At 42.3% G+C, this 72,089-nt stretch overlaps 2 protein-coding genes across 2 annotated transcripts; one reads left to right on the top strand and one right to left on the bottom strand.

Annotated features, from left to right (window-relative positions):
• Positions 1–6,325: 6,325 nt before the first annotated feature.
• LOC308290916 (protein FAM200A-like) lies at positions 6,326–8,632 on the top strand (the record flags this gene model as incomplete). Its single annotated transcript, XM_080732829.1, has 1 exon — positions 6,326–8,632. One exon carries the CDS (start codon positions 6,326–6,328, stop codon positions 8,630–8,632), a length of 2,307 nt encoding a protein of 768 aa, XP_080588955.1.
• A 31,317-nt stretch (positions 8,633–39,949) lies between these two features.
• pex10 (peroxisomal biogenesis factor 10) lies at positions 39,950–45,242 on the bottom strand. Its single transcript, XM_080733654.1, has 6 exons — positions 44,950–45,242; positions 44,137–44,217; positions 43,217–43,611; positions 42,208–42,380; positions 41,449–41,599; positions 39,950–40,545 (listed from the first exon to the last, which is right to left on the bottom strand). The coding sequence occupies exons 1-6, from the start codon at positions 45,059–45,061 to the stop codon at positions 40,477–40,479; spliced, it is 981 nt and encodes a 326-aa protein (XP_080589780.1). The 5' UTR covers positions 45,062–45,242; the 3' UTR covers positions 39,950–40,476.
• Positions 45,243–72,089: the final 26,847 nt, after the last annotated feature.

Here is a 72,089-nt window from a genome sequence, read left to right as displayed (position 1 = left end):
TTGTGTTTTGTATCACCAAAGGTGTCTATTACTGTGCTTTCGACCAACCAACTTACTGACTCAAGTCAGTAAATTATCAGGTTTTACAGAAAACGGAGGAGTGGTTGATCATACAGGTAGCCTAGTTCCAGACCCTGAATCGCTAGCCACACCCCTTTAAATTTTTGTTTGAATAATGGAGTGTCAGGCTATCATACAGGTACATTTCAAACCTTTTTCTGCCATGTTGAGAAGCTGTGTCGGAGGACATTAGTGGTGCGATGATGGCAGGCCTTCATCTCCATGGCAACTAATGTCCTACGACGAGCGGTGGCCCGTCTCCAGTGGGCCACACAGGAAGTCAGCAACACCCTTTCCTGTTTGGGTGAAGATATCAGTTATACTAAATGTACTAATGTTTATTCAATTTTAATTAATGCTTTACTGAGATGGTTGGGTGCTTGTTCCCATAATGTATCTATTGTACCTCTGTGGAGGGATTTCACACTGACACACTGACAGACTGACGGACTGACAGACGGACAGACTGACAGCCGGTGGTGGTTTTGATCAATATTAAGGACATATCTGGGAATGCCCATATTTGGTAATGCCTATATATGGGCATGTTTTGACATAACATTGTTGACATAACAATATAATATTCCATCCCAATTGTCCCATTAAGCACACTAGTGAAACTAAGAGGAAGAGTTCGTTTCAACCTTGTTTTATTTGTCCTTCAACTTTTTATCGAGTCAACACATTACTACAAACATACCTGTATGTAGGAATATATTTACATGAACTGTTCTAGTATGAGTGAAAATTGTATAGTGTAGTCAGTGTACTTTAAATGTGCTATTGCTATTTACAGTATATCAATACCATTTATTATGGTACTTTTTTTTACAGTTGCATTCAGATGATTCCAAAGAAGACAAAACAAATATTTGCATGTTTATAAGGCACTAGAATTTAATGGTGCAAACAAAACCATCAATACAAAAAAGAAAAAACTGTACAGAATAAATAATTAAAAAATAAACCTCAGTGAAAAACAGGATTACAAAAAATTGACAGTAGTTTAAAAATAGTGACTGAACGGTGACTGCATTTGAAGTTGAATCCAATGTTACAGCAAACTGATTTAGTCTTTTGAATAACACACCATTTAGTCTTAGTCTTCTGTAATTGATTAGTCTAGATCTTAAGACTAAATATAAAAATAAATCATAGTCTTTTAGTCTTAGTCAACAAAATTAACACTGCTTAAATCAGACAGTCTTGTTCAGAGGTTCAGTGGACTTTGGTGGAGGGCATGTGGTGTTTTTGGCCTCATCAGAACAGAATTCTCTGATCTTCTCAAAAAGATATGTCTGCCTGGTCATGTCCAGTCCAGGTGGGGCGTGGACAGGTAGACTATCTATGGGGGGATGGACATCAGTGTTGCACAGAAGCTGAAACTCGATTGGTTCCGAGTCATAGTGTTTCTTGGCCATAACCACACCAGGTCTTCGGGCATCAAAGCTGTAAAGGAATAAAACAAGACAGTACATTTAAAAATATTGCCAATTGTCACCAACATACTGTCATGTTCATAAAAATCGAATATATAATACAATATTACAATGATAATTACCTGAAGTGCCGGTATCTCTTAATCAGCGGGAACCTTCGGAAGTAGATACTCAGATGCTGGTGCCAGTCGTATCTTTCAACAAGTACCGTGCCATCCTCCAGTCCTACAAGCTGGGGGATGTTTATGTGCATCACAGGAGAGCTGTCCCTTACAACCTCAGCAATGTCTGACAATGTCTCCACTGTGGTCTCCCTGAAGCAGTCTTTGACCAGTTCAAAGCAACAGTCCGGGCCAGACTCACCGTGGCCTGCGATCAGGAAGTGAAGGTCCAGCTTCAGGTGAAGGTTGTTCATGGCACGCCAGGCACAATACCATAGCACAAAATCACTCTTGTTTTGCTCGCTGCTATGAAGGTCTGCGCATGTTTCTCCAACTCCGTAGTTGTTGAAGAAATGATGCAGGTAGTTGATGACTGAATTGCTGCCTTTACTTGCCATCCCTTCATCGATTAGGTAACACACTTGCTTCGGCATCCCATCACAACACACACCGAAAAGGCCACACTTGCGTGGAGTCAAAAAATACATGGGCCCGGGCTGTTGAGGGTCAGAAGGGAAGTGCACCTGAGAGAGAAGAGAGAGAGAAAAATCTGATCAGATACAATGAAATCAACATCTGCCTAACATGAGTTTGGTAAAGCAAATGAACAGTGCGATAGAATAGAATGATTCTTACCTGTTGTGAATAATCAAAACTGTAGGTCATAGAGATATTCTTGCTTGCGGGTTGAGAGGGGCCTAGAGAGAGGTGAAAATCCTCACAGGTCTCTGCACAGGCAGCATTCATCTCCTGGTACGTTGACAACTCTTTGTGAACAAGGTTGAGATGCTCTTGTTGCTTCTGCAGATTAGATAATGTCAACTGCTGGTCGCTATCACTGTGACATTGCCAGCACAGGTCTGTCTGGGGTCTGATGCTTGTTATCTGGGGAAGCAGTGACTTCCACAGGTTTTTGAAGGTGTACAGATCAATCGAACGCTCTCCTGCAAAGACAAACATTTTATTAGTATTAAATACAGGTCTATATACCTGGTCAGGCACCTACTGTAGATACTGTATCTGATCAGTTCCTAGGTATAGGTTGGTAGCCATTGTCCAATTCTCATCATTGTATGTATGTACAGTATAATCACTTATTAGCTTTATTGCTGTGCTGTTTCTACAGTCTTATATAACTCATTATTGGGTTATTTGCATTACTGCCTTATTTTAATGTTTTTCTTTTATATACAAGCACTTCGTAAGTGACACATAAATAATGTTTTATTATTATTATACATATGCATACACACCATTACTATTCATTACAAAAGCATGTACTTTTTCTATAATCTACTACACTTTAATAGATTATACATCTTTATACATCATTTACACCTACCAAGCTTTTTCACTGCAGCTCTGTAGAGAAGCCACACTGAGGCTTTGGTGACATTAGATGGCAGCATCCTGGTACTGATCTTCTTGGGACCAGGGTGGCGTCCAGGGAGGACAGTAGCGTGGTCTTCCGCATAGTTCAGTATGAATGTCACGACTCTCTTGATGTCCTTAGCATCCAGGAGGAACGTGTCCATCAATTCTACGCGGTCGATGCTCCTACCAGCAGCTGAGAGTTTGTTCACAGCGATGGCAACAGACTGAGGGTTCTCCATAGTCAAAGTGAATTGAGAGTAACCATCAGCATGCCATGCAGCTGTATTTATGCTGCAGAGGGGAGGCTTGATTGGCCGATACTCTGACAATGAAACCAAAGACGCTAATCAATCCCACCGAAACCCAATCAAAACACTAGCACTGTGTATTTGTATTCTAATTGTCTATCGCAATAGCCCAGTTGATTAGTGTCATTGTGAGTCTGCAGTGTGAGTATCATGTAATTTGCATTATAACAGTTCAAGCACACAAGTGAAACAATGAGGAAGACAGACAACCTGTCTTTTACTAGCACTTGGAAGTGGGCCATGAACTCACTTACAAAAGTGTGTCTACATTATAACAGTTCATCCCAAAAGCCTTAAGCTCGAGGGAAAACCTGTTTCTTATGTTCTGTACATAATATACTGTATACTGTTAATATGTTGTTTATAAAGATATCTGATAACATTTATTATTATTGGCGGTTAAAACTAAAAACTACATAAAACACCTTGAGGCGTTACGGGCAAGATATGGATATACGGACAAGATGTGACTGTTTTCATAGTTAACTTGACCTACGGTCACAACTATTCAAACTATTCATGTTATTTGTTTTGGAATCTATTATTTTAAACTTTCTCACATATTTGCAATCTGATGATTAAGCCCAACCCACTGTTATTTTCGAAGTACTACCCACAGAATACAAGCCCACAAATCATCAGTGAAATGCCATAGCATTTGGAAATCAGCAATCGTTCAGTGCGTTGAGGATGTGTGTTGGGTAATTATTGCATTTAGAGAAGATTAGATACACTACAGGGCTTGACATTAAGGCTTGTCCTGTTGTCTGGGACAAGTAATACATCCTTCCGGACAGGTTCATTAAAAATGTACTTGTCCGTGGCTCTTGGTTTTCGCTTTTTCTGTGACGCTCCTGGCAGCTTTGTGCTGTATGCAGACTATGGACTGCCCAAACTATGGAGTGGAGGGAGCAAGGGGGACGTTACAGTCCTTTTGTTTCATTCTATTTCAATGTCTGACTCCTATGCATGGAAGAAATGACTGAAATGTCATTTTTTTTATCCTGACTTTTGTGCCCTGACAAGTGAATGGGAAATGTACTTGTCCAAAGGACAAGTGCCTCAAAAAGTTTATGTCAAGCCCTGCACTACATCCAAATAATTAAAGACATTCCACATGGTCTCCTGTGATAAGTTATCTGTTCATTTCATGATTTCAAGTGTGAACTTGGATTGGGGAATGCGTGAGCCAGGAATGGCTGTGGTCAGCGTTGCTTTGGTGTGTGGGTGGGATGGGATGGGAGGGTTGGGGACAATACAGATGAAACAGGTTATGTATACAGGTTACGTATGCATTATAGACACAGGATGGCCATGCCATTGAGACACACCTAGATACAGGATGCATGTAAAACAGTCTGAAACTTCTTGATGGGGCCATTGAGTGAACTGTTATAATGCAAATAATAAGTGGTGTCGGCTCACAATGACAAGAATAATGTAAATACCCTGTACTTAGTGTATTTACATTATAACAACCCAAAACTAACCTAGCGTTGACTCACTATTGAAAACGAGTATTCACAATGACAACACGTCCAGACAATGATCAGAACATCTACAGAAACTGTCTGTTTATTTTACAGTAGTCCCACTTAAATTCAACCACTTCAGAATGCAATGCTATATGCTGTACAAATTAGTACAGCAGCAGTGTGATGTTTACACATCCAAGAGTGTGTACACCATTACTTTTGTATTTTTATATAGTTTATGAAGAGAGAGAAAAGCTGTTTTTCCCGTTCATTTTGACAAAACCTAATTAGAATGGGATTGGGAACATAACAAGCTTTTTTGCAAGCTAAATACTTTTGTTTATATGAATGCACAGTAACTTGAACAATGTATTGTTATACTTATTTACATGCACATCGACAGTGGATTTGCTTTATTTGCAACAATGTTTTGATTGCACTGCAGTCTCTCTCTTCATACACTGTCTATGAATCCCAAAAATAGAATGCATTATAGACATGTATGAGAAATCTTTAAATACTGAAATTATAGTCATATGTTGCTTTATATCAATAACCATAGATATCACATTATGGACATTTTATAATGACTCGTACTTTTTTCGGTGTGTGTGTGTGTGTGTGTGTGTGTGTGTGTGTGTGTGTGTGTGTGTGTGTGTGTGTGTGTGTGTGTGTGTGTGGGGGGGCGCGTGCGTGTATTATAATTCTCATAGTTGTACATACATTATAAAAAATATATATAATGCATTATAAACACTGTTATGATGCATTATAATAAAGTCACTATTAGTGGCCATTGAGTGCTTGAAGTAATCTGAAAGCAAGAGTGAATATAATGCATTGTACAATTTAAAATGTGGGCATTTAGCAGATGCTCTTAATCCAGAGCGACATACAATAAGCAGGTAATACATCATTACAATAAGCAGTTACTACATCAATATATTGTACATTTACTATGATGTTAGAACTATGAGAATTATAATAGCATACAAGTATTTGATTTACTCATTATACAATTGTTTAAAATGGGTTAGGACAGGAGTACACATTAGTATTTATACCTATAATTATAGGCTAATGTTATAAGTAGAATATAATATAATGCATCATAGGGCATGGCTTGTGGTGAATAATGACAAACAAAAGATTTGATTCTGTGTAAAAAAAAATATATAATATTATTATTAGGCTATATTATATTTAATAGTGTAATGCAAAATATAAAATGGGTCTCCCTTTCCACCCATTCATGTTTTCCAGTAGGTTGGGGATGGGGGTTTAAATGTGTATGACACAAAAAATTATAATAACGGACCCATTAAAATGTGTGTGTGCCTGACAACTTCAATCCAAGTGCAATACTAGTGTCAAGTGCATAGTGGCAGCAGTGAGCTACAACACACAGACACCCGCGAAGAAGAAAGAAGGAGGAAGTGCCGTGAGCTCCTTTTCCCTCTACGTTTTGTTTTCTTTTCTTTTCTCCGAGAGTCCCGTACGAGAGCAAAATGGAGCAATTTCAACCCTTAACGGAGAGCATCCTATTCGAAAAGGGCAAGAAGGGACACAAAAGGCCCCGCGCCCACGACGCGACAGCCGAGTTACCGCACGCCACACCGGACAGGGGGCCCGGGAGCGCAAAAAAGAAGAAGTCCAACAGGAAATACAACGAGTCCTACCTAAAATATGGCTTCATCGCCGCCGGTGAGTCGCACGACCAAAGGCCTCTGTGTGTGGTGTGCGGAGACACGCTGTCCAACGACGCGCTGAAGCCCTCCAAACTGCTGCGGCACTTCGAGTCGAGGCACCCCGAACTGAAAAACATGCCGCTGGAGTACTTTGAGCAACGGAAGCCACTCGTCGAGGCCATAAAGAAAGAAGCAGCGGATCAAGTGTCGAGTGTTGCCAAGATACCAACCGCCAAGACACCCAAAGTCAAGAAAGAAAAGAAGGAAAAGAAAGAAAAGACACCTAAAGTCAAGAAAGAAAAGAAACCCAAGAAAATAAAAGTACAGGTACAAGTTCACAGCGCGGCACCTACTAATCAAGTGTCGAGTGTTGTTGCTAAGACGCCTACTAATAACGTGGTTGCATTGAGACCGCCGGAGTCCACGTCTACAAACCCTAACCCCACAGATAATGTGGCTGCACTGAGGCAGCCACAGGGGTCCACATCCACAAATAACGTGGCTGCTCCTGCTCCATTGAGACAGCCACAGGAGTCCACATCATCGAGACAGCCACACGAGTCCACATCATCGAGACAGCCACACGAGTCCACATCATCTCTAAGCCCATCTACGAACGTTGTCGCACTCAGAGTAGGCCTGTCAAACCTGGTGGCCAGCCTCATCGGTGAGATCAAAGAGCCATTCACCATCTCCGAGGAGCTGATTCTGCCTGCCTGTGAGCTGATCTTCCGCGAGATACTGGGGGAGTCTGCGGCCAACAACATAGCAGCACACGTCCATCCTCCAGAAGATGAAATAGCAGAGGACATCGAAGCACAGCTGTTGGAGAGGATCAGAAAGTCACCATGGTATGCGCTCCAGGTGGACGAGTCCACTGATCTTGACAACAGGGCAGTGGTTCTTGTTTATGTGCGATATGTGTTTCAGGATGACGTGCAGGAGGATCTGCTGTGTCCACTGTCGCTGCCAAGCAACGCAACAGCCGCAGAGCTGTTCATGGCTTTGTTTAATTACATGTCAGAAAGACTGGACTGGTCCTTCTGCGTTGGCCTGAGCACAGACGGGTCCGCTGCCATGACTGGACGGCGGTCTGGTTTCTCTGCCATGGTTAAACAGGTTGCACCCGAATGCCTGCTCACGCACTGTGTCATCCGCAGAGAGCTGCTGGCCAGCCAAAAAATGTATTTTGTATTGCATGATGTTGTTACAATGATCAACCACGTCAAAGCACAGGCCGTTAACTCGCATCTGTTTGAGCAGCTTTGCGGGGACACTGACACAGAACTCAAGTGCCTTCTCTTAAACACTGAAGTCAGGTGGCTGTCCAGGGGCCAGTCGCTGGCCAGAGTGTTTGAGTTACGTGGACCGCTGCAGAGATTTCTTGCAGAAAACAACTCGCCACTGGCGGCACTTTTCAGTGATGAGGAGTGGGTCGCAAAACTAGCTTACCTGTGTGACATATTCAACCTGCTCAACGAATTCAACCTGTCACTTCAGGGGAGAATGGTGAACGTATTCACGATGGCAGAAAAAGTGGCTGCACTCAAAGCCAAACTGGCACTGTGGGGACGGCGAGTGAACAAGGGGTCATTTGACATGTTTCATTCACTTGCAGAGGTTTTGGGAGAGACTGAGACTGTGCCATCCGTCTCCCAGCTGGTGAGGGATCACCTAGTTTCACTGTCGGTGGAGCTCGAGCGTTACTTTCCAACCACCAAAGAAACCAAAGCGTGGGTCCGTGATCCATTTGTGAACGTCCCAGGTGATGAATCTTCCCTGTCCATGGAGGAATGGCATCAACTCATCGATGAGGTTGCAAATGACGGTGGCCTTAAAAGTTTGTTTTGGATAACTTCATCTCTGCCGACTTTCTGGATCAAAGTTGGGGCTGCCTATCCTGGAATAGCCGCAAAAGCACTGAAAGCTTTGCTTCCATTTCCAACAACCTCCATCTGCGAAGCTGGGTTTGCTTCAATGATGTCAAGAAAAACTGAATTACGGAATAGACTGGACATTAATAACACTCTTCGAGTGTCACTTTCTCGCACCCCTCGCTTGGACCGCCTTGTTGCCAGGAAACACGCTCACCCCCACCCACTGAGGAAAGAAAATGGCTCCCACTAAGCAAGGGAATGATCTGTATCCCATTTATTAATCATTTAAATTATTATTTTTGTAATACTATTTTGTTTTTTATCATCATGATTTAACTTACTTTGAAATTGTCATGTAAATATGCTTTTTAAAATCCCCATACCTGCCATTTTTTCTCATTTTCTATTTCTTTCCAATAGTTATGTTTTTGTGTAAATCGTCATGTTGAAATTGAAATGCTGATTAAAAGCAGTGCATATAGTTGTAGTGTTAAGTTGCAAAGGTGAAGTACTCCTCTTGTGGTACTGTATAAAGGTTCATATTTACAATCCAGAGAAAATTGTTACTACACAAAACAAACTTACAAGACAAGAGATATACTGTGTTTTGTCGTTACTTTGTTGTGAGATTATTTGTAGATACATTCATCGTTGCTTCCTATTTTGTTTGTTTTGCACTAGTGATCTGCTTCATGTTTGTTCCTTACATCCAATAAACAAGTACTAAAATGCATTTTCTAGTTGTTTTTTCTGCTTTGGAATCATCTGATGCAGGGGTGTCCAAACCTTTTTCAAAGGGCCACACTAGAAAATATTAAAACACCCAAGGGCCGACTACATCGCCTGACAAAATGTATGTTTAGTCGGACCAAAGTCACATACTGTATGTATACATGTCGCAATTACAACATTTTATTTAACTATCATCAGCAATATTTAATATAATGGTCTTTTTCCAGGTGTGCTCTGAACAAAACACAAATAACTCACTTTACCAAATGTAACCAGACGTGCAAGGTAATAAATACAACAAAATAGCCTTTCTTTGACACCTTCAGAACAGGGATCAAGGGATCCTGACAAATTATACTATAAGACATTCTTGTTTGAGGTGCTGGTGTGCCGTTTACAGTACAGGAATGAAGCCATGTGCCAATTAAAATTTGTCATCGGGCTACATTTTGGACACCCCTGATCTGAGTGGAAATGGTATGTACAATGTGATATCCTGCTAGTCCTATAAAACAAAACTTTTTCAAACTAATCTTATCTTATCTCAACGTATGAAATGTTAAGTCAGAATTGGCAACAGTGTTGCAGTGTTTGCTTGATATAAACTATTTTGGGCTTGTTTTTTACTCAAAGGATCCCCAAATTAATCTGTTCACATATCCCCTTCTGAAAACATTTGTGTCAGGGACCCCTGTACCAGATTTCTGTTGTTTAAATGTTAGCTTTTTGCCCAAGATTTTTGTAAAAAAAAAAAAAAAAGATCTACAAGTTCACAACATGTTCTGAGCTTGTTGATGTAGGTAAAGTGCTCATGTGGCCTAGTTGCTTCTCTTGGGCCTGTTTTCCTCGACCTGGTTGCTAAAATCAGGCAAGACTGAAATGGCAATTATTTGCTGTACTTGCCATTCTATAAGCTCCTGATAGGTTAATTGCAGAGGACACATTTATTGTATTGTATTTGTTATTATTAGCGTTATTATTGATGCTTTATGGTTGGTTCAATATTAGTGATTCTTTAGCAACAGCTATGCATTTTATCAACATCTACGCGTTGGTGAAAATGGAGGACCTTTGTATCATTGTTCACTGTAATGTACCGGTAAATGTTACCGTAAAAGTATTCGAACAAACAAATGATTCTTTGAAAATAGCAGATCTACAAGCTCACAACAGTGAGTCGCAGTGCTGGGACCTCCTGGAACCCCCCTAAGAGGACCTGTGGGTGTCCCCGGACCCCATTTGAGAACCACTGCTTTTCAAAACTTTGGCACATAATAAGCAGTCTTAAATGCATTCAATGGCTGCTAGTTATAGTTATTAGAGTTGGATATATATTTGTTAAATGTTTTTCTCCCCAATTTAGTCATTCTGCCAATTAATTCCTCCCCACACACATATTTGTCCCAGCCCATAGGCACATGTGCCGTGACAAACACCACTCTTCTCAAGTTGAAAAAAATATCCAGCAGATCATGTTCTTTACTGTGATGTTTTGCCTATATATGGCATCCTCCATGACCCAATACACACCTGACTAATAAGGACTTGTGTTTTGTAAAAGGAGAAACAGCTCTCTTCAGTTACTTTGCCAGTAACAACAAAAAACTAAAGTAATTATAGGATTTCCTATGGTATGGTATGGTCTGAGATAAGATCGAACAAAGAAGAGTAATTGTTGGAGCAATTGTATTGAAAGCTTGGCTTGTTGTGTTTTGTATAGTTTTGTATTTGTATAGTTTAAAGTGCTGAGTCAACACCAGCAACCCATTTAGGCCTAGAATTATTGAATGCTTTAACCAGTGAAAAATAGCAGATATACAAGCTCACAGCGCGGCACTCGCTGCAAGCTTGTAGATCTGCTATTTTTGAAAAGAGTCGTGAAAATCTGTGCAAATCTTTGAATATATGTATTTTCTAAGCGAACGTGTGTAACTTTTTGCTTCTGGGTGGTCCCTGGAACTAAATATTTTGAGATGGGGGTCTGTGGCCAAATTCATATCATTTTGGGGGTCCTTCACATGAAAAAGTTTGAGAACCACTGACATAGTAGTCTCTCAAGAACAGACTGACTGAGCTCCAGTTAAGTGAAAAGGACCTTTTCTTTGACGATGGCTGGCCAGATTGCTGACATAGAAACATAGTTGTTTTCAAAAAATCTTAGAAGGATTCAAAAGACTACAAGCTCACAGCGTGACACTCGGTGCCGCGCTGTGAGCTTGTATATCTGCTATTTTTCAATAGTTAAAGCATAAAATAATGATACACAATAATGTGTACCCGTTCTAAAGTGGGCCATACACTACAACTGAATACTATTTATTATAACAGGTCATCCCAACAGCTAAGCATGAGTGAATATAATATACTGATAATGCATTATACTGTAGAGTACTGTAGATGTATCTTTATAGATGTGTTTTAGCATTATTGTATAACTGTTCCTTGTCTCTCTCTCTCCTTTCTGCTCTCTCTGCTTTTTCTGTCTTTCTGCTCTTTTGTGTATGTTTCTCTGGAGCTCACATATTAACTTTTAGACCACAAGAGGGAGTACTTCACCTTTGACATTTTAGCATTTTAGGCCAGTGGTTCCCAAACAATGGGTTGGGACCCCTCACTAGCTGAGCATGTTACAAGATATTTACACAAGAAAGTCAGATATTGGTAAGTTACTTTATTTAAAATATCAAATAAGCAAACTGCAAACATTAATTACCAACAGTAAAAATGTGACACATTATAATGCTATAAAAACTGACCTCAGATCATATTTCTAAAGGCCTACTCAAAATCTAATTTGGAATGCAATGACAATACACAATAACTTTAGCTACTATGCAAAAATAGGTAATAGCTAGGACAATTCAGTGATGAAGACGATTAATAAAAAACATCCAACTATTATTTGAGTTTATTTGTCCCTTTCAGAACATTTATTTCTTCTTTCCATTCTTTGCTGCTGCAGAACAAAATCGGAATAAAAAGTACATTACGAGTACAATTTTGAGTAAAGATACCAGTCCTCAACATTACTATTGTAATAATGCAACTTATACCCTGAACCCCAAATAATATAACAATAACATCACTATCAAATAAACATATAGATCATATTGAGTATAATATTGGCAACTATCGTGATCAACATCATTATCAGCATTGTGTCTAACTGTGTTGTTTGAGGGTTAAACTGCATGGTATTGGTAACTGACCCAATGGCATTTTTTTCCGAGATGAACCAGTGAAAAAGAAGGGAAAGAGTGGTTTTCTGAAGTTGTGTGTGAATGTGTGAATGTGTGTGTTAGTATCGGGATCAGAGAATGTCAGCTTTCCTTCATTCCAGTCCAAATGGATTCTGATCCTCTGAGGTTTCTGCTGCAAGAGATCGGTGGGAGTCGCCCCTTTTGCAGTGTTAGCTTCATATTCATCAATATCACTTAGGTAGCTGTAAGTTACGCTTAAACTCCAGTATTCACCTGCTTTGCTGCTTTTCTTCCTCTGATAGGAGTCTTCTAACACACCCAGTTCCCAGTTGTCTCCAGCAACCTCAACATCCCAGCTCTGAGTCCCTGAGTTAAAGCTCTGAGAACCCACCACATAGGAAAACTTGTTAAACCTCTCTGGGTTGTCAGGGATCGCCTGTTTTAGTCCACAACTCACGGTCATCAAATCGTCTGACAGTTTGAGTTCTGGATGGACAGTGTTAGGGTCCAGAATAACAGGAGTGTAGGGAGCAATGTCCTTCATCTTGTCCCAGACTCTGAAGGCCAGGTTGCCCAGGTGGCCAAACGGCCACGTCTATCAGTGCTCCTGAAACTGGCTGTGGATCCTGCAGTGTTGTTGTTGTAGTCTTGTGTTCCTGAGCGAATGACATGGGTTGATCATTTATCACATCCTCTATGGCTTTGATTGTGTCTGAAAGCGTCGATATCTCTCTGGTGAGACCATCAATCTGTTCCTTCATCGTGCGACTCTTATGCAGCTCTTCCTCCTTCAGTGCAGTGATGCTGGCCTCCTCTTCCTCATGTAGAAACTGATGGAGCCTTTTAAACTGTTCCTTAATCTGCATCTCAGTGTTCCGGGTCTGGACCTTGATGTGCTCTGCTGTTTGGTCACAGCTTGTTTTACATTTATTAAAGGTCTTCAGTTTCTTTCTTAAAGTGTTCAGGACGTTGTGGCTGTGATAGCATGCAGCAGCTCTGATGCTTTCAAATTCGTGGCATTTGTGTTCTCCAGAATTAAGACATGCGGCACATACTAGCACTTCACATTTCCTACAGAAGCGTTCGAGTTTCTCAGCATGCAGAGTGCAGAGAACGTCAGAACCTGTTGAAATTCTCTGGCGTTTTGAAGCTCTCTGATGTCTGTCCTCTAGGTAGGCCTTGCACGGCTTCCTCTTCTTCTTCTGAGCCAGGTTACAGGATGGATGATCCCTTGTATGCATTGCCTTACAAACTGCACATTCCATTATATATGGGCTAATTCCGTTATGCTGTAAAATAGCAAAAGAGTCACCACACACAGGACAGGAAAAATCCTCTCCGGAAATAGATGGCTTTGAAGCCATTTGTCACTGGATGAAGCTACACAGGCAGGAAAGGAAATCGACCAGCCGGTCAGTTGTAGTAACACTCCCGCTTTTTAGAATGTTCACTGATGTTTAAATTTCGGTGAGAATCCTGATTCCTGTCAAAATCCCATTCATCTGACAGAGTCAGCAGCAGCAGGTTGAAGCTGTGAGAGTCAGTGGTCCCTCCTGGTGACTGTCTCTGAGCTGAGTGTCTCACTGACTGAAGGTGAATCATTTATAGTCTGAGTCTGGCGGGGACGGAGCATTGTCTGGCTGGGACAATACAAAACAGGTTTCAGCTTCATTATCATATGCATGAGAAACTACTGTAGGTTTTTCATGGGCTGAATGGGAGAAGTGGTCAAGTCCTAGCCTGACACTTCAGTCCTCACATCACCCCCCCCTGTTGGTGGGTGGTTTGTACATCACCCCCCCCTGTTGGTGTGAGATGTCTGGCGCTCGCAGTCAGGCAAGTCAAGTCCAGCATGCAGACTACAAAAAACTAATATGGTCTGATGATCCACAGAGTAATCAAATGCAATATAGTTTATTTTATCTAAAAAACGGAAAACAAAATGTACATTTAATTACAAGCCTCAAAGGAATATTATTCTGGAAAATGTAATTCATGTTGGCAGTGGTGGATATGTGGATATTGGGTGTGTCCAGGAAACACAGGATAAAAAAATAGTTCTCAGACTAAATTGCTTAGCTACAAACAAAACAAAAGTTGGAAAAAACAACTGGATTTCCCTTGCAGGATCAATAAAAGCCTGTCTGTTTATCAGCAGCAGATGGAAATTTAGATTATAATTACAGACGATACTCGCAATAATAATAAACAGTATTATTGTAATTACATCATTATATAAATACATTACAGTATGTGTGTCACTTTTCTTTCTCTTCACAAATGTCATAAATTAAATTAAAAAAAACTATGTTGCGGTGTACCATAATTCTTGATTACTATTTCTATGCATTTGATGTATCGCCTTGTGCTTATTGTAAGTATCTCTGAATCTGTATTAAGAGTGTCTGATAAATGCCTAAATTGCAGAGTAACACGCAGACAGACGGTTACCATGGCAGGCAAAACTGTGTAGTATCAGTGATGTCAGCATGCAGATGGTCAGACGGACGGTCAGACATTCGCTAAATTAATAGTTAGATGGGTTCAATTTACCCCATACCCAGTTACCCAAGTTTGTGCGATGTCATTTCAGTAGATGTACACAGCAATCTCTATTTTCAGGTCAGGTAACAATTGTTTCCCACCAGGAGAGATAACTCATACGGGATAAACAAGTGAATTTTTAAGTAATTAAACAAAACTAATAGCAAACAAAAACCGGAAAACTATTAAATTGAAGCTGATAAAATGGGTTATCTCTTGAAGAGACAGGGAGACCTCTGTTATTGAACACACACTATTGGGAATGACTGCAATCCAAACATCAAGCTTTTGTTTTAACAGACCAAAAAATATCATTATACTCTGCCTTCAAAAAACTGACATTTGAGGCTTGTGCTGGCCTACTGGTCTGGGCGCATACCACTTAGGCATTGGCATGGATGCCTGGTGCATTGGCGGGCTGGCGGCGCCGCTGGTTCGACAACCTTTGCCGCATGTCACTCCCCGTCTCTCACCCCATTTCCTGTCAGTCTACTATCCTATCAATAAAAGCCCAAAAATCTTTACAAAATTTTACATTTACGTTTTCTATGGCGAGTCAATACTAGGCTGGTGTTGCATTGCGGTGTAAATGTGCAAAGTGCTGTGTAATTGCATTATAATTGTCCATCCCAATAGTCAATTCATTCTCGTCAGTGAGTCTCAACCAGTATTCTGATGTTATTTGCATTTTAAATGTCCACTCCAATGGCCCCATCAAGCACACAAGTGAAACAATGAGGAACCGTTGGCTTGTTGAATTTTCATTATGAGTCAACACTAGCACTTTAAAGTGGTCTGTATAAACGTGATGCTATTTGCATTATAACAGCCCTATCAAGCACACAAGTAAAACAATGAGGAACCTTTGGCTTGTTGCGTTTTCATTGTGAGTAACACTAGCACTTTAAAGTGGGCTGCATAAACTTGATGCTACTGTATTTGCATTCTAACAGCAAGACAAGAGACAGCCTGGCAACTAGCACTTGAAAGTTTGCAATAAACTCACCAAGAAAGATGTGTATACCAATTGGCTATTGGGAGGGCCGGCATGCATATGGATACTGTATGTGTTTATCCAGCTGTCTAGAAGCACCATTCCCACAGATATGCCCATATATGGGCATATACTATACTGTACGCATATACTGATGACATTGGGGTCTTCACATATTGTCATAAAAGAGACACGGACTGAAATATATAGACATAAATCAGACACAGGTAGACAGACCGATATAGATATCTCCCTATATGGATAAAAAGGGGCCGGTACAACGGGTACTCTGACAAAGCCCCGGACACTATGACTCGGATATATCAGGCGAATCGTTGGTGGTGTGATATCGGTGACGGCTGCGTAGCGGCCTGTACCTCAGCGTATGTTATGACGAACAAATATTTGTATCAGGGTTCATCATTTGGATATTGATCTGTTCATTGACTCAAGACACTTAGGTTTGCCCCAAAATGATAGAATGCACGCATGGCTATCTTTGGTACGGTCGATGGGAATTTAGATATTTACAGAAGCACCCTATTTTAGGAAAATCCTAATCTAATTTAGAGTAATAGAAACATAATACTTGAAAGATGATCAAAATCCGAAGATGATGTTCTTTACTAAAGATTTGTACGAAATGCTCATCATCCCACATGACCCACTACAGATGTGCAGCTCTTTCGGTTTGACACAGCCTTGCGTATTTTGTCACCCAGGGAATTAGATGTGATTTGCGGTACATATAATTCCCACTTGTTAGTGGTCCATCCATGGCTTTAGTTCAGTTACAGAAAACGTTGATAAAAATAATAATCTAACCAATCATGGACAGGTCAAGTAAGTATAAAGAAGTGAATGATTTAACTCCAATCAATTTGGGTTTGCCTGACACTAAACTCAATATATGGGCATAAAAGGAGCACAGCCAGACAGATACAACAATCTCCATATATGAGCATAAAAGGGACACAGACAGACAAGACATATACAATGGATACTCGGGTATTGCATAATTCCGAAGAAGGCTGATGTGGGTCTAGTCATATAATAATAAATAATTGAATGGGAGAATTTCCATTTTGGTCTATACAGTTTATGTTTGTCTACTGTGCCAGACACTTTGACATGAGTGTGTGATAAAATGTAGAGCCACTTTGACCAAAGGTCAGTTGGCTATCAATTCCCTGGAGCTACATAGAGAACTGTAAAGCACCTACCCTGTGCTTGGTGGCACACTGGTAGTTGTTGGTCTGTCTGCACCACTGGCTGAAGGTGGCATTCAGCAATGCCCGTCTGTGATTGTATGCCAGCTGTTCTGTAACCTATAGGAGCATAAAAGCAGTATGCATACTAGCAATTCATGGGGCCATCTGAATAATCTGATATGATGGATCAGTGTGGAAACAGATGTCGGATGTAGCATCATTAAGACAAAAAAATAGCACGTTGCATGTTGAGATTAATAGACATTACATGCTCTCTGTTTTAGGGTCATTTTACTTTGAATATCTTTTTAAATATGTGTACTTGATCACTGCTGATGCTTGGGCAACTGTAAACCTTGTTACGGTTGCTCGATCAGATTAATTGACAATTTATTGATCCTTTTGGACATTTATCTTGTATGTCATCATTGAAGGAAGAATCTATGAACCCCTATTCTGGGGAAATGCGCAGATCTACAAGCTCATGAATATACTTTTTGGTTACCACCGCGCTCTGACTCAACTGGTGCGGTGTCCCTTTTAGATCAACATGTATTCATTGGAGGATGGATCGCACACAGTGGCAAGAGTTGTCTTTTCTTTCTTTATTATTTACATGGGTGAGAAACAAACGTTTCGGCTATCAGCTATCAGCCTTCTTCTGACGAAGAAGGCTGATAGCCGAAACGTTTGTTTCTCACCCATGTAAATAATAAAGAAATAAAAGACAACTCTTGCCACTGTGTGCGATCCATCCTCCAATGAATACATGTAGATCTACAAGCTCACAATACATCACATTGCAGCGCGTTGTGAGCTTGTAGTTCAGCTACTTTCGGTTTAGAGGGAAATACAAGTGAACCTACTATAGAGCACTGGCGCTCAGGGCACCCATATAAATATTGTTTTCCATCCAAGGCACCCCTATATTCATAATGTTCACTCCTAGCACCTTATATTTATGCCGTATTTGAGCGATTAGGCCTATGTTGCGATGAAAACATTGAGATAATAGCCATTTGGTTAGAACTGACTGTTTAAAATGATGCGAAATACTTTTTTTTAAGTGTCCAAATAAATTCCAAATATTATCAAATTATCTTGCGGCGCCCCTGGACTGCTGTCACGGCACCCCAGGGTGCCCCGGCACCCACTTTGAAAACCCCTGCCCTGTGAGACTCTGGTCATATACACACCGGACGGCACACTCAGACAGAGTGAGCTCAGTCAGTGAAAATGCATTAATTTGCAATTTGAATTGAAATAAATAACTATTGTTTTGTTGTGTTAATGTGATTGTGTTTGTTGTTCCTGGACAAAAGACAGGTAGTGACCCATTAGCACACCACATTTAAGTATGAAAGGAATATAGTAGATGCGTGGGTCCAGCCCCCTTGTCAATGATCAATGGGGACAGTAATGGTCGCTAGTTAACAGTTAGCGAGTGTCTGTGTATGCATGCGAGACGGCAGCGCGAGACATGCACGTCTTTGCACGAGGGTGCCAACCGGAATGTGAACGGTGAACGTGAAAGAATCATTTGAAATGATCAATGCCGTGAACGTGAACGAAACGATTAGTTCACTGAAATTACTGATTTTGCCAACCACTACTGACCACTACTGTATGTATACACGCCATGCATTGTGTCCCCTACCTTGCGTTGCTCCTTATTGGCCTGGACATTGTCTCTCCACTGGGAGAAGGCCCTGCTGAGGGAGGGGTGCAGCATACGGGCAAACACACGTCTCAACACACCCTGACAGTCATGTCTGGCCCCCTGCAGAGCCCAAGGGGAAATTACACATTAGAGTTAGTAGATAAGACTTACTAGGTAGCTTGCTGTGAAATGTTGAAGGCCAAAACTTCCGGCACACAAAATAAGTGAACTTTGGCTCTGTGAAAACATGGCTTTAGTGAAAAATACATATTTGAAAAGATATGTAATTTGGGATTAGGATAGTCATCCCCAAGTACATGTGTATCCTTAACCTGAGCGGTTTGAGCCGATGCTGATGTACGCACTCTTGTTGTATCCCTGACTTGTAATTATGCCATACAGTATATTGTAGTCATATTGTTTCACACTCTGACCCGTTGAATGTTGATGGGAGAGGTGTGGTCGATGAAAGACGAGGTGGAGGAGAGACAACCCACAGCTGCTAATTTGGCCTGAAACCTGAGCACCCGACAGGCCTGGGCATCCCGGACTACACAGTGCCACTGCTGGAGGGCTGACCGTGCCAACTTTCTGGTGTGAGAAATATAGTAAAGCCTAGAGAGAGAGAAAGAGAGAGAGAGAGAGAGAGACATGAAGTGGGGGACAAAGTAACACCAGAAATGATTTACTCCTCTGAGATGACCGTGGGACAATAACCGACATGACCTACAGTGGCCTCCTGGTGGCGCTATAATAGACCAATGTGGAAAGGGTGCAATTTCTTCCTCTGCCTTTCACGGCAATCGGACGCCGCGTTCATTACTTGCTTTTTGTTCATAAAATGTGTTTGGCAAAAATTCTTCCTGCTATAACAGAACAAAGCGTCATTAGGTAATTTACTGATGTGTCAGCTTTAACATACATCATTTCACATGACAGTATAGGGTAATTATTTAATAAAAAAAAACACTTGATTTAACCAAGTCCATAAACCATTACAAAATACAGTGTATTTAAAAACATTTAGGATCAGGTAATGAAATCAGGTAATACATATTATAATACATGTCTTGGTGTCAATTTTTTTGTAGTCTTTTTTTTTGCTTTATTGATAGTATAATACAGTATACAGACAGGAAATGTGGAGAGAGAACGCAGCAAAGGTTGGCGGGATCTGGAGTCGACACTCTGTTGGGCTGCAATGGAGCTTAGTTATAGGTGCCCGGACATCTACGCCAGAGTTTCGGGCAGGCCCGAGTTTTGTAACTTTTCATTTTAATCTTTTGTGTTGGAAAACAACTGTTAGTCTGATCCAGCAAAATGTCTGAGATGTATTGGTTTTCAACAAGAGTAATGGTCTTTCAGTACTTTACCTGGCCCTTTGTGACATCTGCAGCTTATTCCTCCAGGCGTGGAAGCTTCTTTGGAGCTGAAGGTAGTCGGAGACCTCCTCCAGAGTAGTAGGATGAACCAAGTCATGCTGGATCATCATCTCACGCTGGCCCAGTCCTGGCAAATTCCACAGAAACCTGGATATTTTCATTCATTTTAAGGCAGTTTAAAACCCATGCTCGTTAAGAATTGTTAGTAATTATCCGCGAAACCAAGCAAAGCATTACTGTTGATAGTCTGTAGTCTCTCTATATACTACGTAGGGTGGATTGACAATGTACTGTATATGCAGTGTATTCAGTCTCATATACACTGTTGATAATCGGTACATCCATTGATCCACTGATGAAGGATGTATATTCATAATATTAACTGGCGATAGACTGTTAAAGTTTTAACTTTTTTGTAATGCAATGTATTACTGAACTTTTTTATATATATATATTTATATCTCTCCTCCCTCCACATATTTTTTATGGAAATAACAAAAACAACAGAGCTTGCATTCTTGCCCAAAAACAAACCCACTGTTGTGACAATAAAGTAGATTTCATTCAAATCATTTATGTTCAGACCTTATTTTATTTAGACTCGTCAATCTTATTCAGGTGATAACAGCCTCTAGCCTCTAGGCTACAGGAACATTCCTGGTACTTAATGTTAACAATAGATCTGACCGCACCCAAGGGGGCAAGGGGGGCACGGGGCTTTTTTCACAGCTTCCAGATAGCCCACTCAGTGCTTATAATTGACACCGCAGACCACACCCACCTGCTTTGCATAAGGCCTTCAACAACATCCACACACAGTATAAAAACACACAGTTGAGTAGGTGGTTAGTCAGTCACAGCACTGCTGCTAATGAAGATGGCGCCACCAAGAAAGAAGTTGTTTGTCCAGACCACTCTTTTTACCAGTTTTGCAGTGAGACCAGTGCCGTGTACGCCACCACCTGGACCGTGTAGGCGGCAACCTATGCCACCTACACCACCGGTATCCCTGCCACTGCCCGCCGAATCTCTGCCTCTGCAGTCATCTGATGTCAGTACTACACAGGAGGAAAACCAGCCTGATGCCAGTGTTGCACCTGGTAAGTGAATGTCGCAATGAAGTCTACTGTATATGATAATGATTAATTACTAGTCCTTGCCTGTTGTTGTGGTGTGTACTGAGGTGAAATTATCTGCTCGTAGGATAGTAGGATTTAAGAAGTATCAGTATCAGTCAGTCATCTCCAGATTTGGGCACTGTTTCCGATACGTATGCCCAAACTAGGGATACCAGGGTTACTTTAGTGTAATGATTACAGTAGCCATTTTAACCCTGATAGAAAGTAAATTACAAATAATACATAATAATTACAAGTAAATGCAAATAATTGTTTCGTTAATTAATTATCTCATCTTAATTGGTGCTATAACCATTTTAACACGATAGAAAGGAAATTACTATATGCAAATAATTGTTTAGTTAATTAATGATCATCTTAATTGGTGCAGTAATTTCAGATATGGTGTTAATTAGTCATGTTTTTCGTTTACTTCCAGGTCCTGCCATTTGCAGCAAAACCAAATCAACTGGCGCCCTCACAGAAGAAAGAATACCCAAGTCTGAGACAGAGGCTGAATTCAGAACAGCATACTATCTTGCAAAGATGAACCAACCTTTCGCTGACTATGACAATCTGTTTGAGCTTCAGGGACATAATGGTATCAAGATAAGCAATAGTCTACAACAGTTACAACAGTCAAGGCACAGTCCCACAAAAATTGTGGAACACATAGCAAAAGAGTTGCAGAAACATATTGTTGACACTATTGTGTCTTCTTCAAGCAAGATGTCCGTTCTCATTGAAGAGGCTACAACTCTCAGCCACAAATCTACCATGATTGTCAATGTGAAAGCCTCCGTAGACGGAACTTCTCCTAAAATTCTGTTTCTGGAACTGGTTGAGCTGGAAAGCCAAAGGGCAGAGGACATTGAGGGAGCTCTATTGAACTGTTTGCATACTGCAGGCTTCAGTGAAGAGTGGCTTCAAGAGAACTGGGTTGCATTTGTTTCTGATGGAGCCAGCGTCATGTTAGGCAAGAACTCTGGGATAGCAACACTGCTGACTGCACGGTACCCTAACCTCTCCACATGGAACTGCATGAACCACCGCTTAGAACGGGCTGTGTCTGATGCTGTGAGTGAGATTCAGTCAGTCAACCACTTCGAAGAGTTCATGGACAAAATCCGCAATCTATGCAGTCAATCCACCAAAAATTCACTGGAACTTAAAGAAGCAGCACCAGCAGTTAACTACTATGTAGAGAAAATTGGCAGAGTTTTAGATACACGATGGGTAGCCAGCAGCTTAGGTGCTGTAAAGGCTGTGTGGAATTCTTATGAAGCGCTCAACCGACACTTTGAAAAAGCTGCTGGAGACCAAACCAGAAATGGCAAAGAGAGACAAAATTACAGAGGCCTGGCAAAACTAATGCAAAGCAAGGAATTCCTGTGTGACTTAGGACTCATGTATGATGCATTGCGTGAACTTACAGCCCTATCTGAGGAACTCGTGTACGAGGCCCGCTCATTCACACGTGTGAGACCAGATTGGTTTCTGGACCAATCCATGCGACTGTTGGCCTTCCTTGATACACCACCCTACCTAAATGAAAAATCAGAGGAGGCATTGACAGCGCAGGCTTTAGGACATTTTGGATCAGTTCCCCTGTTTTCAAATGCAGAGCTCACACCAATCAATGTGAAGCAGTTCCTACAATGTATGACCAATAACCTGGAGAAGTGCCTCTCATTCAAAGACGAACTGCTTGATGATCTCTCCATTCTAGACCAAAGCAACTGGCATCCATCACCTAGCAAAACAGATGGTGACCAACAAATAAGTAAACTGTGTAAGTGGTTCAATCTCCCTGAACACGAGGGAGTTAATGCTATGAGAGATTGGATTGAGGACCCACACAGTGAGTCTGAAGGCCTAAAACCACTCATACAATGCGTGCAGACCATAAATTCTTGCAGTACGACTGAGTGTGAAAGGGGTCTCAGTGTTATGAACAATATTTGCAGAAACAAGAGATATACAGCGTCCACTGTAAATAATTTGATGATGATCGGCATCAATGGACCCCCTGTAAGTCAATTCGAGCCAAGAAAGTTCATCACAACATGGTTGAGAAGCCATCGCTCTGCCACACATCCAAGTAGACTGACTTCTTTCACCAGATGCCTGAGGAAAGAAACATTTTGGAAAAATATGAACATGTAGTGTTCCATCAGTTTTCCAGTGCTTTTTGGCTAAAATACAACGGCTGTGTAATTTCTTTTTATCTCAAAAATGTATTTTTTTTACACACAAAAAACGTTGTATTGCAGGGCTTAAAATCACAAATTTTTTAACGGCAGTGTAATTTGATTATGACGATTATCCATACTTTGATTATGTTTACCTGTATATATGCCTTTTCAGCCATCATTCTTTTTAGAAGTTCTGTCTCTGAAAGCTTATGTCTTGCAGCTGTTCAGAAATAATGTTTTAAATTGTAATGTTTTGGATTGCAAGTAGGAACCTTTATTACTGCTAAAAAACAAATGAACGCTTTTACATTCTTGTATGCAAGGCATAACAATAAAAATCTTGAATCTTGATTCCTGTTTGTGTCTTCACTGCCAAGTTTGAATTGCGACAGAACTGCAAGAATGCTAAATGTTTATTATAACTGGTAAGCATCATAAGCATTTCATTATTTCTATTAAAGCATTCTTAAACTGTTTGACAAGATAGCACAACAAAAACAATGGAGCTTGCATTCTTGCCCAAAAACAAACACACTATTGTGACAATAAAGTTGATTTCATTCAAATCATTTATGTTCAGACATAGACCTTATTTTATTTAGACTCATTAATCTTATTCAGGTGATAACAGCCTCTAGGCCACAGGAACATTCCTGGTACTTAATGTAAACAATAGATCTGACCGCACCCTCAAGGGGGCAAGGGGGGCACGGGGCTTTTTCACAGCTTCCAGATAGCCCACTCAGTGCTTATAATTGACACTGCAGACCACACCCACCCGCTTTGCATAAGGCCTTCAACAACATCCACACACACACACACTATAAAAACACACAGTTGAGTAGGTGGTTAGTCAGTCACAGCACTGCTGCTAATGAAGATGGAGCCACCAAGAAAGAAGAAGTTTGTCCAGACCACTCTTTTTACCAGTTTTGCAGTGAGACCAGTGCTGTGTACGCCACCACCTAAACCGTGTACAACACCACCTAAACCGTGTACGCCACCACCTGGACTGTGTACGACACCACCTAAACCGTGTACGCCACCACCTGGACTGTGTACGACATCACCTAAACCGTGTACACCACCACCTGGACTGTGTACGACACCACCTAAACCGTGTACGCCACCACCTGGACTGTGTACGACACCACCTAAACTGTGTACGCCACCACCTGGACTGTGTACGACACCACCTAAACCGTGTACACCACCACCTGGACTGTGTACGACACTACCTAAACCGTGTACACCACCACCTAAACCGTGTACGCCACCACCTGGACGGTGTACGACGCCACCTAAACCGTGTACGCCACCACCTGGACTGTGTATGACACCACCTACACCGTGTACACCACCACCTGGAATGTGTATGACACCACCTAAACCGTGTACACCACCACCTGGACTGTGTACGACACCACCTAAACCGTGTACGCCACCACCTGGACTGTGTAAGACACCACCTGGACCGAGTACAACACCACCAGGATGGGTACGCCGCCACCTAAACCGTGTACACCACCACCTAAACCGTGTACGCCTACGCCACCTCAATCGTGTACGCCACCACCTCAACTGTGTACACCACCTCCTAGGCCGTGTACGCCACCACCTAGGCTGTGTACGACACCAACCGGACCGTGTACGCCACGACCTTGACTGTGTACGCCACCGCCTGGACCGAGTACAACACTACGTCGTAGACCGTCTAAGCCTACATACGCCACCGGTATCCCTACCAGAAGAAAGAATGCTCATGTCTGCGTCAGGGACTGTGTTAGCAGAGACAGAGGCTGTATTCAGAACAGCAATGACAATGTATATGCAGTGTATTCAGTCTCATATACACTGTTGATAATCGGTACATATCCATTGAGCCACTGAGTGTGAAGCGCTCAACCGACACTTTGAAAAAGCTGCTGGAGACCAAACCAGAAATGGCAAAGAGAGACAAAATTACCTGGCAAGAGGCCTGGCAAAACTAATGCAAAGAAAGGAATTCCTGTGTGACTTAGGACTCATGTATGATGTAATTACTGTTTATTATATGTAATTACTGTTTATTAATACTGCTAAAAAAGCAAATGAACGCTTTTACATACTTGTATGCAAGGCATAACAATTAAAATCTTGAATCTTGATTCCTGTTCGTGTCTTCACTGCCAAGTTTGAACTTTGAATTGCGACAGAACTGCAAGAATGCTCTGTTAATACTGTTATTATAACTGGTAAGCATAATAAGCTAAAGCATTCTTAAACTGTTTGACAAGATAGCACAGAAAGCAAAAGTACCAGTAAGACTCCCTAAATCGGGAGATAAGCGACCATCAGGTCGCATACACAAACTTTAGAAGGCAATGGTAGCCAATCAGGAGGGAATATGGGAAATGGGACAGATCCATGTTGATGACATGACTTTAGAGATACTGTGTACCGCTTTGCGTGATTTCAGGACAAAATCTATAGGAGCAGTGTCCAAAAATGTGTTTTGCAAGAATCTGCCTCATGGTGGCACTAGAAGAGAGCCATGTGAGAAATGGGGGGTGGAGGTTGTGGTTTGGCATGGATAGGGGCAACGGTGACTGACTGACAGCTGGTGGAGGTTTTGATAGTAACTGCGACCTGACGGTCGCAACCAAAGATTTTTAAAGGCTTCAGCCTACTGATACACTGCAAAAATGACAACTAAAGGACGGTTCACACCTAGAACTATAAATATAATATGATTATGTGAGAGTCTATAATATGATTACGCACGCACGCACGCACGCACGCACGCACGCACGCACGCACGCACGCACGCACGCACGCACACACGCACACACACACACACACACACACACACACACACACACACACACACACACACACACACACACACACACACACACACACACACACCCTTTTGACTTGCCTCATTCTCAGCTAAACATTCAAATTAATTGCAAACAGCACCACATGGTTCGGATGAAGATGACTGACAGACGGCGGGTGGAGCCAAACCTGGGCGTGTGTGTGTGCCGGGCATCCTCCTGTGGTGCAGCAGGTGTGTAAGGAGGTGTGTGTGGAGACAGCGCAGTGCCGTGGCTCTCCTCCAGGTGCCCAGTGCGCGTGTGGCCGTCAGCGCGTCTCTCCTGTGCCGGTGGCGCGCACACGCTCTCTGCTGCTTGACCATGCCGTGCCATCTCTGTATCACGCTTTCGGTGAAGAAAAATGCCAAAAATAACAGAACTCATCGTTATTTAAGTTTGACTAAAAAGTTGAATATTTCAAGAATGTTTTAATAACTTTATGCACCGTGACACAAATCCTTAGGAGTTCTGAGCTGATGTCACAACTTTGAAAAGTTGTTTTAGAACAATTATCAAATGTATCACTCACACACACACACACACACACACACACACACACACACACACACACACACACACACACACACACACACACACACACACACACACACACACACACACACACACACACACACACACACACACACACACACACACACAGCAGGTACTCTGCACCCTGCCTTGCTTCCCTCAGTGAGTGTCACATAATTTTGGAACACACATCGTTAAAATAAACCACACGCCGTCACAGACTGACCAAAACAAACCTCCAAACTCACATAACAAGGAGAGCTTTCCTCCCTCTTCCCAGCAGGTCCGTTGCCCCTTTCCTGGCTTTAGCCCTGTGGTGCCAGCCTCTAAAAACAGCCTCCATTCTCCTTCTCTCCAGCAGATGGCGCCCTCTGAACATGTCAGCACGGGCAACGTCCACTGCAACCTTCCTCTGTCTCCACTCCCCAAAGGCCACTGGTGAAAGATACCAAGCTTTCACATTAATACCTGTGATTCATGCTTAGTTGTGTCACTTGTGTGCCATATGTCAGGGGTTTTCAAAGTGGGTGACGGGGCAGCGGGGGCACCCTGGGGTGCCGCGACGGCAGTCCAGGGGTGCCGCGAGATAATTTGATAATATTTGGAATTTATTTGGTCACTTGAAAAAATATTTAGTATCTTTTTAAACTTGTAGTACAAAGTTATTTTCAGTCAGTTCTAACCAAAATGGCTATTATCTCAATGTTTTCATCGCAACATAATCACTAAGATATCGTCACTGTCGGGCAGAAACCTCGTATCTCCAAGTTTCAAATGTGTACGTCTTTTGCCTTGCTTCATCATACAAGAATGTCTCACAAAACTAGTGAAAGGACGGTTCTGGACAGGTTTCCACCCGACAACTATGATATGCTTTAAATATAAGGTGCTGGGAGAGTGAAAATTATAATGTAGACCTCGGATTAAAACAATATTTATGGGGTGCCCTGAGACAAAAAAGTTTGGGAACCCCTGCCATATGTTACACCCTGAAAATAGCAGAATTACAAGAACAGACCGCCATGTAATGGGACACGTTGTGAACTTGCAGATCTACTGTTTTCGGTATGCACTATGCAGCACCGGCCTCCGCCCATCTGTAGTCAGATAGTTGTTTTGGGATGCAATTACACACATTTTAGACAATGCGGAGGAGAGAACGAACGGCAGGGGAGGATGACATCCATCTTCCCCGCGTTCCTAATAGACGTTTTGATAGAGCCTGAGCATCTGCCTCCCATGTTCTGCCACATTCACCAGTGGACGTGATGACAGCGTTTCAAATGAATTGGGGGCTGCTGTGCCGGTGTGTTTGGGGAAATGGGGGATTTTCTAAGTAAACACCTTGAGTGGGGAAAATCTTCCGGAAAACCAATCACAGGTTTTAATTCACCTGCTAATCTCCTGCTGGAGAAGGCCCTCTGGGCCTCCGTGCACAAGCGCTGCAGTCTGGAACGGTGCGCGTGAAGATGCCAGCGTTGGATGTACCTCCTGTAGAGATGACACGATTTGAAGAGAGAAGCCTTGTTTATACAGGATATGTAGCCTACTGTATGTTAGGGCTGTCACGATTATGACATTTTACATGACGATTAATTGTCACTCAAATAATTGCGATTAACGATTTAATTGTGTATTTGTCGTTGACAATTACATTTCTGTTTGGCTTTTAGGCTTTGAAGTTGCACATGGCAATCATGACACATAACTTAAATATACAAAGAAATGTTTGTCATATTTGACAATTTTATACTTAAAAAAGAACATTGATGGTGGAAATAGCTGATCTACAAGCTCACAACGCGTCGCATCGCGACTGCATTACTGCAGTGCTGCTGCTATGGCAACTGAATTACCCTCGGGATCAATGAAGGTCTGTCTGTCTATTTCTACACTTTTATCAACAACCACATTAACTTAGACAGCCAAATCAGTAACCTTATTTATTTTTTGTAGGCCACATTTATCCCGCAGGGGAAATTCAGTTCCAGCTTCCCAGCTGATGGTTGCTCAGATGGTCACAATGAGTGCTTGGGGGGAGTGGGGACGACACAATTCTCCTTGAATTACTGGGCGGGCTGGGAGGCAAACCCAGATGGGAACTCTATGCACTAAGGCAGTGGTTCTCAACCCCAGGGGGGTCTGCAAATTATTTTGGGGGGTCCCCAGATGATCACTGTTTCCTCACTCAACAGTAAACAAACCAACACAAAGTTTAAGTGTATATAGAGGGTATCTGCACATATCTAAAGTGACAATTTAAGGACTTTTGTGAGAGTTGTGAGCATGTAGATCTGCTATTTTTACAATAGAACAGTGTTATACAAAATGTAATGCCTCAACTCTTAGTGTTTGTCAGGGTGGGGGTGTTATACTGGTATAGTTAGTCAGAGTAAAGTCTCCTAATGGTTCGTCACAGGGATATTACCCAACCCTGATATCCAGGAGAATAAATATACTCTATCAGGAGAAGGGAATGTTTCTGACCTGCCGCTTTGAAGCAGAATGTTCCTCTGTCTGGTTTGATCCTCTGCCCTCGCTCTCCACTGCTGGAAACTGTACTGCAACTGCCTCATCCTGTGAAAGGACTCGCTCCGATTGGCCAGAACAGACCATGTCTCCATCCTCTGTACCGCTTGATCTCGCCACAGTCTCCAAGCTGTAGCAAGAAGGTAGGCCCTGAACGAAGCAAACCGGTATCGGTGAGGGGCACAAATGTGTAGATTCTAACCCCTTTCACCGTGATATGCATATTTTGGGCATGGCATGATATTGTCAAAAATAGTCAAATACTCAAAAACGCAGTGAAAATAGCTGATATACAAGCTCGCAACAAGTGAAGTTTTGAGAGCTTGCACATCAACTACTTTCGCTATTTGTCTCACAACATTGTATATGAGGCTTAAGTGTGTTTTTGACACATCTAAATGTATGTTTTCTCATGTTAGTATAAGCTCCTTTGAATTGAATTGATTAAAATACAGTTACAGTAGCTGCTGACCTGTGGTGCTGTCGGGTCAGGACAGCTGCAGTCCAGACGCTGTAGGTCAGTCTCATCACCCTGTTCTCCCAGTGAAGAGCTGCCCTCTGCTCCTGGCAGGACAGCGCTCTGCGACGACACCCCATCTTCCTCCATAGCAACCAGTACTTCCACAGTATGTTCAGACTGGAGGAGGGGAGGCAACAATGACACGTACATAAGGTTGCTGTTTAACCCAGCAGTTCATGACTCGACCATTGGGCTCGAGGAAGTTTATGATGTAGGACAATAATGTACATGTGATTATTGTCAAAATGATATGATTACCCGGAAGGAGGGTGTCCTAGACCTAGTATGAGCTGGGTGAGCAACTTCATTGAAATGAATGGGCGGGGATTTCCGGTCCGTCCTCTAGGTATTACAGTATAGCTCTAGACTTGTCTATGGGTACAACGGGTACAATGGGTATTCATAATCGGCTTGGGCATGCATTCCCAGCTTGCATCGTTCCAGAGTCGGCCAGTGCCCAACAGGCACCGGTCTAGTAATGTGTAATTGTTCGGGTTCTTTTTTATGTGTACAGCATTTGAGTCTATAAGACAAGTTTCGTCACAGGGATATTATAGTATATTGTCATCATGTTGTATGCTTTAATGTGCAGAACAATCTGATGAACTCTAACGTTACTTGAATTTACATGTTCACGTGAACTTGTGTCCCATTAAAAAACCTGGGGTGCACAATGTCCCTGTAAGCACTCTCTTACTGGTAGTGGATGAGTGCTACCCTGTGGAGTTGCAGCCCGTGGGTGCGACTCTGCCACGTGCAGCGAGCCGTCCTAAGTGCCAGAGTGTCGCTGGGCTGGGTCAGTCTTCTACGCAGGCCGTCCACCTCCTCATCACACCGGTAGGAGGTACAGCTGACTCCTGGCTCTCGCTTTCTGTCCTCCATGCGTATCCTCCACTAACAGACAAACAGACAGACAGAGATGAACATTAGGAATGTAAAATGTCTAGTGTCTGCGAGACCTGCATTTCAGAATCAGCATGTAACGGCAGGATCAATGACTCTGCCAGCTGAACCATATTTATCGGCACTGTCAGGCAGAAACCTTGTGTCTCCAAGTTTCAAATTTGTATGTTTTTTTTGTAAAGTAAAGCCCCGCTTCATCATACACGACTGTCACACAAAACTAGTGAAATGTGCGAGGCGTTGTGTGCTTATAGATCGGCTATTTTCACTAGTTTAAATCATTTCAACATTTTAAAAGGATAAATAAAAAATTTACGGTTTTGGATTCCACCCGACAACAACAATATATTGTTTGAACTCATCCTAAATGTTACACAACTACAAGCAGCTAAATTGGTCCCTGTAGGGACTCTCTGCTTTGTGCTAAGGGTAACCTGAGTAAGAATTTCCAGTGTGGAACATAAAAACAGACCCTAGATATGATGTAAATGTCTGTGGGGAGTCTAGGCACATTTGAATAACACACAAAATTCCATTGTATTGTTTGGGAGTGTGTGTTTCTTTCCTATGTCTGTGTGTTTGCTTATGTCATTCTGGAACATTTAGTCGACTACACCACGGCAGCAGTTGGAACACGTCTCTGTTGTCCCCATTCCTCCCATTCCACACAAGACAGCTCGTCACAGACACTTAGTAATGTTTCAGAGCCTTGCCAACTATGACAGAGTGCCAAAACATAGTAGAATTGATTTACACCTACGGTAGCCTGAGGGCCGGAACGTGGAGACTGGTAAGGATAAGAGACGACATTATGTTGTGGTTCTGTTTGTCAAACAAAAACTACATATCTTCATAATTCGAAATTCTATTTACTCTATGGCATGTCATACAGTAGATAGGAGGTTAATCAACATGTTTTAATTAAAATTGTTATCTCTATTTAGATATGTCACCAAACTGTCACCACACTATTAAAAAAGGGGGGGAAAGCCTCAATGCACTGCAAACTGAATGGCTGGGTTTGGATCTAAGTGGGCTGACTACACTGTATGTGACAGCTAAAGCAGAGCCCTGCCTGTAGCCCATAAGTCTAATTGCCGTTGGCCATGTGGGGAATCCTGTTTTGACTGAGCTGTACATGATTGGTTTCCCATGTGGGAGACCTGGGTTGGAATCCAGCTGTTTACATAGATATGAATATACTTGAGCCAAGTCTATTGTAATATCATTTATATGTCTGGGTATACAGTAGGTCTAAATCAATAACAGTATGCTGTGAACCGATATTGTAACAGGAAGGTTTCTTAGTTCTTAGTTCATTAACTACTTGAACTCTTGCTCACATTCACAACAAGTTGTGAGATTGGAGGTATGCTATTTCCCAAAGTTTATATTTATTTTCGCCTATAGTGACATGCCTAAAATTGGAACGCCGGTGTTAGAGTGGTTGAAATGACCTCCCCTTTTAGAGCTTTGGTTCTCAAAGCAACACTCAGGGTTCCTTGACGGCGTTCCAAATGGAATCTTGCTGTTCTTTAACTGAGAGTGTACAATTTATGGAGCCAAATGGAGTTATGTTTTTTTTTTTTTAAGATTTGTTTTGGGGCTTTTATGCATTTATTGGGTTGGACAGTTAAGACCGACAGGAAATGGGGGGAGAGATGGGGAGCGACACGTGGCAAAGGTTGTCCGGATTGGGAATCGAACCGGCGACACCACCAGGCATGCATGCCTATTTGGCAATGCCCAAGTGGTATGTGGCTGGACCAGTAGGCCAGTGGGCGCCCCCAGGGGTCACTGTTCTAGAGGAAAGGCCTGCTGTTGACTACCTGGTGGAAACAGTGGGCGAGGGTCAGCGCTTCCATCCTCCTGTGGAACATGTCTGTGCGGGCTTGTTGGGACAGGACAGCTCCTCTCAAAGCAGACAGGCCAGCGTTCAGTAAGTGCTTTCTATGATGCAGTCTGGCCTGGGTGTACGGCCTACATTGTATGAGCCAGGTTCTAAAGCAGCGCTGCTGGAGGTGGAATGTGTATAATGCCAGGAACCTAAAGAAGACACACAAATACAAGCATAAATAAATACATGCACATGTACATAACACACAGGGTGGGAGATAAATGAATAATTACAGAAATTGTTAATGTTATATAAAGAAAAAACAAAAGAAAACGAACTAAAATGAAACTAAACTTTAGAGAACACTATATTTAGGAAATCTTTCAGTAGGAATAGCCTCCTCAGCTGACAGTAAACGTCCAGCTAGACTTGCCACTAAATTAGCCAACCGTTTCAAAGAAAGAGGCAACGATTAAGCAAACCTCGATCTGGCATACAGTATGAGATGGCATTACGCACCAGTCGAGAAAATCAAACAACCATTCAACCGTCTGTTTTTCCACCCAATAAGCACCAGCAGCAGCAGGCATAATCAAAAACACCATTTTAAACGATTGCGCAGCCTGAAGGATCGTCTCATCCATTCAGACATCCACTTGGCTTTCCAACCACCCTCAGGGCTTTTTCAAGTGCAGCAATTGTGCCCAGTGCTCCAATTCCTCTAACACCCGTACTGGCAGAGCATATCAAATTAAATCTTTCATGAATTGCAATTCAACCCACATAATCTATTTACTCAAATGTCCCTCGGAATTGCAAACATTGGTCAAACTAAACAACCTCTCAAATGAAGGATAGGGGAACACAAAACCATTATCTGCACAGGCAATCTTGATTACGCTATGACAAGACATTATATTCAAGCCAACCATGGCTCCCCATCACCTTTAAAATTCTGGGGATTTGAAAAGATTCCTGCCATATCACAAGGTGGTGATTACTATGCAGAGAAGCAAACTGGCTTCATTCTCTCAACACCTTGGAGCCCTCAGGCCTTGATGAGGGCCTTTCATGATTTTCATAGACGCTCTTCATAGACGGCCCCTCAGGCTGTGCTGCTGTCCCCTGCTCTTGTCCTCCCTACGGTTTCTTTTTTTGTTATTTGTAAATTGTACCGTTTGTATCTTGCCTAGTCTATTAGTCTATTCCCACATGGTTGCCATAAATGTCTTTTTAATTATTGTAATAATTGTGTGTAGTGTATTTTATTCATCCCTGCAACAATTAATATCCTTTATAACTAATATATCCTAATATACTTTATACCCTTACATCATGGGTATTCAATTGTAGTGTCTATTCATCCTATTCAGTTTGCATGCCATGCTAGTATAAATAGTAATTTGTAACTTGGTGTATCTTCCACATGTAGAAACCTCCCATTAGTGTTGGCCTCAGGACATTGGCAAATGAACTTGTGGCCTGTATTTCTTTATGACCTGACCTGTCATCTGACATCGAAACATTGCCATTTTGCATCCTATAATAAAGTAAAAGGCTCCAATCATCCAAGTTGCTCCAGCGGCTACTTTATTCAGCTAAACTATAATAACTGTGTTCTAAACCAGTACTATATTACTGACCAAAAAGTGTAGGCTGTGCATTTAGTGTTAATATAATAATACCATCTCATTCACTCCCTTGAATAACTTAAGACTAATGGAGTTGACTGCAGTCTGTGGCTCCCAAACATCTTGTCAGACATGATATATGGCCTTTCAGGATCGTCTCCTCCAATTATTTCCTGTGGGCGTGACAGCCGATGACTTATAACAGGTACTTGACCTGAGAGGGTTGTCCCACGCCAGTCCTCACCTCTCTTCTACTGTGTGCTCTGGGCCGCGGCTACGAGTCGCTGTGGCGTCTGGAGGCTGAATGAGCAAACAAAAGGAAGAGGGTAAGTGGGTGCATTGGCACGGTCTACTGTTAAAGCTGCAATCTGCAATTTTGATGTCATATCTGGGTCTGGGAGAAATCTAATTTCTACCGCTCAGTCTGGAGGCAATCCCTATTTGAGATATTGTGCTTATGAGCTTTAGGTTGTTTAGGTTGTTCTATACCTACCTGTCACCAGGGTCTACGGTAAATTTCCCAATGGAAGACTAGGGAGACCACCTCCAACCATTGCAGATGTGCTAGTTATATTGTATTAACATACTCTACCATACATATAGGTTACATTTGTGTTTTATTTGCAGATTTAGATCAGGTTTTACAGTATGTTGCTTGCACATGTAAACAACACACACACACACACACACACACACACACACACACACACACACACACACACACACACACACACACACACACACACACACACACACGCACACGCACACGCACACGCACCCACACACACACACTCTTCCTCTCTCCCCATGATGCAGTGGGGTCAACCTACTATATGAGGGGTCTGATGAAAGGTAGACAGGAATGTTCCTTTCCTCCCTGACTTCTGTCTTCTTTCATGAGAAATTGCACTGCTGGCACTTCCTTTCAGCGTGTGAATGGCTAGCCCCGCCGATGTATGTCTTTCATTTGACAGGTAACAGGTCCCTTTAGGTGATGTTGACACAGGTATTTGTCTTCCTAAACCTCTTGGACAGGCCCCTTTGTTGTCACGGCCTGTTGCTTTGTGGGTACGTTGCTTTAACAGATGTGGTGTTCTGTCTGGTTTATACACAGTATTGCTGGTGTGACACAAATTACCCTTTGCTAGATGTTTTTCTCCCAAGGGGCATGTGGACAATGACTTGAATGGGTGCTCTGTGGCTTCTGGAACTATCAACATCTCAGTGTTCTTAATATCTCCTGGGTGGAGGTAAAGGCTATATGCACCACACAATGGGCTTGACCTTGGGGTCGAACGGCCTGGGAAACTGTATGGTGTTTCACCCTGTTGGGAGACTGCCATCTCTGCTGTTCTCTGACGTGAAGACAGGCGATTCTGGCGGCCCACCGCACGCGGCTGCGTTGGGGAATGCTCCGAAGGATTGTTAGAGCAGCATCCCCCATCTCCACGGCAACCGCAAATGACAGAGCATGACATTTTGGCACTGCAAGAAAGTACAGGGCGAGAGGGCTCATCCTTATGTAATAAAGGTTTCAGGGAGGAGGATAAGACGAGGTCTCCGGAGGAGAGCGGAGCCCGAGGCAACGCTAGATCCACAAATGATAAGCCTATCTCAACATCCAGCATGGACCCATGGAGGCGTGCAGACGTCCGGGAGGAATCCAGGAGATCATGAAAGGTGGACGTGTGTTCCTTTTGCAGTGGGAAGGCTTTGCTTGTAGAGCCCTGGGCAGGTTCCATTTCATGTCTGTTGAGCAATGCAGTGAGATGGGGGTAAAGAGAAGCGCCTTTTTCAGGGAGAGCAGTGACGCCTTGATGTGTTCCCTCTGACAAGTGAAATGCCATCTTCCCTCTCTCTGGTGATCCCCCTTCATACGTCCATCTTCAATTAGAAAGTCCCTAGGGCGAGGCACTCTGTAGCCCCTGTAGCCTCCAGTGCAGGGATCATCTAGTCTTGTTGAATTGTAGTTTTAGTTTGTTGTTCTTCTAGGGTGGGATATATTTCTATGGCTCAGTTATTATCGCACAGACTCAAATCCTAGCTTATTCCGGTTCACTACCTTGTCCACGGATCTTCTGAGATTATGGGATCTAATCAAGAGTAGAGAGAGGAGCTTCAGCTTTGTACAAACAGTTTTTCTCTTTCTCTTTTCTGCACACATGTGAAGGCTGCCTCCTCTGGTCTTTGTGTCAGGATCTCCTGTCATTCTGCAAAGAGGCACAGTTCAGAGGATTTGTTCAAACAACAGTTGCTCTGATGTACTTTCACATTCAGAACCTGAGAAAACAAGTTGTCAGTGAAAAGAGAGACTAGAAACCTACAGAGAATAAGTGAAACATACCATTACCATTCATTATGCAACACTAAAGAGCATCCGCTGTGCTGTGTGTTTAGAGACTGAATTAATGTTCTGTCCATATGGTCCAAACAACCTCGATAAGAGGATCAGACTGGATTTAGAGGACTGCTCATTAGTGGTGTAGTGGGCAAGACCAACACCTCCTGTCTTCGATAATAAAGAGCATTTTCCAAGTTTCTAAGAGTGTACAGCTACTGAGTGTATACATTTCACCTGATTTAGCTGAATATACAGGTTGTGAAATCAAAGTTTCATGTCATACATTCCGGTACATACTGGAGATGAAATTGAATGTTTTCGATTCAAAAACATGCTTAGCAAAAAAAAAAAAAAGACTGCTTTGCTGACTTACTTGTTGGTTGTTCAGCCCATTTGCGTTTATCCTCTCCTTATGAATAAATGTAACATTAGTGTCACTAATCTAACTTCGAGTTAGTTTAGTCAAAGTAAAACGTTTACAAGAGATTTGATTTGTATTACACTGATGATGGCCACTGAGATTACATGGGGAAACTGTAGCTCAGACCGAGATATCAATAAATGAGTTCTTAGTCATGGCTCAAATGACCAGATCCCAACAATATTCCAGACTGAATTAATTTTATGTCCAACTCTAAGTGATCACAGTAATCACGTGGCCCACCACATCTCACAGAAGCCCAGTATGTGTACAAAGGAAAATCTGTGTGAATACAAATCCTTAGATGCATATCATTATGTACTTTGTGGTCTGTGGACTTTGTGTGGCAAGAGATAAATGTTAATGTCACAGGATCACAGTTTATGTTTTGAGGGCAGGTGTTCGTGACAGGTTTGACAGCTAGTTCTGGGACAATGAGGAAGAGATTTGATTGCGACCGTAGGTCACATTTACTATCAAACCCTGCACAAAGTGTAAGTAGTGTCAGTAGTGTCAGTCCCTCTGTCTGTCACACCTCACACGTCACACTCTTGCCCTGCTCATATCTCCGCAACCGTTGCCCCGATCCATGCCACATTTTGCACACACGTTCCTTGCCTGCCAAACTACAACCTCCAAGGACCCCCGGAGCTCCAGGGACCCCCAGGTCCCTGGGGGACCCCCAGATGTAAAAAATGACCAAATGTAAGTCCGTCAGTCTGTCTGTCACACCTCACACGTCACACTCTTGCCCTGCTCATATCTCCGCAACCATTGCCCCGATCCATGCCACATTTTGCACACACGTTCCTTGCCTGCCAAACTACAACCTCCAAGGACCCCCGGAGCTCCAGGGACCCCCAGGTCCCTGGGGGACCCCCAGATGTAAAAAATGACCAAATGTGCTAAACTGACCAAATGACCACCCCAACGGGGCTGCTCACGGGGAATTCCCGGGGACCACCGACTCCTGGTGCTCCAGAACGGCTGCAAAAGTGGTGGCGCCCCCAGTGGAGGACCCCCTACACTGCAGCTCACATAAAATGCCGTAACTCCGGCTAGGAGCGACCGGGACAGCCGGGGCCGGTACCTATTCGTCCGCCTTGCCGGCGCGGAGACCCCACCCCTCATTTCTCACATGGCCCTCTTCTAGCGCCACCATGAGGCCGATTCTTGCAAAACACATTTTTGGACACTGCTCCTACAATTTTTGCCCTAAAATCACGCAAATCGGTACACAGTATGTCTACAATCATCCCATCAACATGAATCTCTCCCATATAGCGCCACCTCCAGGCCGATTTTTAAAAACACATTTTTGGACACTGCTCCTACAGATTTTGCCCTCAAATCACGAAAATCACTACACAGTATGTCTACACTCATGTCATCAACATGGATCAGGAAGATTTTGGCAAAACACATTTTTGCCCTATTTGTGGAGATAAGTGACCTACGGTCGCTTATCTCCCGATTAGGGAGTCTTACTGGTTTGTATTACACTGGAAGCTGTAGCTCAGACTGAGATGGTATAAATAAGTGAGAAATGACCAGATCCCAACAATATTCCAGACTGAATACATTTTATATACAGTATGTCCAATTAAGTACTCAGTAATCGCATGGCCCTCATCTCAGAGAAGCCCAGTGTGTATACAAAGGAAAATGTATATAATTATGTACTTTGTGGTCATTGGACTTTGTGTGGGCAAGAGATAAATGTTAATGTCAAAGGATCACCGTTTATATTTTGAGGGCAGGTGTTCCACCAAGCCAAAGACAAGGCCTAAAGAGTAAACCTTATGATGCCTAGGGACCACGGGTACAACCTAACAGCTAACTGCACGGCAGGGAAGGTATCATTCACACAGCAAAATATCATCTGAGATCATGATTTCACTCACTGCTAATAATCTATCCATGGCACCAGCCTTCTTGTTGCAGTCTTGCTGCAGATGTCAGATGTGTCACGGTAGAGCTGTGAGGACGAAGACACACCGAGGTTGCCTGCTCACCCAAACCAAACCAACGGAAAGATGTCCAGAAATATAATGCTGAGCCACAAAAAAAGTAAGATCAATTTCATACCAGATACTGTAAATAAGATCTATTCAGCCACAAGTGAGATAATTGGTGATTGGTTAACTACTGTATTACACACACAGTAGCCCTTTCTAGTTGTTAATATCAGTATAAATATAACATACAGATTTGCATATTGATACAATATTCATTTAAACAAAACAAATAAAGCTTGGACATTAAAGGAAAGGAAATATCATAGTCCTCACAGCAAACACCCCGCAGGACATATTTTTAATTTAATTAAAATATGTCATGCCATGTCATGTCATGTGCATAGTGAAGAGATGAGATGAAAATTAATTGATTTTAGAATTAGCTTCTCTTGAAATTATGTTGACTCTTTAGTAGGGCATTTATTACGTTTTTCAATGAAAAAAGAAGAGAACAGGGAATCCCAAACTGTGGCAAGCTGTCCCTTTTCTTCACCATGTGAGAAGGTCATATTCTATCACTGGTAAACATGGTATAACATTTTACTGCACCAAATTGGAGAAAACTCACTTCACAATCACAACTCTTGTCACTTTGACCAAACACGTTCTCAGAGCGTCAGTTCAATTTTTCTTTTCATATCATGCGATATGGTCAATTTGGTGGTAAACATGCACCAAATTGGAGAAATCTCACTCCACAATCACCTAAATAGAATATGCACAATGCAAATTTGATGACAGAATTTCTACTTGCCAAATAATAAGGATTTACAATAGTTATTGTATTTTATTTCTTTTTAATTTGAATTGTGAACACTTTTTGGTTCCAATAATATACTGGCTTACCACCCAGGACAAGTGCGGCGGTATGAGCAGAATAACCACCCCCTCTAAATGAGTGCTGTGACATTTTACAAAAAGGTGTCTCACACACATTTGACATCTTGTCAAATTCAACGCCCTTCTCCAACCCCCATGTCCCAGGGCGACCCAGCTGCTGTGTCTGTGGGAGGTGCAGCGAAATGTCCACATACTTGAAAATATTGTCAGCAACACCCTGCGTCTCAGTGCTGCCCCAGATGGAGACGTGCATCCAACAGGAGGGTAACCTGAGGCTAGCCACAAGATATTTGGAATTGCATTCTGGTAGTCGTTGATAATCCAAATCCAGGAAGAGGCCGTTCTGGACTTCTGGCAGTTCCACTTTGCAATATACAGGCATTATCAGACTGATACAATCCAACATTAAAGGATGCCATTCTAAATGAACATGTTCCCTCAAATAACTTACAGTAACATTTGCCAGTACCATACACAAGTAAAGAACAATTTTACACCTATATTTTTTTACAAAGTTCTCTGTGATGAGTAACAGCCGGAAAATGTCCTTGTTCGCCTCGACATGGATTCCAGTGGTAATGGAATATGATTCAGTGTAGGTGAATACAGCCACATACTGTATTATTTGTCTAATTGTAGTTTCTCAGGTATATAAGTCTGTGAGGCTGGAATTTCTCCCGACACAAGGGGCACTCTGTCTGTAATAAAGAAAATAAACACATATAGCTCAGTTACATTTACATTTCAATACAGGATAAAACTAGAACGAATTGGCATATAATCAAACTATAGAAGTGGATATAACAGTAGAGTATCAGTGTTATATCAGTATCAGTATTATTGTATCAAACAAAGCAAGCTTTGAGGATCTGCCTAAGATATGAAAGATATTTAGTAAACAAAAAGATATATTTTCTTGTTGATGAAACTAATAAATGAGCAGGCACATTTAGAACTGGAACACAAGCTGATAAATGACTTTCTCTCTCCTGACCAGATGAAATTTGTAACCCATCTGAAAATGTATTTTCTGTTTACTAAAGAGCTGGAGAGATGAACAAACACTCTATATAGTTTATAGCAATGACTACCGCCAGAATATAGTAATGACCACCAGAATATAATGCTTTAACTTTTTTGAAGAAAACCCTTTTTGTTCTGACCAAAAAATATCACTTAGACACTTTTAAATACTAGAACCCTGCTATGTACACAATTATTACATATTCGTCTAAGTTATTTGACATAATCGCAGTTATTTTGTCATTATCGTCATATGTTGAAAAATGTTCATATATTTTCAAACATTTTCAAAAATAGTGGAAATAGCAGATCTACAAGCCCGTGGCGTGTTGTGAGCTTGTAGATCATCTATTTCCACTATCAATGCTATTTTTGTCAAATATGTCAGTCATTTCTTTCTATATTTAGGTCATGTGTCATATCTGCCATGTGCAACTTCAAAGCCTACAAGCCAAACAGAAATGTAATTCTCAACAACAAAAAACAATTAAATCATTAATCGCAATTATTTGAGTGACAATTAATTGTCATGTAAAATGTCATAATCGTGACAGCCCTATGTAGCGGCAGAGACTAACCTTGGTGTTACACCACTCTGTGATGCACTCCCAGCAGAAGAGGTGGCCACAGGGGGTGCAGGTGGAATGTCGTCTCTCCTCCAGACACAAGATGCAGCGCGAGGCACTCGGAGACGAGGAGGAGGAGGAGGAGGTCTCTTTATGCTGAGGACTTCATGTTGGACACAAAGCGAGAAGATCAATTTATAGTCATGTTACAAGGTTTATCGTGCAGGCCTGTTTCCTAATGAAAAGGGTTTCACACCTCTCAAAACCTTTCAGCAATGAACCATTCACCGAGGCTCTAAAGTGATTGGATGAAACGTGTGGTGTGTCAATAACATTTCGTTCGCTTTGATGCCAACACACTTTTTTTTCCACAGTGAATACAGTCCATTACAAAGAAAGGGTTGAAATCTGAGTGTACAAATGTACCCGTAAGGGTCCATTATAGGTTACATGTGTACACTCTCTCTCCGTTATACTTTTGTACAACATTGAATATCGTCGTTTTCGGGTGGAAACCTTGTATGTCCAAAAACCGTTTGTATTGTGTTTATCATTTTTAAAATGATTTAAACTAGTGAAAACAGCCGATCTACAAGCACACAACGCCTCGCACCACGAGGCGTTGTGTGCTTGTAGATCAGCTGTTTTCACTGCTTTTGTGCGATGGCCTTGTATGATGAAGCAGTGCTTTACTTTGCGAAAAGATTTACAAATTTGAAACTTGGAGATACGAGGTTTCTGCCCGACAGTGACAATATAATGGCATTGTACCTGGGGGACAGGTTTCTGTAGAGTTTCCATTCCTGTCTGGCTCTCTGTCTCTGCCTGAAGCTTTTGAGCTGCAGGGCAACGGTGAGTGCCAGTTGGAGGAGAGACACGGCCCCGAGCAGCCGGTAGCTGTTCCTGATGACCAGGTCATCTCCCTTCACCCCCAAGACACGCAGCTGGGGAGAGAGCACAATGTCATTGAGGACCATGGCTTAGAGCGGTGGTACAACAAATAGAGGCTTATAATAGTTAACTCATTTACACCATTATGTACAAAGGTCATTAAGCTGCTGCTAAACTGAAACGACAGTAATATAAGCCATATTCCATTCCCCACCACTACAAGATTTATTTTATTAAATCATAAAATATAGTTCTGTTATGTCATTCTTATTAGTTAACACATTATTAGAAGATTACCTCTCATGGGTCAATTTGTTTACATTTGTAGATTTTGTATACTCTCAGAGTTACCATTATCTATAGGCTTTGGCTTTGTTTTTTTTGTGTGGTTCTCAACCTTTTTATGTAAAGGACGCCAAAATTGACATTAGACCGCAGACCCCCATTTGAAAAGATATGCCAGGGACCTCCATAAAAGAAGATTTTTACGTCTCTAGCAGTGATTCTCAACCATTTTAATTTCTACGCTAATCTTGCAAATATGCATGCGCGCGCACACACACACACACACACACACACACACACACACACACACACACACACACACACACACACACACACACACACACACACACACACACACACACACACACACACACACACACACACACACGACTAGCCTGGTAGGTCAAATATAGCCATGGGCTATTAATCTAGGGCTATTAATCTATTACGATAATCTGGCCAAAGCTGTGAATATAATGTATCCATTTATAACTCAAGACACGAGTGTACAAATGTCACCAAGTGTGGTCCCATTTGCCCACTCTCAGAGTTAAACGAACACCTAGAACTTGACAGTGTATTGAGCTGAAATAAAAACACCCACGTAGCTGACACCGGACGTCCTCTTGGACAGGTGATAGAAGGCCCCGCTGAGGTAGAACAAAGCCACGTGGAGCCTGTGGAGGAGGCTCAGTCCCTGCTGCACGGCCAGCACGGCAGGCCCGCACGCCTTCCTCTGGGGCTCCGACAGCAGCGCCACGGCCCTCCGAACCCACGTCCTCAGCCAGGCTCCGGGGCCCCAGAGGTTGGACGCCCTGCCGCGTCTCTCCCCCCCGGCCTCCAGCTCGTTCTCCAGGCACACCAGAACCTTGTCCAGGAGGTAAGGCACGAAGGTGTGGAGGAGGACCAGGAAACCCCGTCTGGCGCGGGAGGGGACGCGACGCCTGCTGGGGTCCACTTGGATGATGTTGACGTACTCCTCACCCAGGGTTTGGTAACCTGGTGATGCAAATGTTATGGGGCAATCACATTTTTTTGACCCCAAAAAATTTAGTAGGCATGATAGCAATCGCGAAATTGCATGTTTAACCCCCATAGCAACCCCATCTTTCAAACATGGCAGCCATCTGTGTTTACATTTTAGGAAAACATAATGGCTGCTAGTTCATGAATGCCTGAACGGATTTCCATTCGGATTCTTTTGTTTGAAAGCTGTGAGCAATGTACACACACGTGGTGCATTATCTAGGCATGGGTGTGCATGATCCGTGCACTATGAATTACATGGAAGTCTATGGAGACAGAGGCATATGAGAGTACGAAGGTATTTACAAATGGCAGGGAATGTGTTAAGATATCAACGTAAAATCGTTCTATTACTAAATAAGACTGAAGCAATTTGTTTTAAATAATTGATGTGTGACAGGCCTCTCCTGTTTTAGCTCCCTTATACCAATGTATATTATTTTGCATTTGCATGAAGAGTGATTATTATTAGTATTGATTACGAAATATTGCAACTACCTGAAAATGTGGTCAAACCATAGTATGCAAGGTCTGAAAACAGCTCGATCTCTTTCCTCCAGTCTAGCCATCTTTTGGACCCTACGGAATGAAAGAAAATGTTAAACTTTCAAATAAGCAATGGAACAACAACCTACTGTAGAAGTAATTACTATGAACAATGTAATTCTACTAGCATGGATATAACCTTCCCATAAGTACGGTTAATTATGGGATATGAATCAGAAAAACTTTAAGTAACTAAAGTATAATATAGGTACAGTAATGTGAAAGTGACAGTGTGCAGCAGCAACACACCATACACACATGAAAGTGGTGGAAACTTTGAAGTAAAAGTTAAGTAGCAAATATCATTTCACACCCACATTATTGGATTGTAAATGTGCAATGCATTCATCACTTTAATGTGGCAGCTGGTAAAGGTGGGTCTCAATAGTTTTGTGTATCAGTTGGTTAATATTTGTATTAATAATGCAAATCTGACGATGCGAAAATGCATCTAATTTTTTAACTTTTTAAAAAGTTTGTATATTTACTTTAGTTATTATATATAGGTAATAGTTGTTATATATTAAAGTAAAGCTGCCAAATAAGCCAGGAGTCAAAAGTAGAATATATGCCTCTGAGATAGTAGACTGTAGTATAATAATTAGCAGCACAAATTAGGCATCTCCACCACAAGCCAGTTGCAAGTGTGTAATCAAAACAAACTCGGAACAGGTGTACACAACAGTTCATTCATTGTACACAAGTACAGTAAACTGATTAAGAACGTCTTGAAAGTGACACCATGCTGAAGATTAGCAGCCTTACCTGCGAGGGTGTGAAAAGCCTCGTTAGCGTTGTTCCTCAGATATGTTTGATAATATTCATCCTTCTGACTGGACCTGATCAACTGAGACTGGTTGGCATCCACCACAGACATCACTGCAGCAGCAGCAGGCTAACAGTAGCTGCTAACCCTCCTGCTATCTTATCTTAGCGTGCATGGCAATGGCAGCACGAGAGCAGAATGAGGTGCAAAGCAGTGCACGAACGAGTCAAGCGGATGACGATTTAAGATATTTTAAGCCAAATATGTTATCTTAAATATTAAATAAAGTATCGTAAACATGTGCTAAGTAGGTAACTTTACTTAGCAATCCGGAAAAACAACCATGCAACATTGCTTACTCTGAAAAGATACAGAACTCCTACGGGTCACAGCCCCACTGTGTGGCTGGATGCAGCCATTACAAGCGCTTCACTTTGATGTCTGGCTTCCAGAAAAGGACAAACTTTTGAATCCACTTAATGTTAGGTATGTATGCTGTGTATAGCTCGCCTCATCCCAGTGATAAAGGGACTGTTTATTCAGCTCTCATGTCTTCACATCCGGGTGTGATGAAAACATTTTTGAATATGTTTTACTTTGACACAATGGACTAATTTTTACTGCAGGTATCGGTTCATGTGTTCAGTCAGGGATTCATTTCATGTCCCATTATTGTGTGCAATTTGTGTCTGTTAGATTCAGAGCGATTCTGGGCACCTTTCCATCTCTGTAAAGTGGGTTAAGTGCATTCATTCATAGCCTGTGGTCTGCCTGAAAAGTTGCAGAACCAGTTTCTTTGTCCCCACAAAAGCTGATCTCTGAGGCTAGGTGCACTGCTGTAGCGGCTTGGATGAACATCTCTTCTCTACCCTAGTGCAATGATATCCACCCTTTTCAGTGTGCCTTTCCTTTCTCATTCTCAGCAGTTAAGTAAGCAACCCTTGGCCTGTGAGAAAAAAGTCTTATAGGGGCCAGGCTGAATGACACACAAGGAAGTGAACTTTGTTTGCAGTTTGAAAGAAGGAGGAGTTTTTCTTCCCCACTCTTTGACTTGGAGGCTACTTGTGACTTATTGCAGATGGAAGGTAGATGGAACCGGTAGGCTTGGTCTCGATGGCGGTGATGATGCCTTTAAGAGCGGACTGAGCTGCTAATAAAGGACCACAGAGGGGACAATCTGGGATGGGAGCTGGGGCGTGTCATAGGTAAGTAAGCCAACTCTTCCTTGTTCTTTACCTGTACACAATTAATTACAGACTAATCAATTTAACGTAGTGTGAAAAACACAATTTAACATAAATTAACACTTAGTTTTGATATCACAACTACTGCACAGCATTAAGGTGGAGATTATACTTTGACATAATTTGACATAAATAGCGACTAGGAAAACATGTTTGTTCCGATAAGGGTTGTTGACTGCACGTGGGTGTGTATGGAAGCTGGACATCCTTAGTTTAAAGCACTCCACAGGCACTCAGGCACACGCACACGGCAGCACACGCACGCATACACACACACACACACACACACACACACACACACACACACACACACACACACACACACACACACACTTGTGGAAGGAAGCGTAGGAGCCGTAGGACACCTGCTAAAGAGATAGCAGCGAGTTGTTTTCCATAATGACCTCCTGTTTAGGATGTGACTCACAGCATGAAACAGAAGGACGCTGTCTGGGACGCCCACTCCCCGGCACATTTAAAGACACTGTGTGTACAAACGCCAGACCCCCCCCCCCCCCCCCCCCAGTGTAGTTTGGGGAGGGAGGGGTTCCCCAAACTACACTCCGTCCTTTCTCTCGATACTTCTCTAACAGTGGTTCTCAAACTTTTCTTTAATTTGAAGCATCCCCATAACTCTGAGTAGAATACAAATGGAACCAAACTAGATGAATTGAATACATGCATTCAATTTGGAAACCCCTCAAGGAACCCTTAGGGAGATATATGGCATTGGCTGTGCTAATGTTGCCTGCTGTAAGGTACAAAGTTCCACCGTTTTAAGAGAGAGCATGGTCTTACAGCCGTATGACTTTTTTATGACGCCATCAATGCAAAACAAACATCAGCGTGGGGCTGATAGAACTGTGCACACAGCTTGACTGTATAGTATACGTGCAGGTTAGAAGCCAAGTGCTCATTCCTTCTTAGGTAAAAGCTATGTTTCTATGATAACGAGAAGGTACAGTAGTAGTAGTAGGAGCCAAGTGCTCATTCCTTCTTAGGTAAAAGCTATGTTTCTATGATAACGAGAAGGTACAGTTGTGTGTGTGTGTGTGTGTGTGTGTGTGTGTGTGTGTGTGTGTGTGTGTGTGTGTGTGTGTGTGTGTGTGTGTGTGTGTGTGTGTGTGTGTGTGTGTGCGTGTCTGTGTGTGTGTGTCCTCAATAGCAGATCAACGATGCATCAGCTGTGTTCTGTATTTTTTTTAAATGAGGCTTATGTAGTTATTGTTAGGAATGAAATACAAAAGTTAAGGATGGATTTAAACTTAAAGCTATCTTAAATAAGTCTATGGGATGTCTATGGGTACAGATAAGACAGTTATCTCTACCAAAAGTGCATGCAGCTACACTATTAATTATCAAGCAGTTATCGTGCAAAGAAATAGCCCATCTACAAGCTGTGAGCTTGTAAATCTGCTATTTTCAGTGTGAGACACCAGTGCCTAATTAAGGATTTAATTAGGCTTAATAATTGCGACCGAAGGTCACATTTACCCTGAAAAACCTTGTCACTTGAGTGACCTTCCTTCCTACCTTCCTTCCTTCCTTCCTTCCTTCCTTCCTTCCTTCCTTCCTTCCTTCCTTCCTTCCTTCCTCCCTTCTGTAACCTTCCTTCTGTACAGGGAGTGATGTCAGTGTGATGTCAGCGAGTTGTGACATCACTTCCTGTACGGGGCGGCTACACGAAAGACTAAAAAAAGAGAAGGATACACAAGACTAAGAAAGACAAAAAAAGGAGGAGGAGGATAAAGATACCAAAAGGAGAGAGAAGAAAGGGTGGATGAGGTACAATGTGCGGTATCCTCCTTGTCAAGCTCGACGTTGGGCATTTGGACCTATACATGGAGAAATGGAGCGAACCTGTTTGGCCTAAACATGGAGATGTGGTACAGAATGACTCATATATGGGCATAAAAAGTATGTCATGTGACATCACTTCCTGTACAGACAGTCAGACAGACAGCCATTGACTCCGGCCTAACAATGGCTACTGTCTATGACGGTAGTCCCATACGACATGATGGACTGGATTATCTCCATATATAGTGTTCTCCACATCTCCATGTTTAGGCCCTATCGCTCACACCCTAGGTGGGGTAGGCGATAGGACCTTTCTGTGTGGAGTTTGCATGTTCTCCCTGTGTCTCCTAGGGTTGATACCCTCACAAAAACATGAACAAACTCCCCCAGAATGACAACAACTAGAATCGTCAGAGAAACGCTGTGGTTGGCCAGATAGTCAAGAATTGGCGCAACCTCGCCCTTTAGGGCGAGGTTTGTCACCCTGAGGTCGCATTCCACCCTCAGGTGTCTTACTAGTAATAAAGGTCTATGCAGTAAAATAGTTGGCAGAGTGCACAATAAATATGATGCTGAGGCCTGGGCCGCTGGCGCAGCGGTCCAGGCTCAGTGTAGCCTGACAGCGTGTTGCGGGTTCGAGTCCCAATCCCGATCAGCCTATGCTGCATGTCACTCCCCATCTCTTCCCCATTTCCTGACAGTCTACTACTGTCTATCCCTATCAATAAAGGCATAAAATCCAAAAAGGAAAAAAAGAAAGAAATATGACGCTGATTGGCCTAGTAGCATGCAAGATCAGCCACAGACAGACAGAGAGACAAAACACACACACACACACACAAACACACACACACACACACACACACACACACACACACACACACACACACACACACACACACACACACACACACACACACATCTCTCTTTGTGTGTGTGTTATTTCAATTATTTCACAGTCCATGTGCACTGTATGTGTGCATGTGTGTCCACATGTGTTGGCAGAGGTGCGACCCCTCATCCATGATGTAAGCCATGAATAGGGAGAATGATAATTATTTAAGTCAATGAGGTGCATAATTACATATTACAATATCTTGTCATATGTGAATGAAATGAATGGCATGCTTGAACATGCCAAAACATTTGAGCTGTCTAAAACCCACATAATGCCCCTTTTTTTTATGCTTTTAAGCCTTTTCTTTTATCAATTTTGGCTCGGGTCATGATGAGCTGAATTTCAATCGGTAACATCTTGGTTAGGTTTGTGTCTATGTAGTAAGCCACCTGGTGACCCCATTTAGTCAGTTTTTTAATATATCATCAAGGGAATATCATTAACCTATGCAAAACTAAAAAGAAATGCCAACACATTGTCTATAACTTTGGAATATGCTGATCCTGACCTTTCCAATGTTGCAGCTCATGTTCTCTTTTTCTCCAAACAATTATATATATTTTATGTGCAACCGCTTGTGAGTGTGTGTGACCTTTTCAGATGGGCTATGTTGGCCATTCCATCTGCTAGATGGATTCTTTCAAGATGCATGCAAACTGCACAAGAAAACGTCCCCTTTGTGTTTGTGTGTGTGTGTGTGTGTGTGTGTGTGTGTGTGTGTGTGTGTGTGTGTGTGTGTGTGTGTGTGTGTGTGTGTGTGTGTGTGTGTGTGTGTGTGTGTGTGTGTGTGTGTGTGTGTGTGTGTGTGTGTGTGTGTGTGCGCGCGCGCGTGTGTACGTGTGCACGTGTATGTGTGTGTATTTTGGGGGGGGGGGGGGGGGGGGGGGTGTAATTAATGCGTTATGTTTCACCATGGCTGAGATTCCAGTTGCTCTTGTATGGGATTAGCAAACTACGGTAGTTACAAACATGGCACGACATGCCCGATAGCGCTATTCTGTTGCCTCTAAAAACCAATCTGTCTGGGACAAATAAAAGGTCTGTAGGAGGAACACATAAAAGAGGAATAAATTAATAGTTCAATAAAAACTAATGAGCTGACTAAAGCTCCTGGCGTGGTTCCACAGGAAGCTGTACAAATCGACAATGCTAACGCTCCAAGTCCTCAATACATTGATTTGTACACTCTAGTCTAAAGACACTCAGGAGTTTATTGTGTTGTCCACATTAAACGCAGGGCCCCCCAACTCTCTGGCAGGCAGTTAATTCATCCTTAGCTAAGCCAGCCTTGCACAACAGTGGCTCCGTGCCCAGTCTGCCCCACCCTTCCAGGTATACAGACCTACCTACTGGCCCTCCTCTCCCGTTCCCACTCTCACTCCCTCCCCATAGCAGTCTCCTCAGACCTACCCTGGGTTTTGCACTCACATGTCCTGTGTTTTCATTGACGACATGCTTGGCAGGAAACACCCACGGTTGGATGAAGCTCTTTCAAATGAACTTGTGCGCAGTGTCTTCGAAGCCAAGGTGAGGGTTTTTGTGATGTGAAGCTGTGAGGAGGTGATGAGAGTTCGGGATGTGGATGGATTTGAACCAGTCAAAAGGCTTTATGTGATGATCCTCTAAAGAACTGTAAGGGGTAAGTTTGGAGACAGTGACTCCAGTCTCTCTGTCTTCCCCCCCCCCCCCCCCCCTTTCTCAATCTGTGTACTTTTGTCTCTCCTCTCTCCCCCCCTGGGTCATCAGATTGTCTATCTATTTGTGTCTCTGCTCATTGAAGAGCTAAGGTCTTATCTCCTTTCCCCATGTTTATGTCAATAGAACAACAGCAGGATAGGATATCATGTTGCCTCATCCTGTTTTGATCTTAGCCGTAGACAAACTTCACTTATTGATACAACTTCTGTGGGCGTGTGCGGTGTGCGCCATAAACACGCGCGTTTATGGCGTGTGTTTGGGTGGGTGCGTGCGATCGCGTACGAGACTGTGGCTCTATGATACCACTATGGCAAAGATGCCTTTCAAACTCTAAACTGCTGCCGGGCCATCTGTATCTCTTGGCCATTGCAGCAGTGAATGGGAGCCTGGTTTGATAGGGAAACCTCGCTCCAATTCCTTTTGTGGAGCAGGTATAGGCTTTCAGCCTCTTTGAGAGAGCTGTCAGGGGGGATTTTCGGGCAGTGAAACCCAGCACCATACCTGGGGAAAAGGACCAGTGAGATTGAAAACAAGCTAACCCCACTGTGAAAGTGGGCCAGGCTGCTCTTGAGCTTCTACTCTTGTGAGGACCAAGCTGTGTGTTGGAGAGGTTCAAGGAGGTTAGGCGGGTGTTAAGGAAGCATGGTACTCACAACAAGTCACATGTCCTTGTTTGAGCACGTTGCATCCAGGGAATGAATTTACAATCACTGTTTAAAGAGTTACAGTAGGCTATACAGTAGTCTTTACGCAGTTGTGAGTTCTGCACCTTCCATTTCTCTCCAAACATTCTATAAAATGAGTAAACAACTACTATAATATGGACCCTGTGTGTTTGTTTAGCTGTAGAGAAGTGCTTTCTCCTCGTGTATATACACACAGTTCTCCTCCCTGTTATTGTTGTCCACTATAATAGCTAGTATCATGTAGCGTTAACTGCTAGCATGTGTGGCTAGCTCCATATTATCTGCTCTGGTGCCGCTGGCTAATGGTGGCCCTCGAAAGGCTGTAAATCAAATCCAAAGCCATGTATTTAGTCGGGGATAACAGCCTCCAGGCATACCTCCTGAGTAGATGCCAGGAAACTGTGATTCAGTGCTTGTTTTGTGTTCAGTCAATGGTTGATAAGGACGTAACGCACTACAGTGCATGTGTCACGGTGTTTTGAGTGGCTGTTGTCAAATGGCAAGCTTATCCATAGCCCTTATGGGGTTATGATAAGGTGTGAGACCGTGAGAGATATTTAAACCAGTAAGACTCCATAAACGGGAGATAAGCGACCATCTGGTCACATGTAAAAATCGCCCTGATGGTGGCGCTAAATGGGACAGATCCATGTTGATGACATGACTCTAGAGTCTAGACATACTGTGTACCGATTTTAGGGCAAAATCTGTAGGAGCAGTGTCCAAAGATGTGTTTGAAAATATTGACCTGATGGCACTAAATGAGACAGATCCATGTTGATGACATGTGAGAAATGAGGGGTTTGGCAGCCAAGGAGTGTGTGTGCAAAGTTTGGCATGGATAGGGGCAACGGTGGCGGAGATATGAGTAGGGCAAAAGTGTGACGTGACGTGACGGACAGACAGACGGACGGACTAACTGACAGTCGGTGAAGCTAGGTTTTGATAGTAACTGCGACCTGACGGTCGCGAAAAAAGACATCTCCCCATATCCGTGGTCGTTGCATAATTATAAAGTATGTAATTGATTTAAATAACAATATTATTGCAATAATAGCTCTTCTGGTCGTGACTGAACTGTGTCTCATCATGTCATCAGATTGGATTCGATAATACATCAAAATGCTGGATATATTCTACATCTAATAATAAATTAAGAAAACATCCCAACAATAACGAATCATTTAACAGGAATCACAGAATAAACGAAATAAACATCCAAAAAGGAGTAGGAAAAAGGAATGTAGCCTATATTTAGGCTATAGTTTATTTAGTATATTTAGGCTATAGTTTATTTAGTTGGCGTGTGAAGGCTTGTAATGCGCAATTTATAATCAGTTGTACCGCGGTGTCACATGCCGAAAATAGCCGAACTACAAGCTCACAATGTGTGTTGTAGCTTATAGATCTGCTGTTTTTTGGGTTTTGAGTCAGTTGAACCTGCCTTAATAGCACCGGTTCTTCAGGATGCAGCGTATTCATTCGTGAAAAGCCTGTGTGTGTTGTATGAGGCCCATTGTGTGTGGTGTGTCAGGGGAACCGTCATATTGTAGGTGGAGATGGCAGGAAGAAAGGACCAATTGTCTTGGTGTTCTTTGAGCGTTGGCCTGTAACATTTGATCCGTGCACATAATAACCTAAACAAACTTATACATAAGAACAAGCACATGAGAGCACTATCACCTGAGCGAACAAACAAGACATTCTGTATGTCTCTCTTAGACGTGTGTGCACGCACGCACGGACGCACGCACGCACGCACGCACGCACGCACGCACGCACGCACGCACACACACACACACACACACACACACACACACTACAGTATCACTACAGTATGCTGGCCTGTACATGTGAGGACGTGAAAACCACATTTTCCATAAAAATGCAATTACCTGCTGACCCAGCCTAATCCAAGCCCTAACCTCAGCATTTCCTATACCGTAATTCGTAAATGCTTAATCCAATCTAGCCCTTAACGTTTCTTAACCATACCAAGGATATTTTCCCTTGTGCAATTGAGTCCCCCTGAAGGTTGGTCAGGGACCTGATTCTACTATTTGGATCAGACAAACTATAGTAGTACCAGGACTCACACAGGTTAGCTCCCCTGGCAGGTGCGTGCACAATGGGTTATGTGTTCGTTCCCCACTTAGTCACAACAGCAGCACACACCAGCGCAAACCACCATCAAAATTACAGCACATTTCCTCCGAAGCCCTAACAACGATGAGCTCTTCTCTGACCTCACCGTTGATCATCCATAACCCTGCTGTCATCCTGGCTGCAGTTTGTTTCTCTGCAACAGTGTGCTGTACTGTGTGTTCAGTATACCGAATGACAGTTTCACAGCAGCTTGGCAGATCTCTGTGACTGTGTATACACACACTTGACAGATCTGATTCATTTCATTCATGATGAAATGAATGCAAACCTTGCAGATCCGGTCTCATTCGCAGTTTTGGTTGAGGAACACGTCACATGACGTGAAACAGAGGTAAAGGACATGATCGTGCTTGAGCTCACCAAGTAGCTGTCAACTTTAGACAATTTAGCCTGAACTTTGACTGCCTTCAGGTACCTTTTCGTTATGTCAACATAATGACACTTGATCATCGGCTCTATCAACATCTCGCAGTTGATGTTAGCAAAGCCACTCAGTGTACCATACAGATCGAAGCTTGTAGGATTGATAATAAAGCAAAACCTACTGTATAAAAAACGAAAAGCCTTGAAAAGCCAGACTTGTACAGTCTGTTTAAAGACAAACTGTTACACGTTAGGGAAGTGTATTGATCCAAAAGTGCAGCTTTTCATTATTGTTATCATTATTACCTTTTTTTACTCAGCCATCAGAAAGTTTGTTCTCCTGGGAAAGAGTGAACTTTACCCGGTTAACCAGGCCGGCCAGAACAGTTCTTTCCATGAGTTTTTCAATTCAAGGTTTTTAAAGATGGTTTCACATGCCTGGGAGTTTAAATAATAGATTTTCAGACTTGTTCAAAACAAATATTGCAACCTTGGCTGAGAATCTTAAACAACCATTTATTCACATTCATTTATACCTCTCTCTCTTATTGTTCCGGCGAATGTTGTTACCAAAAGTTGGTAACAACAAAAATGAATCCTCCTTCAACTCTCTGGACCGTACCCTGTCTTCGTTTATATGGGAGTGTAAAACCCCAAGGATTAATAAGAAACACCTCCAAAAATCTAAAGACCTTGGTGGCTTAGCAATGCCAAATTTTCAGTCTTATTATTGGCTTTCAAATTTCAGGGGGCTTATGTATTGGATACCAGCCGGACCTGGGAGAGCTCCACCTGCATTGGTGCGAGTCCGAGTCATGTAGGCCTGCTTCACTGCACTCAGTGTCGTGCTGTTCTCTACCTTTGAAGTTAAATAAATGTGGACCCTGTGCTCTTGTCTGGTTTTCCAAAGTTCAATAGTATTCCAACAGATAAAATATCTGCCATTTATTCAGTAATCTCTGACATCCAGACGCCTTCCATGAATCCCCTGAAGTCCCAGTTGGAGAGGGATTTCAGATTTGAATTGAATGATGACATTTGGAACCGTGTACTAAATAGGATTCACTCCTCCTCCTTTAGTGCGAGACATTGTCTCATCCAGTTTAAGGTGGTCCATCGTCTGCATTGGTCTAGGGCTAAATTGTTGAAGATATTCCCAGACATTGATCCTATCTGCTCTAGATGTGAATTAGAACCAGTCACTTTATTTAATCAATTTTGATGTCTGAGGGGTTCTTGTTGACAAAGACCTCGAGATGCTACAATATAATTTTATCATGAGATTTACTTTAATCGCAGCAACCCATTCATTGCTAAATGTGTCCAATTTCTTATGCAGCCTAACAGAATTCTCACCATTGTTCAACAATTTTCTCCAGCGATTTGTTGGAATACAATATGTTGTAGCCTGCATTGTGCCTCTATTGCACCCTGCCTAGGTTTCATTGTAATCAATTGTTGTGAGCGCTTGTCTTACAGTTGTATGGGTGATAAACTGTTGTCTGCACAGAGACAGGCCACCGGCACACTGACTACAGTACAATAAAACATATATATCTGGGGCTGGTTCAGACTGACAGCCAGAGGAACACTTGAGTCATATTCTAGTTATTGGAAAAAAGGTGAGGTGGCTGCTTTATTTTGTCTCTCAATGAGGTAAAAGTACACACACACACACACACACACACACACACACACACACACACACACACACACACACACACACACACACACACACACACACACACACACACACACCTTTCCAACTAACCCGCAGGAGTGTATGTATGAATGTGGCCTCATGTGCATGTCTGGGCCTGCTGCTCAGGCAATCTCTCTCTCTGCTCAGACTGCCCCTGTTTCAGAAACAGATCTCAACATGTCGTCCAACAACAACCCAGCCCACCATCCAGCCCAGGTTTACCTCCCATCACCCCCCACCAATCCTAACATGCTCATTGTTCACTCCTTGTAGAAGGGGCGGCACATTCTCAACAACCTTTTGTTAAGGTAGATTTCTGAGACGTTCTGGAAAAGTATCTGGAGAAGGAGGAGAGAGAAGGAGAGGGAGAGGCAGGGGATATACAGTATGCGATACGATCTATATGGATATATGATGCACGCAACCATAAAAGTCTTCAACTCTAGAAGGTGAGTTGGGGTCGCCGCCTAGTTGAGAGACGTACACAGCTAAAGTCTACATGTTGCAACGATTAGATTGCTCTGAGGAATGTGGCGAGGTATGTAAACAATTGCTGTTTATGTGAAAGAGGTTGATTTTGAGGGATGTGATGATGATGATTTATGGTTACAGTGGCTGCACTTCAGGTTTTGTACCAAGGTCTTGAAGTATTTCTTTAGTCTTTAGGTCTTTAGTAATTAAAGGCCTTAATCAGTAATAAAAAATGTGAAGAAATGGGTAGCTCCAACAGCAAAAATAAAGAAATGGCAGTGGATATGTAGATTTTCTTTTTTTTAGCTCTTGATGGAAGGTAATCTGTATTTGCTGTAATAGTTATGTTTACATTGGTAATTTTTGCAAACATTGAAAAACAACAGACATACTGTATTTACATTTATGATTGGGTATGAAAGTTCCTCAAGGACCCTTGGGGATCCCTGAACCTCCAGTCTGAAAACCACTGCCCTAAGGGACACAACCCACGCACGCATGCACGCACGCACACACGCGCGGCCGCGCGCACACATTCCTTCTCTCTTCAGTCTCCCGTCCTCTCTCTGACATCATCTTCCTGAACATAGGCCACTGTAGCGAGCAGGGGTTTCTGTAGTTTCTGAAGCACATGCACACAGACAACTGTGAGATTATGGTGACATCATTTTTGAGTAACTGTTACTTTTTGAGAGTGGTCACTTATCGGACGCCATCCGATTAAAGGCCCAAATGCACAAGTCTGAATCAACATCATTCTATTATTTATGTGAAACCAAAACTCTGCTCACTACTAGTAATGTTGCGAGCTGTGCATCCCAGTAGCGTGAGCCGTGACCAATAGAGAGGCTAGCATTGTCTGCCAGTGTAGGGGTGAAATTCTATGCCGTTTTAATACTTGGAAATGTCCACAGGACTTGGGAATTGAGCATTTAAGATTTTGACTCTCTGGTTGCTTACCATGTAGTCAAGTGTGTCAACCACAAAATTGCAGCAAACCCGGTTTGATTTGCGGCTGGATATCTTGGATGTCTTTCCCTCTCTCTGCCCTTAAGCCATATATTGGAGCTCACTCATCCTCAACACATCTCTTGCCAAGATTTAAAATGAATAGCTCACATTTTATCTTCTGTGGAGAAAAATAAAGTTATTGTAGCCTACAGTACTCCTCCTTTGCTGTAAAAGAGATGACCCAGTCATATTAGTTTTATTCAGGTGGCTAGTCTTAGTGCCTTTTTTTTTGTTTTGTTTTTATTTGTATATTTAGACTACTTTTGTCTTCAACCGTCAATGCATTTCCAGATTGCTTGGATAAATTAGTAAACATTTGTCTTTTCCTGATAATTGTGGGCATGCAGCGTTTTATTGCCTACTTTCTTATCTCATTTTTTTTTGGTTTTAATAAATGTGTTAATTATTCTCAATTACCATAGCTTAAATGGGATATCTTTTAAGTAATTTTCCTCTCAGTGCAGTTTAGATTTTTTCCCCTGTTTTGTTTCATATACCTAGGTTATTTTAGATTTGATTAATGAAAGGGCTTTATGCAATTATTTCAGTTGGTAAATGGGCCTAGTTATGATTCAGCTTAATCCATCGCTCTTGCACTCTGTCTCTGTCTGTCAGTCTGTTTAACTGATGACATTGTAATAGAAAAGTAAATGAATATAGATCTCAGAATTAGCATTGGGTTTGAGTTTTGCGGGCGGTACCTCAGGCACCAGACACTCCAGAGTGCCACAGTGGGGGGTGTGGGTGTGTGTGTGTGTGTGTGTGTGTGTGCGTGCGTGTATGCGTGCGTGCGTGCGTGCGTGCGTACGATGTACCATACAGTATATTTGTGTACACAGGCACATTACACACAGCAGCATGTATAATGTATGCATGTATGTGCATATTTATTTGTGGTTTAGTGCTGTGCTGGGGTTGTGCACAAGCATGTGTCTCCTTTCATAATGTGCCTCACATTCAGGGCTTCATTAGAAACCTTGTTCCATGAAACTAATTAACCCATGACCTGTATAATTTGTCTTACAATGAATGGTGAAAATAGTTCATCTACAAGCTATAATGTTGCATTACAATATAGATCTGCTACTTTCATTATTGAAAAAAGGAACATTTATGAACTTTTTCTTTTTGAATGTTTTCCCAAAATATGGACACCAGGGTTAATGTGGTTAAATCAAAATGAATGACTCCATCTGTCCACAGCCCCTGTGGTCTGCTCCTCACATGATATGTCTTCGATCTAGAAATTGGTTGACAGGCAGACAGTTGCAGAACGTGAATTTAAATTGGGTTATGGTGTGGCACATGATTTCAGTTTGGCAAGTGTTAACTTGATTGAAACAAGCTCAGGGGGTTCATCATGCAGAAAAAGCTACGATCTTGGCGTTAAAAATACAACACTCTTTAATATGTAGGCGTGTTGTGTGAGACAGTAGAGACTTTGACTGAATATGGAAGTTATTTATGCACTTTATCAAACCGCTCTCATCTGAAGATCCAGTGTAACATGCATGATGTGTATTGTATAATTAGTTCCCACAGGATGGTACACTGACTGACCATGTGAGGGCTTATGTTTATCTTTACATGTGACCAAATTTCTTTGCCGAAGAAAAATACTCAACTTTTCTTTCCCTTGTCCCCCGCTTCTCTCTGTCTGTGTCTCTCTGTCTGTCCCCCTGTCTTTCTATCTGTCTCCAGGTGACAGGTTGAGATTGCACTGCAGCTGTGACTCCCCTTCACGCTTGGCTCCTTGCCTGCCTCATGTTTATCGTTTCCCTTGGAACGCGACCCAGAGCCACTTAGTGGTCCACTCACTGCCCTCATGCATGGGGTGACGGCACCAGACAGACGTCATTCATCCTAATCTGAAGCAACGACGAGAGGACCAGTCCCATGAGCCTTCCAGCTAAACAGACACTTTTCGACTCTAAATCCAGGAACTTTTCCTCAATATTTGGATATCTGTGTTCAGTGCCGTTCATCTCAGGAGAGCATAGTAGGAAATGCATTTTAAGGAACTGTTTGAAAATGCTTTTGAATGAAACCTGCATTTTCCATCTTTTTTGCCAGTTTTTCTTTTCTTTTGATTAATCGGATTGGATTGTAAGGATTGTGGAGATCTGCAGCTAAAACTCAACTCTTCTACTTCTACTTAAACCTTCACACCGAGACACAACCAATCCATCACACTTTATCCATTGCACCACATACCTGGATATGGAATCAGTGGCGATTAGGATTGCCATGGCGACTGACTCTCCCAACCCGTCGCTGAGGTCAAGGGTTACTGTGACGACGGACGGCGACTCCTTTGTGAGCACGGCCAGCCTCCCGTGCTGCCACTTCCTGTCGGCCAACGTCATCAATGTTGGTAAGTTTGCCTCACTTCCTGCCAACTGCGGTGTTATCCACGACACCTGACCTACGTTTATTTGTGTGTGTGTGTGTGTGTGTGTGTGTGTGTGTGTGTGTGTGTGTGTGTGTGTGTGTGTGTGTGTGTGTGTGTGTGTGTGTGTGTGTGTGTGTGTGTGTGTGTGTGTGTGTGTGTGTGTGTGTGTGTGTGTGTGTGTGTGTCTGTCTCTGTGCATTTGATGTCTGTGTAGTGTGTGTACACTACTACTACTTTTTTATATTATTTTGTTTACATACTGTATACTGGTATTATCTCACGACACGTGCGAGCATTTGCACATCTGTATGCCTGTTTGTGTTTCATTCTGGACACAAGAAACAAGGATTTTGTGGGAGGTTGAAACATTTGACTAGTCCATATATTTATATCATGGACAGGGTTTCTTGTATTTAACAGCAAGGAGATGATTCTGGCGATGGCAGATAAATGTGTGTCTTGTGTCTTGGTGGGTTCTCTTTATTTCTTGTGTTTGGGTCGTTTGACTTGAAACATGCTTGTTTGTGAATGTGTTGTTAGAGTGAGAGAACTAAGGTCGAAATGCCGGTATTGCTGCTGTTAATAAAATTGGAGCGTTCAAAAGTGAATTGCGAGCCCACCTCTGGTTTTTCATGATTATGTTTTTGCAGTTTGGCTCAGCACCAAATAACGGAGGATGTGCTGTTATTTGGTCTTTGAGAGAGCGAGAGAAGAAGACACTCAAAATGCAAACATACAGATGCATCGAGAGGATAGAGACTGGAAGAGAGAGTGAGATAGAGATATGGAGAGAAAGAGAGAGAGAGATACTGTATGAAGGAGAGAGAGAGAGAAATAGTTTGCTCCCAGTCCCTTGATCATACACATTCAGGGTAATGTCTAATTTATTATTCATCGTATAATAGTGTGTCAAAAACTAGCAGCTCTATAAGCTCACAACGAGTGGCATCCTTCATGCGTTGTGAGGTTTTAGATCTACCATTACCCGGTACACGTGGCACCATTGTACAACAAAGTATAAATCAGACTTTATGTGCCAATAAAAAAATACGCCTTTACAAATCTTCTCTGTTACAATATCTTGTTTCTCGTCTGGAGTGGTTTGTTGTAGCACCTGGCGTGGCTTTCTATTCCCACCATTGTGTTGCTTTGCTGAAAGCCAAAACCGATATCGTCGTTCCAGACAACGAGCGTGAAAGAATCCATTTGGGGGGTTGTTTACCATGTCGAACTGTCACTTCATCAAGTCAGGCTGATGTGAGAAAGCATGAACGAACGCTGTGAGAAGACGGATAAACAAAGTGGCGAACCATTCCCAGCATGCATTCCCACACACCCAGGACGATGTTATTTTGTTTATCATAGGCTGTCGGCACTCTGCCGTGCATTTGATCCGAGCCCCGCCTTTGCAAGCGGCCTTGAATTGTTCCCCACAGCATGCTCTTCTGCTGCTTTAGTTTCATTCAACGGGGGGGTTTGTCGGCCGTCATCAAATCATTATTCATTGGTCTCGTCGTTGTCATGCTGGTCCCGTCTGTTGCACGCCTGTGTCAGAAGACCTGTTGCAGATGGAAGTGTGGTGTAGTGTACTGGGGGTATACAGTAGCACCACCACTATCTACTGAGTAGTTTGCATTATATACACTGTTTATGGATATAAACCCTATTAAAATAGCTAAGGTAGCATCTACAACATCTGTTTTACCTAGACTGGTGTAATGGGCAAATCATTTCAGGGCTGTGGTCTTCAAGCCAAATAAACAGGCTTTTCATGCCACCGAGCTGCGTTTTGGGGCAATAATAAAAGATTTTCTTTATGTGCATGGGTGTGACAATGACACGTGTCACTCGGCACAGGTCGGCAGGGGAGAGCTTGTCACAAAAAAACAGCCATGAAAAAAAAAACAAGGCATGTGCTACTTTTTAGGCTGCTTAAAAGTAAAACTTTTCTGTTGAATTTCAGCTTTTTCTTTACATTCTTTCCACTGTCAGATAAGAGTCATCTAAGGAATGAGACTGCTAGTGCGATAAAGAAACTGCTGTCGTGGAAGTTAAACTCATTATAGACATCTGAGGTTCTTCACTATAACCTTTTTTGTAGAGAACATAATAACTTGAAAAGGTCACAAAAACCTGAACAAAACTAAAACAAATGAATGATCTAAAATAATAAAAAAATAGGCTTGGGAATATTGGGATTGTTTTTTTCTGTATTTCTGTCTGCTTTACTAGATCATTAGATATTAGATCAATGAAGACAGGAAACAGAGGGCAGAGTGAGGCAATGACAAACCCGGGACATCGTGATTGACTGAGGTACACGCAGAAGCTGATTGAACCACAAGGGCCGGCAGATAGATAGATAAATATGAATAGAAATAGTCTGAATTGAGAGAGCGGTGCACTGAGAGAAGGGAAAACACAGTATGACTGATGAAACAGCTATAAAGCACAGTGTAGTGCACTCTTAGGAAAGGTCATTCTGCTCCTCAGACAATGTGTCACCTCCCCGGGATTCACAATCTGATTGAAAAGCCCAGGAAAAAATTGATGGAGATCCAGCTGAGATCTAACCCCGTTTGACTGACTATACAATAGACAGCTCTATTCCAAGCTGTCTTTGGGATAATGATTGCCGGAGCTGTCCTTCTGCGGCACAATAATTGCCTTAACCCTCATCTGTTCTGTGCATTCAAGGTTCACTCTCCCTTCAAGGACAAGGACCTTTGCGTCTTCAAATCTTGTGCAACAAAGATCTGTCTTCTCAGCTTGCCAAGAGGGATTTTTGATTATATGTGGTTCTGGTTCACACATGGTGGGAAAAAAACATAATATTTAAAGGGGCTACACCATGCATAATAAAAAAGAAAATATTGTATATAAATATTGATCCATATTACATTTCTATACAGGTTTAGGCCTAAACGTCCACTCAGGTATTGATTGCGACCGAAGGAGAAAATGGAGCACACCTGTTTGGCCTAAACATGGAGATGTGGAGAACACTATATATGGAGATAGTCCAGTCCATCATGTCATATGGGACTACCGTCATAGACAGTAGCCATTGTTAGGCCGGAGTCAATGGCTGTCTGTCTGACTGTCTGTACAGGAAGTGATGTCACATGACATACTTTTTATGCCCATATATGAGTCATTCTGTACCACATCTCCATGTTTAGGCAAACTCCACACAGAAAGGCCCTATCGCCAACCCTACTTAGGGTGTGGGCGATAGGGCCTTTCTGTGTGGAGTTTGCATGTTCTCCCCGTGTCTCCTAGGGTTGATACCCTCACAAAAACATGAACAAACTCCCCCCAGAATGACAACAACTAGAATCGTCAGAGAAACGCTGTGGTTGGCCAGATGGTCAAGAATTGGCGCGACCTCGCCCTTTAGGGCGAGGTCGCATGTCACCCTGAGGTCGCATGTCACCCTCAGGTGTCTTACTAGTATATATATACATATTCTGTCTGCTGTGTGTCATTCCAAGCCTTTTCAGCTGCAATACCAAAATCTTTTTTTACTTTTCTTTTAAATAGGGCTTATTGGTTAAGTTCATTTTTCTTCCTCCAACAAAATGGGAAATAGGGCATTGTGTAATAACACCCTTCACTATATTTGTGTCACCTTTGGTTCAACAAGACTGCTAATAATTGTTCATTAGCACACTGATAAATAGAGCTTCCACAAGTTTCAAATACACGCTGAGAGATAATAAGATCAGCTCATGGAAGGGAACAAAGATCTTGCAGAGATTCCTCACATGAAGGCTGCTGCTTTGAACAATGGAAGTGCAGCATCATCAGTCCAGCTCTACAAACATTTCTCAGCCTTCCAATTTGGAGGCAAATCAGTCACCAGGAATGATTGGATTGAATCTAAAGTGAACTGAAGCCATTCCTGCTGTAGCCCAATGGGCACGTTTGGTCTTCTTCCCACAGCGCTGACTGGTCCAGCCCTGGCCATATACCGGTATATCATCGTTGTCGGGTGAAAACCTTGTATGGCCAAAACCGTTCGTTTTTATCATTAAAAAAAATGAACTAACCTAGTGAAAACAGCCGATCTACAAGCACACAACGCCTCGCACCGCGAGGCGTTGTGTGCTTGAAGATCTGCTGATTTCACTACTTTTGTGTGACAGCCTTGTCTGACGAAGCAGGGCTTTACTTAGTGAAAAAATGTACAAATTTGAAACTTGGAGATACGAGGTTTCTGCCCGACAGTGACGATATATATAATGGCAAAAACAAGACACTCATGGACAAACTACAACAGGAGCCCGTGAAAGTGAGCGTTATTTGGCAGAATACAGGCACACAAATCGTCGTTATCAGCCGAAATGGCCACACCACTGTGCTGTGGGCTGCCATGAATTTGTCCTAATGATCACATTCCAAAAGCCATTAGCTTTGTTTTGTGGACGCTTTCACATACCACATCCTGGATGTACCTCAGGCCTTCAGTACACCCCATGATCTGCACAGATGGGTATTATGGGTAATTTCTCAGATGACTCGGAGGCGGATCGCAGCATTGCCGGCGGCAGTGATTTGATTATCCCTGGCTGCAATTTAAAATCATATGCTTTGGAGGTTTTCAGAAAGTCAGACAGTGTTTCAGATTTGTTACCATATTTCTACTCAAACTGATGGATTTGTTTTAGAGCACTGCAGTCAGATCTGAACCCCTGAATGACGGTTAGTCAATTGTTCATCAGCTGTAGGCTATGTTATTGTTTCACCTGTCCATCCCCAACAATATGATTTGTTGATGATCATGTGATTGAAAATTCAAACAAAGAAGCATACACACACACACACACACACACACACACACACACACACACACACACACACACACACACACACACACACACACACACGCACAGCTCTTTTTGTTACTCTAGTTTTTACTTCTTTGCTCTTGCCTACATCTTGGTTTCTGTCCTTACTGCAGTGCTGTTACGAAGAGTTATTTTTTATTTACTTTTATTACTATTGTCACTTTGTTGTCTGTTCCCTCTCATATGGTGGCCAGGTTAATCTACAGTCCCCCACTGACTCTTAAGTTTGTACATCCATTTCCAGCTTCTATGGTTCCCCAGCCAGCCAGAGATAAGTTCTTATGCTAACAGCAGACCCCTGTGAGGGTTGTTATTACACTATTTGATGTATGCTGAGGGCACTTCCCATTTATTAGGAAGCTCATTTGCACAAGACTGCCATGGTCCTAGATTTGCCTTATCCTGCATAAAAGTAAGGCCCATTTAGGATGTATAGTCCTTGATTCAACAACCTGAACCCTATACTGTACTTCATCATAGGCCGAATAGCGAAAGTAGCCAATCTACAAGCTCATAACACATAACAATTGGATACTTGTGAGCTTGCAGATCTGCAATTTTTTAACATTTATGATATTTTTAGAGCTATTTTGGGAATGTTTTTGGAACCTTTACCCTTTAAATAGATACTGACATGCTCAAAATAGGGATGCCAGTTTGGAAGTATTTAAAGTTATACCATGTAACTTTTTTTATAAAACAAATCTTAAAATTGTCCTAACTGTTAAATCGCTAAAGTTTTAGAACCCCCACTCTGTTATTTTCAGCTTCTGAAGCCTTCTCTTTATATGTTTTCTATGAGTTGTGAGGGGGGGAGAATTTCCCGGCAAAATGATGTCATCTCCCACATGATACACTACCGGCCAATCACAGCGCCGATCATACACCACCGGCCAATCACAGCGAGTCTTGCTGTCTCTAAAGGAAGTAGCTTCCCTCAGCAACTGTGTTTACATTGGTGAAGGAATCTTGCTTGCTACTCCCTCAATCCTGGTCTAAAAATGATGGGAGACGGCTCTACGGAATCGTATCGGCGAGGCGGAGGTGCTCGCGACGGCCGCGGGGGTCCGCCCGCGGCGACTCCGGCCGAAAAAAGCAATACCGCTACTGACCACTAGTTGAGCAGCTTCCACAGTACAGCTTTAACTGTCAAGAACAATCTGTAGTAGCAGCTTCACCCAGCTGTTGGCTGATCAGAGGCGCTCAGAGGGGAGCAGTTAGGGATAGCGTCTCTTTCAGGGATACCGGGAGGTGAACCGGCAACCTAGTGATAACCAGACGCCTCTCTATCCACTAAGGCTAATCATTATTTGAATGGGTTGCAGAGCTCATTTAACCAATGCAATTACTTAAAATGTAAAAATCACCAGGACGAGCAATACGTCTTAGCAACCTGGCCTAAAACGTAGGCAATGACATTCTTTTGTCCGTCAAACTCTAATGTAGATGGATAGATAGACCTTTATTGATCCTGCGAGGGAAATTACGTTGTCATAGCAGCACTCCAATATGAAACACAGGACAGATACAGTTTGGAGTAGAGAGACACACATCTAAGCTTCCAGTGTGTGTGTGGCTGGCACGATTGACTGCAAAGCAATGTTGTTGTTGTTGTTGCTGCACAGAGGCGACTATATTTTTAGAACTTTTCATCCAAACAGCAGTCAACTGGCTAGCATACTAGACCAGGGGTCTTCAATGTTTTCAGGCCAAGGACCCCTTAGCTGAGAGAGAGATGAAGCAGGGACCCCCATTCCATATAGTTTCATCGTTTGACAGCACAATCATCAGTGTATTTTGGATTCATGTCAATTTGTGTTTTCAGATATTTAACCACTTGAACCGTCAATACTTAATAAAGTTGACCTTTCACTCTGTACTTGGTCTGCCTTTTTCCCCCTCTACAAAAATAGCTGATCTACAAGCTCTCAACGTCTCGCAGTGCGAGGCGTTGTGAGCTTGTAGATCTGTTATTTTTGGCTAAAGTTCTCAGAATATGGAATATTATGGTTCAAGTGGTTAATATAAAAAAGGAGAAAAAAGGTTTCTATTACACAAAGATTTGGAGGACCCCCTGTAGTGACTCTGAGGACCTCCCTAGGGGTCCCGGACCCCCTGTTGAATGAAGACCCATGCAGTAGACACATTTCCCAGCCACAGTGAACAATGATCAGCCTTTGGATGCTTGTTTCCTATCCCACCTTTCAGCAAGCCTGCAGCCATTTGGCAACATCACCCAGGGCCCTATACCAACCAACAAACAAACACCCATCTCGGAATTCAGCGGCGTGTTCAAACATGGCGCTGTCTGGCGTTCCAGGCGGATGTACAACTGTAAGGGGATGAGTTGTGTGGGAACGAAGGGGGAAAAGCAGAACGTTGAGGGAGGGCGGGGAAGGAGGGCCGGTGACAGACAGATGTTTGAAGTGGGCTGGAAAACAACCTGGACGTGTTTACCCAGAGAGCCCCGGACCCTCAAATTTAGCAGCACCTGCAGACTGCCGCAAACCCCGCCGAGGCAATTAGAAGCCATCTGTTTAAAACCCCAGACTCACTCTGTGAGCCCAGAGTAGCACAGCAGCAAAGGTGGAGGGGGGGAAGGGGCCAGGGGAGGGAGGTGACTGCTGGGAAAGTGAGCTAGGAACTGTGTTTATGTGCGTGTGTTGTTCATGTTCCATCCTGTGTCCTGTGGGAGAAGGTGTGACAGATGGAAAAGATGGAGAAATTGAGTGTGAGGAGGTAGAACGGAAGACTGCAGTGCAGAGGTGAACTGGAATCGAAAGAGACAGAGATAAGCCCTCTTGGACTTGAAGTAAAATCAGTAGATTTCACTTTAGATTTCATTCATCTACCACAGTGTTTCTCAAACTTTAACATTTCAAGGTCTGCCCTTAACCCTGGCAGTGTACAAATGGAACCAAACGAAGACGTTGGGGTTCATTTGGTTCCATTTGTACACTGCCAGAGTTACAGACCTGTGTGGGTCAATTTAGACCCCCCACCCCCTAAAGGAACCCACAGATTCCCTCTAATCCACTTTGAGAACCAATGATCTACCATGATAACTGCGTTCTACTCCCTTGTATACAAATAATAACCTGTTATGAATTCAGAACATAATTATAATATAATGTATTCCCCTTTAGTTGCTTGGGGGTCACTGTACATAGGTGAAAGTTGTCCTCTGCATTTAACCCATCTTGAATATTGGGAGCGGTGGATGTTATCAATACAGTGACCAGGGAGCAGTTAGGGGTTAGGCACACTTCGACACATTGGCAGGGCAGGCCGGCGGGCAAACGGTCGACCTTCTCATTACCAGAAAGCTTCTCTCTGCCCACTCAGCTACAGCCGCCCTGTATATAGTGAACAATAGTTCTGTGTTGTCTTTTTGGACTGTCTGTTGGCAGCTTGAAAAAAAGTGCACTGGGAAAGTGTTATGTATTATTATGTTGGATTGTTTGAAAAAAAATAAAAAAAAAAAAATACAATGACATTTTAAAGAATATATTCAAGTATAAATATCTAGATTTTATAACTATATATATATATATATATATATTTTTTTTTTTTTAAACAATATGTTTATTTTTGTTTTTCATTTTTTAAAGAGACATACAAAACAACATACAGGACAATAATATAATACATACAGATGAAACTAGCAAAAAAGAAAATACAAATACATACATAGAAAAGGAAAACCCACAAAAAACCTGACACTAACACGACACATAAGAGTATTAAATAATTATTATATAAAGAGCACATGTACTATTTACACTATTTACACCCAGAGTCCTATGCCTTATGGCCGGACAAATGACTGCAGAGGAAATGCAGCTACCCCACACCTGGTTCCTCCATTAAATAAGAGAGATCATTGCCCTTGACATACTGGATAAAGTTTCCCCATATTTTCTCAAATAGCTCTTGTTTGTTTTTGAGAGTGTATGTGATTCTTTCTAATGGAAGGCACAAAGACAGTTCCTTAAACCACTGAGCGATGCTAGGTTTCCCTGTCTTTTTCCATGAAAGGGCGATAACCCTTTGGCTTGTAGGAACCCAAGATCCAGAAATTTTATCTCGTTTTTTTTTATCCTATGGCCGATCGGGTAAAGGCCTAATAAGAAGAGTTTTGGATCTAGCTCAATGTTAACTAGAAAATATTGTTCCTTCGAAACAATTGTGGGCTCGCTTCAAGCCAGAAAACAATGGCTATAAAAGTACAAAATGTCAAGATCGCAGGCAGTGCTCTCTTTGACTTACTGACGTCAAAGATTGGTCCATTTTGTTCCAAAAATGTGTTGTGCAAAAGTTGACCCGCTGGTGGCGCTATAACAGGCCAATGTAAGAAGGGTGGTATCTGTTCCTTGACCTATTGGGAATGTGCTTGCAAGATTTCACGCACATTGCAGGCTGTGTTCATGATTTGAGGTGTTTTTGGCTTTGGCCACTTTATCGCTGCTTGCAGCTATATTCATTATTATTTTATTTTTTGTGTGTGTGTGCACTTCATAGGCATATTAGATAAAGGTCCTCAGATTGTGTGTAGAATGTTTCATGCAAATTGCAAAAAAAAATCCTAACGGGTTTAAGCGTTTCACAAACTGCTCAAAATGATATAGCGCCCCCCTTTGGCCAATTGGGGTAAGATTGGTTTTAGTGATATTTGGACTAACACTCTACATCTTTGCCAAATGCCATGAACATGTTACTTTGCATGTATGATTTAGAGGCAGAAGAATAATTTGCATAAAACTGCAATATTCATTGAATTTATTTAAAAAAGCATGTTTCAATTTTAAAGAAATCCGATCTGACAGATCTTTAGATATCGGTCCAAAGTTCACATAAAAAAAGTTTTGTGCATGTGGAGCGAAGATTCCAGAATAAAAGCGGGTTTACGCGTTTTACAAACTGCTCAAAATGGCGGAAAATCGAAGGCGGAGCTTACTTAACAACGACACAGATGTCTTCCGCTCGAGTCAAAGCACGCGTGTAACAAGTTGCATGTCTTCAAACGAAACGAGTCATGACTTATGCCCGTTTGAAGTTTGAATTTTCAAACGCTTTGTATAGCGCCCCCCTTTGGCCGATTGGAATAAAATTGGTTTCAGTGATACTTTGACTAACCCTCCACATCTTTGCCAAATGCCATGAACGTGTAACTTTGCATGTATGATTTAGAGGCCGAAGAATAATTTGCATAAAACCGCAATATTGATTGAATTATTAAAAAATTATATTTCACTTTAAAAGAAATCCAACCAGACAGTTTGACCGTGTTGGTCCAAAGTTCATGTGAAAAAAGTTTCGTGCGCGTAACGAAAAAAAACCAGGAGGAGATAGATTTTTACTGTTTTTCATATTATTTCGAATTGTGGGAGACCTAAAGGTCAGAGGTCAAAAGTTAGAGGGTAAAAGTTGTTCGGCATGAGGAGACGCATAAGTGTATACAGGTTTCATGGCTGTATGTATAACACAGCATGAGCTATACCTGTTCAAAGTTCGCACTTTCGAAGGCTTCCTACAGCGCCACCATTTGGCCGATTGCTGTAAAAAATAATAGCACACTTCGCCACTGTAAACTGAACACATTGATTTTTTTTATTTTCATTTTCTCACTAAGTATGTAGGAGTTGAAAGGTGCCAAAGTATTGAGGAGAAGTTGATATAGTATAGTATAGTATAGTATAGAAATAATGACAATATCTAAAGTGTGCTCGCCTTATAGGCGAGCCCACAATAAGTAGTAGCTCCTTTCTAACCTCCTCCCAAAACTCCTTAATTCTTGGACATGCCCACAAACAATGGAACAGAGTGCCTTTATCATCGTTACATCTGATACAAGTGTCCGGGATCTTATTTATTTGAAATTTTGTTAGAGGATCAACCATTGAGTTGCAGCAACTCGTTTTCGAGGTTTTCCTCAAGCGCAACAAACAACAACAACAATAAACAACACAGAATAACAAAACAAAACATACATATAAGGCTCCTCCAACATTTCAACCCCCACTACACCCCCCACTCCAACAGTATACTAGTATCCTTAGTGATAAAGATGAATAAAAATGATATACAAATGAAACATAAAAATAAAAATAACCAAACTTTGCAGATGCACAGATCATACAAATAACAGATCAACATGAAAAATAAATACAAACAACAACAATTTAATTCCAATCAAAAACAAGAGCAGCTAGTTGTAAGATGGGCCCATAGAGAAGATTTGAATGCGTTAAAATTTGAAATTGCTCTAAGGGACAAGGGCAGGATATTAAAGTCAGCTGGTGCTTTAAACTTAAAAGCACGTCTCCCAGTTTCTGAGTTCATAATGGGCACTAAGAAAAAAAGATGTTGTGTATGTCTTAGGGAATATGATGATGTGAATGGCTGTAAGTATTGTTTTAAGTATGATGGAAAATTGAAATAAAAACATTTGAAAACCAAAAGTAACCAATGAAATTTTCTCCTAGCCTGGGGTGATAACCAGTTCAGTGATTCGTACATAACACAATGATGAGTAAGATAAGGACATCTCAAAACAAATCTACAAATACTATTATAAGCAACAGTTAATGAATGGAGATGCGTTTCAGAGGTGTTCTGGTAGATGACATCACCATAGTCCAGTATTGGAAATAACAGCTGCTGGGCAATTCGTTTTCTTATTTTAAAGCTAAAACAATTGATTGATCTATACATAACTTTAAGACTAATGTTTATTTTAGTTCGAATGGATTCTATGTATCTCTATGTATCTTAGAATTAAATTTGTTCATTTTTCTGGTGTGATGTACACCCTCATCAACCAATTATATTGCAGCAGTTTTAAACGAGTATTACTAGTCTGTGCTTGAGCCTCCTCACAGGCTGTGTTAAACTCATCCATTGTTAGTTCCCCTTGTAAATCAGAGTTCCAGGCATTAAATCTAGATTCAGATGTTTCAGGTGAGAAGTCCACCAGGAGAGTACGTTTATAACTATATACATGTGACCAGAAGGGGGCAGTGCAGCTCTCTCCCCAGTGACCCCCCCCCCCCCCTCTCCACTCGCCCCTCAACCAAGGCAGTGAAGAAAGAGGAGTGACCGACCTAGAAGCTGCTACTAGAGTCCACATCCCCATGGCTTAGAGAGTCTGATGTAATTGTGCTATCAATATTATTTTCCACACCTTGGAGAGTAAAGTAATTAAGCGTGCCAGCTCTCTGCTTTTGAATATGATGTTATATTTCTTTTTTTCTAGGACACTTTACCTGAGGGATATGGCTTTTCTCTCCTCCTTAGTCAAACTTAAGGGACCCTGGGTTAATGAGCGTGTTTACCGCTTGTTTACTGTATTGTGTGTCGGGAAGAGAATGTCTTTGCGGCCGCAGACAGGGAGAATTGCTTAAGAGACTTTTTGATGGGGTAATATTGAGATACATTATGCAATTGTGTTCTTTCTTGTTGCCTCTTACGAGAATATCAGAGTCACACAGGGGGAGAGTGTGTGCGAGCGTGTGTGCGTGTGTGTGTGTTTGTGTGTGTGTTTGTTTGTATTTTATGACACTTTGTACTGAGAATGACGGCTTAGGTAATTAAGTCAAAGTATTTGTGAGTGTGCGTGCGTGCGTGCGTGTGTGTGTGTGTGTGTGTGTGTGTGTGTGTGTGTGTGTGTGTGTGTGTGTGTGCGCGTGTGTGTGTGTGTGTTTGTATTTTATGACACTTTGTACTGAGAACGACGGCTTTAGGTAATTAAGGCAAAGTATTTGTGTGTGTGTATGTGTGTGTGTGTGTGTGGTGTGTGTGTGTGTGTGTGTGTGTGTGTGTGTGTGTGCGTGTGCGCGTGCGTGTGCGTGCGTGGGAG

The sequence above is a fragment of the Nannobrachium achirus genome (genome assembly GCF_963921795.1).
Source record: "Nannobrachium achirus genome assembly, chromosome: 9".
NCBI lineage: Eukaryota > Metazoa > Chordata > Actinopteri > Myctophiformes > Myctophidae > Nannobrachium > Nannobrachium achirus.
Note: the sequence above shows the minus strand (reverse complement) of the source record. Positions and strands in the feature narration are given on the sequence as shown.

Coding starts and splice junctions, on each gene's coding strand:
- pex10 (XM_080733654.1), bottom strand. CDS start 45,061: ATGTCTGTGGTGGATGCCAACCAGTCTCAGTTGATCAGGTCCAGTCAG. Junction 43,612..44,136: donor TGGTTTGACCACATTTTCAG/GTAGTTGCAATA, acceptor TTGCATCACCAG/GTTACCAAACCCTGGGTGAG. Junction 41,600..42,207: donor TACAGAAACCTGTCCCCCAG/GTACAATGCCAT, acceptor TCCAACATGAAG/TCCTCAGCATAAAGAGACCT.